This window comes from Bos taurus, chromosome 16, assembly GCF_002263795.3.
Source record: "Bos taurus isolate L1 Dominette 01449 registration number 42190680 breed Hereford chromosome 16, ARS-UCD2.0, whole genome shotgun sequence".
Taxonomy (NCBI): Eukaryota; Metazoa; Chordata; class Mammalia; order Artiodactyla; family Bovidae; genus Bos; species Bos taurus.
The window spans coordinates 50,334,373-50,393,941 of NC_037343.1; the positions used below are offsets into that span (position 1 = coordinate 50,334,373).

A 59,569-nucleotide genomic window follows, 5' to 3' on the forward strand; every position below is an offset into this window, starting at 1 on the left:
CTCTCACATCCAGTTCTCTGGTCTGGTTCTGGGGGTGCGGGGAGCTAGGGTGGAAGAGAGCAGACAGTGGAGGGCCGAGTGCTCCCGCACCCCAGAGCACTCCTCCCCCAGAGCGCCTCCACTGCAGTGCAGTGCGGCCATGCAGCCAGAGGTTCCCACACTCCCGACCCTCCACCTTCAAGCCACAAAGGCAGCCCGCGTGCCTCGCAGCCTGCCTGGGAGCTGCGGCCGCCCTTTGTCCAGAGTTCTGGCCACTCGCCATCTGGAGCGTGGCTCCAGCCAGGGGATCCAGGGAGCGATCAATGTGCCCCTTCGCACACACCCGGGGGTAAGGGAGGGGGAAGTATGTTGCCTCTCCCCAGTCCCATCTCCACAGCAGGCTCCACTCACGTCCGGGCCCCGGGCCCCCAGCCCTGACTCTGCACTCCTTCCCCTCCCCAACCCCATCTCTGCAGGTCCATGTCCCAGCTCCCACCCTCATCCTCCGTGTGGCCTCAGCAACCTCTCGATGTGCCTATGGGCTCTCCCTGCCTCGTACCTAGTAATAAATGCTCAAAAACGTGGACTCACCACCGTCACCATCATGTCAGCTGTCTCTGAGTTCATGGGACCATGGGCAACATTTAACCTCTATGACCCCCTGGTTGCTACCTGTCAAACAGGGAAGGGATAGTCCCCTCCCTGGGCAGTCCTAAGAAGCCCTTGGAAGTCCTTGTGTGGTGCTTAGTAGATGCTGAAAAACTGAAATTGTTATCCCCATCGAGCACTGCTTGGATCCCCACAGAGAAACCCCAATGCCCTCCCCACCCCTAGACAGACTCAGCAGCCTGTAGACCCTGGCCATCGAGGGCCCCTAGGGGCCTGCCTGGCTGGGGGTGACTCTGAGTGGCAGCCTTGTCCCTTCACACCTGGGGAGATGAGTTGGGCGCCTCCCTGCTGTCCTGGGTGCTCTCTCAGGGGTCACAGCAGGTGGTCCAGGTGGTGATGGAGGGCTGGCCAGGGACTCGCTGGAAGCCACTAGGCAGTAGGAGGGGGCACAGCACTTGCTGCATTTGGATGAGCCCAGGGCGAGGGCCATGGCACAGAACAACCCCGGGGGCACCCATCTCTGCCCTGTGCACAGCCTGGGGTCCTTGTGGTGGCCCTGGATGTGGGGGCACCATTGTGGATAGTGGAATCCCTGCTTTCCCAGAAGACCAGCCTTGTTCCTTACCTGCCCCAGCCTGCCCACGCCCCACATGCCAAGGAGGAAACCCTCCTGTACCTGAGACACTGGGGCTTCATACAGCCCTGTGGACGGCACAACCTGTTAGGGAATCTGGCCCCAGGCAGGGTGGAAGGGCAGTCTGGAGCTGGGCAGAGGCCAGTGGGTATGGCAGTGTCCCCTCCAGACCAGTCCTGCCTGCAGGGCACTGGGAGGTCCGGGGCAGAGTCGCCTGGGGCCAAATGCAAGGCTGGGCAGGAGTGAATGTGTGGCTCTTCTTCAAGCAGTCCTCCTTGTTTATATATGTTTTTAAACTGTGGTGAAACACACGTAACAGTGGAGTACTGTCTCAACCATTTTCAAGTGCACAGCTCAGTGCCGTTGAGCACATTCACATTGTTTATGTCTCCAGAATGGTCTCACCTTCCCAGATCAAAGCTCTGTCCTCATCACTCACTCAATCCCCACACCTTCCCCCTCCCCCGACTCCCATGCTCCTGCTTTGGCCTGTGTGTCTTTGACTCCTCCAGAGACCTCAGAGACGTGGAATCACATAGGATGTGTCCTCCTGTGTCTGGTTTATTTCACTGAGCTTCGTGTCCTAAGGTCCATCCGCGTTGGAACAGGTGTCAGGACCTCCTCCCTGTTTCAGGCCGGACCATATTCTGTCATACAGATGAATCACATTTTGCTTACCCGTTCACCCACTGATGGACACAGGTTGTTTCTGCCTCTTGGCAACTGTGAACATGCTGCCGTGAACATGTTTCAAAGGGTTTCCTTGAGACCCTGCTTTCTATTATTTTGGGTACAGAGCACGAGTGGAATTGCGGGGTCACGTGGTGATTCTGTTTAACTTTGGAGGAACAGCCACACTGTTTTCCACACCACTTGCACCATTTGCCCTCCCAACAAGAAGACCTCCCTGGATACGGGGAGCAGATGCCTCTGGAGCACGCGCCGCCCCCCCCCCCCCACCATGGTGCTCTTGGCTTTGCAGTCAGCCTGGGAGGGGTGGACTTGGGGTGTGGGTTACTTAGAAATGGGTTGTGGTCCTAGATTACCGAATTCTAACATAATCACACCCAGCTAGTGTGTTTGGCCTGAGCCTCCATATCCACAGCAAGGTGCCTCAGTGGTTGTTCCCAGACACCCCACCCCAGACTTAGTGAGCTCTCCAGGATGGCGGCAAGACACGCTCCCCTCTCTCCTCCCCAGCTGCTGGGGGCTGCCGAGGCAAAGGATCTGATCCCCTCCACACCCTGGGCTGCCTCTGCGCTAAGACTGCCAGCCAGGAGCAGCCCTGGGTTCTCCCCCTGCCCCCAAACCCTCCCTCCTCGGCAGCCCCCCCAGGCTGCTGGGCCACTCACCTCAGACGTGTGAGCCGGGAGCCCAGCGACTTTCCCACACTTTGGCCCCATTCACAGTGTTAAGCGGCCCACAAAGGCCAGGCGTGTGCCTCGGAGGCCGCACTGCCATCTGGCCCACACGCGGGGAGGGAGCCAGCGAGCCTTTCATCCGGCCGGGCTGAGATTTAACACCATTCATTTCATATTTCCCACAACTCAAAATTGGATCAAAGCTGCTCCTGTCAGGGGGAGGGGGTGGAGGGAGGGAGGAGGCATCTCCCCCACAGACCACCCGCCACCCTCACCTCCACCCCGGCCCACTGCAGGTGGGCATACAGTTGGGGTGGTGGGGGCCGGACCACTTCTGCTGGCACGTGTCTCCTCTGGGCCAAAAGCTGGCTCAGGGGAGGCAGCCAGGGCAGGGCACACACCCCCAGACAACTGCCCCTCCAAAGCCAGGAGGCAGGGGACAGGTCCCAGCTTGGGTGCTGCTCTCAGTTCTGGGCAGGACTCTGGGGCGCCACTGCCAGCAGCCGGACAGTCAGGCATATGTGGGCTCAGGTGGGGGCTGCAGCCACAGCCCACCCCTTACTCCTGCGTTCCCTTTTCCTGACCAAGCTCCTCCTTGGCACCGGGTGCTGGGTTGGCAGGGTGTGGGAATGGGGACACAGGAGACTCAGCCACTCTGCTCTCCACCCACAGCCTGGCCCCCAGGGAGTCCATAAGCAGGCCAGCTGCCCAGCACAAGCCCTACTTTGGCTGAGCGTCACCAGGTCCCCCTTGTAGCCTGTGGGAGCTGCCAGATGGACTGTGGAGCAAAGCACAGAGCCTCTGTCCTCCGCACACCCACCCCCATTTTGCCCAGGTACCCTCTGCCCTTTGGCATCAACCAGATATGGCCAGATATCTGTGGCAGGGGTCCCCCTGCTCAAAGAGGAGCCCAGGCCCAAGGCAGGAACCTCAGGGTCACCTGCGTCCCACAGCCAACCTGGGCCTGTGTCCCCTTCAGGAGAGGTGCTTCAGGGGAGAAGCAAGTGCCAAAGGGTGAAGGTGGGCTGCCTTCTATCTCGATCCAAAGTCATCTGACATTTCCACCCCCAGAGCCCCTCACCTAATCCATCCCAGGGGTGACCAGGGGCTCTCAGGGCTGTCTTGGGCTGACTCCAAGCCAAGCCTGCCCACTATCTTCCTGCTTCCTAGACAGGGCCCTCTCTGGGTCACCAAAGGCTTCCTGTGCTACGTACTTCTTGAGCAGGTCCACCAAGCAGGCCACTCAAAGCTGCGAGTCCCTGCCAAGACCTTTGTTAGGGCCCTGCGATTCCCAGCCGCACTCAGAGGTGGCTGCTGTCCAGGGAACTGTGCTCCTGGATTTGAACTCCAGCTAATGTGCCCTGATGCCAACTGCTGGCTCCCAGGACTGAAGCCCTGCTCCCCCTTAGACCTTCTTGGATCCTGCCCTGCCCCTAGAAGGCAGGCCCAGCCCCACCCCCTTGCTCAGTCCCTACAGAACGGGATTCCTGGCTGCAGAGAATCAGAGGACAGTGACTATTCTGGGTGGAGGGGTGCTCCAAGCAGCCACTCCCCTAGGACCCAGGGTGGGGCTGGCCCCCAAGTTGTCACTGGCCCTCAGCTGGGCTGACCAGGGACCAGGATCAGCGGTTCCGCTAGTGGGTCTGAGCTGGTACAGCATTTGTGTGAGCTCCAGGCCGGGGCCTCATATCTGCCTCCTGGCACCCCTTCCCCACCACTGGCAAAGTGCTTAAGGACAGCAGACCTTATAGGTGCCCCCAGGGCTGAAATAGGACAGCACGTGGCTGAGGCTTTCCCCCCGTCCCACAGGAGCAGTGACCACACACCTGTAAGGAGCATGCCTGGAGCCACTGTGACGGCCAGCCAGATGGGGGTGGGGTGGGGCCACGCTGGCCACCTGTTGGTTCAGAGCACCCCAGATGCTACAGCCTGATAAGCCTTAGCTCCCCAGAGGAGGGGGCGCAGAAGCTCCTGGAAGGCATCTCAGGGACTCTGGCTCCCTAAAGCTACCCAAAGCCCAGCCTAGGAGGTGCAGCGGCCCATTTTCCAGCTCTTAAGTCACATGTCCCAGGTGACAGCCTGGGGACTTGCCACATATGCCAGTAGGTCTGATGCTGAGAGCCCCCCTTCCACCTGAGCAGAGGGAGGTGGCTGTATCTGCTTCCTCCGTTACCCCTCCCCTGAGGGCAGCAGGTCCCTGCTTGGGAGGGTGTCCATCCCTCTGGAAGCTGCCGCACTTGTACATTCTAGAGCTCTCTCCGTATCTGCGCTCCTGTCCTCTGCAAGCCAGCAGCGCGGAGTCGCTGGGGAGGGGGCTGTAAGCAGAGAGGGGGACTGGGGAGGCGAGGGGCGGGGAGGGCGCCGCTCCTTCCTGCCCCCCGCCCTCGTCCCTGCGGCCTGGGAAAAGGCAGCATATTGAGGCGCGGGGCTCCCAGCATCAGGCCCCGGGATGCTAATGAGGGCGAGCGCGTTCCCACAGCCCGGACATTGTGCCGCGCGGCCCACCTGCTCCTCGGGGAGCGCCCATTGTGCCCGCGCCAATTCACAGGCAATTTAGCGTGCGCTAATGGGCCGGCGCCTTTGTGCGGCCCGCGCCGTCATTGGCCGCGGAGTGTGGGAACGGCCGCGGCACCCGGGCCCCAGGCGCCAGCCCGCCGCCCGCGCCTATATAGGGGCCGGGATCCGCGCCAGCCCGGGACGCGCCAGCTCCGCTCCCTGCCGCCTTGCCACCTCGCCTCTCCCCGCGCCAGGCATGGCTCCCAGCACCGTGGCCGTGGAGCTGCTCAGCCCCAAAGAGAAAAACCGAGTAAGTGCGCGGCCGGTCTGGCGCGCGGTCCCCGCGACCCCTGCGCTGGCGTGGCCCGAGCCCGGCTGACGCCCCCTCCTCCCGCCTGCAGCTGCGAAAACCGGTGGTGGAGAAGATGCGCCGCGACCGCATCAACAGCAGCATCGAGCAGTTGAAGCTGCTGCTGGAGCAGGAGTTCGCGCGCCACCAGCCCAACTCCAAGCTGGAGAAGGCCGACATCCTGGAGATGGCCGTCAGTTACCTGAAACACAGCAAAGGTGAGCCGCCCTGCGTCCAGGAGTCGGGCCGCGCGACCGGCTCACCGCCGCCCCGCGCTCCCTGACCCTTTTCACCGGCGCCCTGCTCATCGCTGCCCACCTCCCTGCGCCCCCAGTCCCGTTGCCCAATCCCCCGCTCCCCGCGCCCCGGCTCACCGCGGTCCCTGCTCACCGCTGTCCCCGGGCCCCGGCCCCCGCTCACCGCGGTCCCCGCTCCCCGCAGCCTTCGCCGCCGCCGCCGCCGGCCCCAAGAGCTTGCACCAGGACTATAGCGAAGGCTACTCGTGGTGCCTGCAGGAGGCCGTGCAGTTCCTGACGCTGCACGCGGCCAGCGATACGCAGATGAAGCTGCTGTACCATTTCCAGCGACCCCCGGCCGCAACCGCTGCGCCCGCCAAGGAGCCCAAGGCGCCCAGCCCCGCGCCTGCGCCTGCCCCGGCCAAGGCCGCCACTGCCGCCGCTGCTCGACAACCCGTCTGTGGCCTCTGGCGGCCTTGGTGACCAGCGAGACCGCAGGCGGCCGCCCAGCCCCGAGGACAAGAGGGCCGGGGCGTTCCTCTGGCAGGGGAAGAGCCTTCCCATCGGCTGTGCGGCCTCAGGCTTGGATGCACCCCTTCTCCGGAAGGCTCTCTCTCTCCAGGCTGGCCGGCCAGCAGGAGAGTCATTCTCAGAGAATGCGTGCAGAGTCCTTGTCATTTAGGACAATCGGGCCCGTCTTCTGCCAAATGTCTGACCCTATGGGGTTGCTCTATGTTTGCATTTCAGCAAGTGACTTCTGGGAAGTCCCCACTGCAGGGGTTCTATGATATTTGTAGATGGCGGGGCTCGGCCAGCCGGCGCCCCGAGCTGTGTGTAGAGGGCTTTCTCAGATCCGGTGCTGCCGGCCGCATTTGCCTTTTGTGAAGGCGGAACTCAAGGTGTATCCTCATAGGAAGGAGAGCGTCAGCCAGGATGGGCGTGGGGCTAGGCAGAGCCAGGCCAAAAGGCCCTACATCTGCTTGGTTGTCTGGTCGGGGCTCACAGTGGGCTGCGTGGGGCGGGTGGGGGTCTCCGCCATGATCCTTAAAGGATTTCTGTGTGGGTGGGTGCACGTGGGCACGACTTTGTACTCAGAATTTGAACTCTCGGTCATGTGGGAACCACAGGGCTGTTCTGGAGACTGATAATAAAATCTGATTGTTCAGCCCTCTCGCGATCTGTCTCTGTGCCGCACACATGTCCTTGGTAGCCACCAGGCAGGCGGGTTGGCAGGGATGCAGAGGAGTAGGCACTATTGTGATATATGCAGCCACAGGTGGGCGCTGTCCTTGCTAATGACCCCCTGGACACCCGAAGAAGGGCTGGGCTCCGGCTGAGGAGGGAGGGAGGAGGGGGAAGCAGAGGAGAAGCAGGGGTGCTAGGAAGCAGGGTTGACCGGCAGGGAGGGAAGAGAAGCTGGGAATGAGGAGTGAGGGGACAAGTAGGTGGGGCCGGAAGTGACTGGGAGTCAGGGAAGCAAGGGAGAGGCAGGCTGGAGGGGAGAGGGTCTCTGAACACCTTGGGTCCCCTTGTGCAGTAAGGGGGCGTGGGGGGGCGCCTGGGTTCCTGCCTTAGACCTCTCACTAGCTCTCTGCAGGTGGGGGTGAGAGTGGAGGCTAAAAGGGACCCCATAGCCTGAAGCACTCTCACCGCAGTCAAAGGGGTTTAGTCGTGCCAAACACGAAAGACATTCCACTCCACGGTCCTCCCCACACATCTGGAGCCCCTGTGTCCCTGGACCAGCCCCTGGGGCACCTTCCTGGCCAGCCCAGAGGTGGCTGGCCTGCCTCCCTGCAGGTTGACCACTCACCAGGGCTGAGACAGGCAGTGCTGGCAACAGGAGGGCCAGCCCTCGCCTCAGAAAGGGCAGCTGTCTATTTTTAGGCAGGCACAGGGTGCTGGTTGAGTCTGCAGAGACCCAGAAGCACCCAGGCCGGCCGGCCCTCCTACCTCCTCAGCACCTCTCTTGGTCCCGCCTTCCAACCCTTTCTGTCCACTCTGGAGGGGAGGTCCACAGCACCCCTTCCAGAGGAGCACAGTGCTGCTCTGCCCTCGGGTCCCTGCTGAGCCCTGGGAGCAGCCCCTCCCACACCCACAAGTTTACTGTTTGTGTGCCAGACACGTGGTTGAACCATCCCTGTGGGTGTGTTTCCAGGCCAGCCTGGTGGCCAGGCCAGCCTGCCAGGCTGCCTCCCTCTCCTGAAGCCCTGCCTGAATCACCCTGGAGCTCTGAGTCTGTGCTGCTCACAGGTCTGTGTTCCAATGGGCCTTGCCAGGCAGCCTGTGGTATGCTCAGACAGAGGCTGAGGTCAAAACCCAAAGTAACTGGCCCAGGAATTTGGCACCGAGGAGGCAGGTGCCAAAGGTACCTGACATACTGTCTGCTTCCAACCCTGGGCTCCTTCGCAAAGCTCCCACTGCCTTTTAGGGGTACACGTCCCTTAAGAGTCTCCAAGCCTTCCAGGGTTTCCAGAGATGGGCCCTGAAGTCTGTCCCCAACACCATCTGGGAGCTTTCTCAGCTTGTTCCCTGCAAACTCCCACAGACTCCATCTTCCACGAGGAAGATGCTTTCCCCTGCACTCTGAGGATCTCGCCATCAAAACACACTTGTCCAGCTGCAAGGGTATCTGCCACCCCGGTGGGGTGGGGGAGGGGGCCCTAGAGAGCAAGGTACCCAACTCTCCCCGTTTGCATGGGATTTTTGGCAGCGACGGGCCTGTGCTCCTAGGGAACCAGTCTGGTGGGGTCACAAGCGCCTTCGCGTGCAGGAGTTGGTCTCTCTGGTGGTCTGCACGTTCCAGGTGCCCTCTTTGCACTAGCTCATATCACACGAGGTCAGCAGCCAGCTAGCTCAGTGAAAGAACAGAGACGACGACAGCCCAGAGGTTTTGCGTTCAGTTGCCTCGCTGTCTTCGCTCTTAAGACCCGCGCCCGCCGGCCTGTGTCCTCCCTCCAGTCTTCACCGCGGCGGCGGCGGCGGCGGAGGGAGGGGCGGGGCCGGCGCGGACGCTCATTAGCATAATCTATGCGCGGGAGGCGTTTAGCAGTCAAATATATGCGCATATATCTCCATGGCTGATGAGGCTGGCCGGGCACTTTCAAAATGGCGGAGTGTGGAGCGAGCGGCAGCGGGAGCAGCGGGGACAGCCTGGACAAGAGCATCACGCTGCCCCCCGACGAGATCTTCCGCAACCTGGAGAACGCCAAGCGCTTCGCCATAGACATAGGTCGCCGCGGGCTGGCACAGGGAGAAGGGCGGCGTGGGCAGGCGTGGGTGCGGGCGGCGGGGCCGGAGGGCCGGGGTGGTGGCAAGGACGAAGGGCGGGGCGCGGGCCGCTGGTGCCGCACGGCCTGTCGGGCCTTGTGGTCTACGACGGCTGGCGCGTACAGCCTTTCGGTCCTTGTAGTCTGTGGGCTGCCGGCGCGCGCGCCCTTGCCGCGGCGACCGGACTGCAGCTCCCAGCAGGCGCCGCGTGGCCGGAGCAGGGCATGCCGGGGCTCGCAGTCCTGAGGGAGAAGCAGCCGGGCGGCCGCCTTGGCACTCCGCCTCGGAGCGGGGGTGGGGTGGGGTTCGGCCGCCGCGCGGGGCGTCTCCCCGCTGGCGGGAGATCGGGGACCCAGTATCTGGGGCCAGGGTTTTGGAGGACTCGACCCCCACGGGGCCCTCTTCCCTCCCCGACGCGCTGACGCCTGCCGGCGATCGATTTCTCAGATGTGGTCGCTGAGGCGCGGAGACCCGGCTGGTCAGTGGCCAGTCCAGGCTTCAGCCTGAGCGCCCGGGACCCCCACGCGCCTGGCCAGGCATGGCCGCTCAGTAAACGCTGGGACTGACCGTGCGATCCTCCCCGGAGGGGTTGGGCCGCCCCGCCCCCCGTCTTTGGGAGTCCCTGGAATCAGGGGCTTGGGTGGAAGGCATCCAGGGAAGTGGGGAGCGCCTTGAGTCCCAACCTGCAAAGCGCGAAGCCGGGCGGAGCCTAGCAGAGGGCGGGCATGGGCAGCTCTGTGAGCGGGAGCTCGTCCTCCTTGGGGGAGACTTGCCAGAACGATGCCCTCGTGGACGCTGGGCTGGAAGACGGTGAGCGGAGGCCCAGCTTGGGGGCTCGATTGAGCGCTACCGCTGTCCTCTGAGCCCTGCTCACTCCGGAGGTGACCCCAATCCACTGGTCCTGTGCTCTGAGCTTCTAAACTTGGTGCTGCTGCTGCCCTAGCTCTGGGAGTTCTGCTCCAGCCAGCTGCACCTAACTGGTTTCTGAAGTGCTCCCAAAAAGTTCCTGGCCACAAGTCTTACCTCGATTGTTTGGTGTGGCCCCAGCTTGTCTCTGCAAAGGGAGGAGTGCCTGCCTGTCCTCCCTAATCAAGGTTCCTTGGCAGACCCAAAGGGATGTTTCCAGTGTTTGTATTTATTTCCTCTCTGAAATCCGCCATTCCCGCCGCCCTCCACCTCCGGTCTGGGTCCTCTGTCTGTTAAGGACATGTTCATTGCTAGTAAGGACTGACTTTTGCTAGTGCAGCTAGCTGCTGAAGGACCACTTGGGGCAGTGGTCCTCAGCCAGGAATCTGCAAAGCCAGAGTGCTTGTCAGTGTTCGGTTTATAAGCAGGCTCCCTCTTTTGTCTCCCCTCCCCAAGCCTCTCCATCCAGGAGGGCTCAGCTGCAGGGTCCTCAGAGAGCCCCTTCCTCTCTGTGGTGGGGCACCCCTGTCTGCTGGTGGAGTCCCTGCTTCAAAAGCCTCAGGGAGGCTTTGTATCAACACATACTTGAAGCTGATTTGACACCAGCTTTTTGTTTTGTTTTAGTTTTGGCTGCACTCAGTCTGTGTTGCTGCACGGACTTGGTCTAGTTGCAGGCTTCTCACTGTGGTGACTTTCCTTGTTGCAGAGCATGGGCTCTGGGGTGCTCAGGCTTCAGGAGTTAGTTGCAGCTCACTGCAGAGGCCCAGCTCAGTCATGGTGGCTCACGGGCTGAGTTGCTCTTTGGCACATGGGGCCTTCCCAGACCAGGGACCGAACCTGTGTCTCCTAGACATGGATTCTTATCCACTGTGCCACCAGGGAAGCTCTGATTCCAGGTTTCTCCTGGGCCGGGGGAAGGTTCCTTGGGTGAAGCGGAAGGGGCCGCAGGGCGAGAATGTGTGCAGCGATGTCCTGCACCTCTGGGTGCCTAGAGAGGAGGGACTGCGCACCCAGGCCCCCAGGGATCTGGATGAACGGGTCTTGGCTCAGGTTCCTCCCATCAGTCAGAGATGCTGTGGGCCCCAAGGTGGGGAGGGTGGGGTGGGCAGGAGGCCTGGAGAGCCCATGGTGTCCACCAGAGAGCACAGTGCTGTGTGGGTGTACCTGGTCACTGCCCTTGTCTGCTGTGGCGTGTGGAGCCAGGGGGAGGACAGGTTGACGTGCAGTCTAATCCCAGGGGACCTGAGAGCAGCCGGGATCTCCTGGTCCCCGCAGGCTCCTGCATGCTGCCCTGTGAGCATATCTGGGCTCAGACAGAGCAAAGGCTGCACCCACACCACTGACCCCTTCTGCTGCTCTCAGCAGGGCTGGGTGACAAGTCTGGGCAGGGCCAGGCTTCTCCCACTTGGTGCACATGATGTGCAGTGCACAGAACCCAGCTAACCACACCCCCCAGGGTCCCCCACAAACCATCACAGTCATGGCTGTGATATGTAGCTGACCTGGAGAACACACCATCTGCAGTTGGATTTCTGTGACCAGAGAGTCTGTTGATAGTAACTTCTGATGAGCTTGTCAGATAGGTCTTCATCCCTTTGCATTTGCCGGTGTGTGCATGATTTTTTTTGGCCACGCCATGTGGCATGTAGTATCTTAGTTCCCCAATCAGGGATCGACTGAACCGGCGGGTGGGGAGCAGTCTTACCCACTGGACCTCCAGGGAGGTCCTGTATTGCCTCTTTTTAGGAAAGGATTTGTTCATAGAGGTGAATCCGGCAACAGGCATTTCAGTGAAAGGTGCTGCGGGCCAAGCTGGGATTGGGGGCAGGGAGGAGGGATAAGGAGGCTTAAAGCCAAGTTCTGTGTCTTAAGCTCATGGCCTCGGGATGGGAGCAAGCCCAGGACAGTGGATTCAGTAACTGGACGTGGGCCCCTCCGTGCCTGATGAGGCTGGCTCACAGGATGTCTCTGGAGGCCCTGTCCACGCTGCCACGTGGGCGGCTCCAACCAGGACAGTGCGCTTGGTCTCAGAAATGGGGCTTTGATTTTTGTTACCTGGAAGAGCCGTGGCCCTCGGGTACAGGGGTGTTTCCAGATGCGTGTTGTGACTTGAGCATTTCCTGTATGCTCCCTTGGTGTTGTGTCACAAAACAACGGTTGTTGATGATTTTAACCTTCCTCTCATGACGAGGGCTTCCTCCTTATTTTTGTCGGGCCTTCTGAGAAGCACAGTTTGTTCTGAAGTCGCTTTGCAGAGCTGAGCCTTTGCCTCTCTCTACTCTGTGTGTGGTTGGCTGCTTTCACAGCCCTGCATCACCTGGAGCCTCCCTGATGCCTCCTCTCTGACTCCAGAAAGGACCACTCTGGGCATCTTTTTAACTTGCCCAAAGGCCTCATCTGCTTCCTGATGTTCCATTCTCGGTCACATGCCAGGGGCGTTAACGAGTCCTGCTGCTGATCTCCCTGGCGACTCCAGGCTTCGGGTGGCTGCTCCCGGGGCCCTTCCTTCCATGTTCCTGGTGAAAACAGTCCCTCCCCAACCTGTCCACTCTGATAAATGCTCCTTTTAGCGCCTCTTCCACCGCTTCTCCATGGACTGTCAAGGGTGTGCTTTTCAGTGAAAACAGTAGATTCATCAACTTTTTCCTTTGGTTCATCCTCATGATCAAAGCTTGAAACCGAATTTTCCTAAACCACCAGCAGTCACTGAGGTCACCCAGAAGCAGCCCTGTCTCTTTGCTCCTCTAGGAGAGACAGACAGTTACCACTTCAGCTGGGCTCTGAGGAAGAACAGACCTTTCTTTTCAAGGAAGGCAAAGGGTTGGGGTCTCATAGTTCACTCCCTTCCTCTGTTTGGTGCCCTGCAGGCTTTTCAAGTTCAAGTAGCACCAAACACCTCGTGGGCAGGACCCAGGTCTGGCAGAGGAGGGCCTGTGGAGGGGCAGCCTCAGGTCCCTTCCAGCCGCTCCTGAATCTGCCGCGTCCGTGTCTCCCCCGCAGGCGGGTCACTGACCAAGCTGGCCTACTACTCCACCGTGCAGCACAAAGTCGCCAAGGTGCGGTCCTTCGACTACTCTGGCAAGGTGAGCTTATGGGAGGGGCCTGGGCAGGCCCTGGCACTGTTGAATGCTCACACCCCTCTGTGCCTCCTAGCTCAGCTCCCCTTCTGCCCCCGCTCATGCCCCTGGCTCCCACATGCGTCAGCACTGCTGTGGGTGCTTGGGGCTGTGTCTCAGCGTTGCCCCCTCCCCAAGGCAATGCACACACGCGGTCCCCCAACTTCTCCCCAGGACACAGAGCAGGACCACGAGCCACCCTATGAGATCTCAGTCCAAGAGGAGGTAACCGCCAGGCTGCACTTTGTAAAGTTTGAAAACACCTACATAGAAGCCTGCCTGGACTTCATTAAAGACCACCTCGTCAACACTGAGACCAAGGTCATCCAGGCGACTGGGGGTGGGGCATACAAGTTCAAAGACCTCATCGAAGAAAAGCTGCAGTTGAAGTAAGTATGGACCTTGGGATGGGGTGCGGTGAGAGCTCAGAGGCTGGTTGGCCTCGGCTCATGGGTCGGGCTCTGAAGTAATGACCACAGTGGCCCAGCTGCTATATACCCCCTCCTCCCTGCTCTGGGGATTCCTGAGACCCCACGACCACAGTGAGACTTTGGGGAGCTGCCAGGGGCCATGGGCCTGAGGTCAGGCTCTGGGCCAGCTGCAGTGGGATTTGGGTGGCCAAACCTCAGGAAGGGAACTGTGCAGGGGAGTGGGGGGGCGAGGGCTGAAAGGGAGGGGAACCCCGAGACCAAGTCTGCCCGCTCCTGTGGTGACATGAGGCTCCCTGGCCCACTGGATGGAGGCTCTGGGGTCCATGGGCACACCAGCTCCAGTGAGCGGGCCCTTCTCTCTCAGGGTTGACAAGGAGGATGTGATGACCTGCCTGATCAAGGGCTGCAACTTTGTGCTGAAGAACATCCCACACGAAGCCTTCGTGTACCAGAAAGACTCCGACCCTGAGTTCCGGTTTCAGACGAACCACCCCAACATCTTCCCATATCTCCTGGTCAACATCGGCTCAGGGGTCTCTATCGTGAAGGTGTGGCCTGGCTTGTGGAAGAGGGCGGGGCTTCCACAGTGGCGTGTCGAGCCCTGGCTATGTGTCAGAGCTGTGCTAGGCATAGGGACACGGGCACACTTGGGCCTGGCTCTGGTGTTCATGGGCCACAGGCAGAGTGCTGGACACCAGCTGGCTGTGGGAGGTAGCATCTCTACTCCCACCATGAGCACCTGCCAAGCGTCCCCAGACTTGGCCTCCAAGAGGGCTGTAACACGGGTAGGGGATACCCCGAGTCGCCACATCTGCTGGCCGCAGGACCTGCTGGCCGCAGGACCTGCTGGCCGGTGGCTGGGGGCCTGCTTGCTGATGCATCTGCCCTTGTTCTGCTCCAGGTGGAGACAGAGGACAGGTTCGAGTGGATTGGCGGCAGCTCCATCGGGGGCGGCACCTTCTGGGGGCTTGGGGCTCTGCTCACCAAGACAAAGGTATTTTGGCTACTAGGGTTGGATGCTTCTGGCTCCAGTTCCCTCCAGAAAGGGAAGGCTGTGGGGTTGGGGCTTGTGCTTGGCGGGGGTTGTGTGCAAGTGGCTCTCCCCTTGGTCTCTTCCTGTTACTTAGCCTCAGGAGGATGGGCATCTGAATGGCCAGAGCATCACCCGGCTGGGTGCTCCAAAGAGGATGCCCACCTCCCCCTGCCCCGCGCCCCCACGGCCATGTCTTGAGATGGCCCCGGTTGGCGGCTGGCATCCTTCACGTGCTGTGGGGCTGGCTGGGGAGCTCCGCCAGCTCGCGGTCCCTGACAGCCCCATCTGCTCTGTCCCCCAGAAGTTTGATGAGCTGCTGCAGCTGGCCTCCAGAGGCCAGCACACGAATGTGGACATGCTGGTTCAGGACATCTATGGAGGGGCCCACGAGACCCTGGGGCTAAGCGGCAACCTCATCGCCAGCAGCTTCGGGAAGTCTGCCACTGCGGACCAAGGTACTGGCCCTGCGCCTGCTCTCGCTCACCGCGGTGCACAGCGCCCACCCGGCTGCCTGCCCAGCGCACTGCTTCCGTCCCCCAGAGTTCTCCAAGGAGGACATGGCCAAGAGCCTGCTGCACATGATCAGCAATGACATCGGGCAGCTCGCCTGCCTCTACGCCAGGCTCCACTGCCTGGACCGCGTGTACTTTGGCGGCTTTTTCATCCGCGGCCATCCGGTCACCATGCGCACCATCACCTACAGCATCAACTTCTTCTCCAAGGTAACAAGCTGCACTGCCTTCCTGGCCCTGCCCGCCCTCAGCCCAGCCTCCCCTCTACCGTGTCTCTAAAACTAGCAGGCCTGAGGGGAGGGGGCAGCGAGGCAGGACCAGAAACTGAGTGCCCCAGACACCAGCCCGCAGCCCCTTCCCACCCTCTAGCTTTGGGTGTCCTGTGTTTGGGGCGCCGTGGCTGTCCCTGAGTTTGGCGTGTTGCTAAGGGTGAGGTCCAGGGACTGCCTCTCACAGAGCTCTGGGTGAGCTTTGAGGCTGGGGTGCTGCGGGGGCGTGTCGTACCTGGTGGGCACAGGAAACTGGGTGGCTATCTGTTTTTGTGGAAGACGCTCCACATGCTCTAGGTGGTAGGCTTTTAAACTCCATGTGTGCGTACAGTCCCGGGGGCCAGTGCACTGTGGGCAGGCTTCACCGTGTTGGGAGGGAGGCCTCCTGCCTCAGGTGGATGTGTGTTCTTGGGCCAAGTGCTGTGTGTGTGAGGCTGGCTTCAGGGCTGTTTCTGTGGCAGGGGGAGGTCCAGGCACTGTTCCTGAGGCACGAAGGCTACCTGGGCGCCATCGGAGCCTTCCTCAAAGGAGCCGAGCAAGACAGTGAGTGCAGCCCGGCTATGGGTCCTGGCCCGTGTCCAGCAATGCCAGAAGGGGAGGTTTCAGGGAGGCTGTGAGTGGGATGTGGGGGCTTCATGGGCCCCTCCCAGCAGTGGCAGGAACTTTTCCTGTGATCGCTGAGGAGCCAGTGGAAACCAACTCACATGGGTGCCATGTAATCAGCCCACAGGATCCTCGTGCATGGCGGGCTTCATGCAGAGGCTCCACACACGTGACGTTGGCCCTCCTGCACCCTTTGGCCCCTTGCCACCATCTCTCCAGCTGTTGAGATGTGCTTCTGGTCTGTCCTCTTTGAAGGACACGTGAAGGAGTCGCAGGTGTGATTCTGTCCCCAGAAGCGCAAGGCAGGCTTCTTTGGGATCAACACCGATCAGAGTGGCATGGGCTGACCTCACCGTGTCCTTGAGTCCAGTTTCTTACGTGAGATGAGATAAACCAGGGAGGCCTTTCAGAAGCTTGGAAAGGTCTCAGTGATTATCTTGCCAGGTCTCTGAGCCCATGAGAAATAGCACAGCAGAACAGCCTGGCACCAGGGAGACCTTCAGTGGCTGGTCCTCCAGATGTGGCCCAGCCATCCCCGGCTTGTAGCTTGCCGAGCTGCTCGCCCCCTGACGTTGGGTCTCTTGTCCTGCAGACCCAAACCAGTACAGCTGGGGAGAAAACTACGCCGGCAGCTCCGGGCTCATGAGCTCATCGCCCGAGCTCTGCCCCACCCAGAGGGCAAGGAGCGGCACTGTGAGTACGGAGTCAGGGGCCTTGGGTCCCACGTGCGCCACCTCTGTGGACTCTCTGTGGTCCCCCAAGAGAGGCCCTGTGTTGCTGCAGCCAGGCTCAATCCTGCCCCTTCCTGGTGCAGGCCGGTCTCAAACCACATACTCTGGGGGTTGAAGAGTGATGTTTGTACCTGCAGCTGACTTTCCTCCTTCCTTCTATAACATCTCAGCTTTTACAGACATTTAGCTGGAGCCCCAGAGCCATGCAGTCCTTCCCGTGTCTGCAGAACAAAGATAAAGTTTAGGGAGGCTGGGGATCTCTCTCCAGAGCTCTGGCCCATTTACAGCACAATCAAGTGAAAACCCAGTGGGACCCCTTCTCTTAAGTCATGTTCTCTGCACGACAGCTCCCCGGCAGTCCCTGGCGTGCAGAGCTTGCTGTCCTTGGGAAATACTGCCTGTTGCTCAGTCTCCCCTTGGGCTGAGGAGGCCTGTGAAGCTGATGTGGAGTGGGGCTTTAAGGTGGGACTGGGCAGTCTCACATGACCCACCCTGGCCCAGGGCACTGTTTGAACGCTGTTGCTGGCTTGTTGACAGCACATCCCAAATAGCCCAGGAGCGGCTGTGAGAACCACATGGGGCAGGAGGACAGGCCAAGCCTGCAGGAGCCGGGTCTGGGCCTGCGGGTCGGGGCGCCTCCTTCAGGACAAGCCTGTGGGCTGTTTGGAGGAAAGACTGCTTTTCATTTGTGGATGTAGTTTCTAAAAAGTTGGCATAAACATGGTGAGAATGTGCATCATCCATGTATCTCTCCTGGGGGAGCCCCCGACATGTGGCAGCCCTGGTTCCCAGGCGAGGCCCATGCTCCACGCTGCGTCCTTTACACCCAGCCCAGCCATGCAGGGTAGCTGGGTCCTTTCTGAGTGCAGGTGCCTAGGGCAGGGGTGGTGAGGCCCAGGCCTGGTCAGTGCTGTGACTGATTTTCAGAGGAAGGCCCAACATCCTCCAGGCCCCGTTTCTGATTCTCGGAGGGCAGGCAATGCAGATCCCTGCTCTACAGGTTGCAAAACTAAATGGGCAGGTGGGAAGGCTAGAAACCCTTCAGCCAGCCCTAACGTGCGCACAGTTACCCTCTAGGACCTGCGCCCATCTGGTGTGCTGGGCTCCCTGCAGCCTTTCGGGTGGGTGTGGGGATCCCCACTGTGTCCTAGAGATGCTTCTCTGAGTATCGTGGCCTAGATGAGGTCCAGCTCAGATCTGAGCTCCCACCCATCAGGGAGGTGGGGGAGCCCTTGCAGGCCGGCCCAGCTGGAGACCGCCACCTTTGACCCCCTTGGGAACACGGCAGCTTTCACTCTGCTGAACACACGTTCAGGGGCATCCTCGAAACCAGTCCTTCCCTCATGGGGTGGATCTTCTCATCCCGACCATCCCTGGCTCCAAGCACACCTGCTGCCCCAACCCACTAGTGGGCCCGTCAGAAGCACTCCTAGGGGGGCAGTTCCCTGGAGGGTTGTGGGGGCACCTGGCGGGCGAGCCCGAGCTCGCTCCTGTGGCCTTGGAATGGCTGCCCACCCCAGTTCTCATCTGAGGTCAGGGCCGAGTACATGGAACCCTTTATTCCCATGACACTGGCGTCAGCCTCGAGTGTCCAGGCCCTCTCAGCGTGGTGGGAGCAGTGGCTTGGCACTGGGACCTCAGGAGGGGCAGTGTGTCCTTGCTGGAGAACTGGCTCTGGGCAGGAGCTGCAGGACGGGCCCCCTGGGCAGGGAGTGAGGATGGTGGCAGTGGCACCCCCAGTAGGAAAGGTGAGGACCAGGCAGGTGGCTGTGTGCACAGGGTCCCGAGCTTAGAGCACAGCACACAGGGTGCAGCAGGAGAACAGAGGGTGTCCAGGAGGTCAGGGCGTCAGGCTCAGGCCCGACAAGTGGAGGGGACACCCACCTGAGAGAGGACGTGAGGGGCCCAGAGATGGGGGAAATGGGGCTGTCCACTTACCATGGGACAGCTTCCCTTTGTGCAGAGAAGCCGGTTCTTGAACTTGCAGGAGCGGGTTTTGATTTTTCTGAAAAGACATGGCTGACGGACCTACATGCTTCTCATCCTTCCAGTTCGACTTGCTGGAAATGGATCGGTTGGAGAGGCCACTGGTCAACCTGCCTCTCCTTCTGGACCCATCCTCCTATGTACCCGACACAGTTGACCTCACGGATGACGCCCTGGCCCGCAAGTACTGGCTCACCTGCTTTGAGGAGGCCCTGGACGGGGTGAGGATCAGAGCTGGTGGGGTAGGGGTGGGGTGAGGGATGGGGACAGAGCTGGACGTCCCCCCAGGAGTAAGACACCCAACCGTCAGGAAAGGTGACTGTGGGCCTTTGAACACGGCCATCTCTGAATGCCTCGGGTTCCCAAGGGGTCACTAGAGGCATGGTGAAGGACAGGGACTTTTCCAGGAGATGTTTATTTGCAGCATTGTTTATAGTTCAGAAATGTGGCTCTCCGTCGTATCTGGTTGGGACATGGTGTCAGCGAAGCTCATCCTCACGGGCTCGCCTGGCAACCCGTGTTTCCTGAGAAGGCTGGCGGGTTGCAGAGGCACAGGAGCAGCAGGAGCCGGCCCCGGGACTCAGGCTAGTCACGTCTCAAGGCCACAGAGCCCCCTAGGAGCACCTCCTCCATGGAGCCCCTGAGAGAGGCCCATGGGATCTGTCCTCAGAGTGAGGGTCCCGCCCTGCCCACACGGACTCTGAGGATGGTCCAGAATTGCCTGTCCCCTTGGCCAGATGGGAGCTGGTGGCCAGTGGGCCCCGGGGATCATATCGGAGGACATGAACATGAGCTTTGGGTCAGGGCAGTGGCGACCCCGTTTCCAAATGGCAGGGGAAGCCCCCAGTGGCTGCCATGGCAGGCGGGTGAGCCTGCCATCCATGGGCTTGGGGCTGCCCTAAGCACCGCTGGCCACCCTGTCCTTGATAGGTCGTAAAACGTGCTGTGGCAAGCCAACCGGGCTCTGTGGACGCAGCCGAGAGGGCCGAGAAGTTCCGGCAGAAGTACTGGAACAAGCTGCAGACGCTGCGGCACCAGCCCTTGTGAGTGGCCCCTGCACCCACCCAGGCCAGGTTCCGGAAGCTGGGTGCCCTTCCCCCACGCTTGGGGGCCCTAAGCACAGCCCGGTGCCTACTCAGCCTCACCACCCACTGGCTTCCTGGGCTTCTCCTATTGGTATCTGACACCTTGAGGACATCTCTGGAGGTGGAGGGCGCAATGGGCAGGTACTTGGCTGTCCAGCCCACTGAGCCACTTTCCACCTGGCTCTGTCCCCAGCGCTTATGGGACCCTGACTGTGCGCAGCCTCCTGGACACGAGAGAGCACTGTCTGAACGAGTTTAACTTCCCAGACCCCTATTCCAAGGTAAGCACTGCCTTCTCGTGGGTGAGCGGGTGCATGCTTATGGGGAGGTGCGGGGTCCTGGCAACAGGCTGTACCCTAGAGTCGCCCTGGTGAGGCCTCATCCCCTAGAAGCCCTGGGCAGCCTGTCAGCAGCATCAACTGTGGATCGATCGCAGGCAGCATGGTGACTACCTCAGCAGAGCAGAGTCGCGGGTCTGACGAGCAGCTGGTATGGCTGTGGGTGATGGCGCCTCCTGAGGTCGGCCTGGACGCTCAGAATTGGTGCCTGAGGATGTCTGTTCTGCTGACAGGCCTTCCAGGGCATGGTGGGCGGCCTGGAGGCACCTCCTTGGGCTCTTTGACCAGGAGGCCACATGCCCAGGAGCAGTGGGAGGGGTCAAGGGCCAGCATGACACACAGGCTTCTGCCCACCACCCTCCCCAGCACACAGGGGTCTGGGACGGGATCTGTGTGCTGAGGGTTTCATGGTCAGATCAGCAGTGCCCATGAGGATCTGGGCCCCCGCCCTGGCTCTTCTCTGCTCTGCCCTGCCCTTGGCCATGGCACAGTCACCCCTGGGCCCCAGCCCTCAGGGTGCAGTTGAAACCTGCACCGACACCAGCGCCCCTGGCTCTCCCACCCCCACTGCCGTGCGTCAGTGCCATTTTTAAACTGACGTGGCCTGGGTTTGTTTGGTCTCCTGTGATGACGGCACTTGGGGTCTCCTGTCCCCTAGGGAGCAGGCCCACGGTTGGTGGTATTCCTGCAGGTCCCAGCAAGGTGCTGGGGGCTGGGGGAGGCTGGCCCGTGTCTTCACATGTGTCTCCCCGCAGGTGAAGCAGAAGGACAACGGTGTGGCGCTGAAGTGTTTCCAGAGGGTGGTCAGTGCCCTGGACGCACTGGACTGGGAGGAGAGGCAGCTGGCCTTGGTGAAGGGGCTGCTGGCTGGCAACGTCTTTGACTGGGGTGCAAAAGCCGTCTCTGAGTAGGTGCCTCCCCGCCCCTGGCCTGTCCCGCCCCCTCTTTCCAGCTCAGGCTCAGAGCCGCAACCCCTTGGCCACATGTGGCCCTGGGTGGCCCCAACCCCTGCCTCAGCTGGCTCAGCTTGGCCCACCAGCAGTGGGTCTCAGCAGATGGGGTACAGCTCAGGCCCTGCTGGACACCTGTGGCCTCAGGAGTGGACGGGACAGGCACGGGGGTCAGCCTTCCCATCCATAGGAGAGCAGGCGTGTGAGTTTTTTCAGTGGGAAACTCCACGTTTATGGTGGCCATGTAGAGTAGATGGAGGTGGTACCGGGTGTGTGGAGGAAGCATGTCCCTCACCAAGTTCAGCAGCCCTGGGTCACGGGGTGCGCCTCCCAGGACCCCCATCCCCCGTTCAGTGCCTTCCCTGGGCTCACCTCCGTCTCCACAGAAGCGGCACTGCCATGCAGGGGCCTCACCCGGTCCAACCCTGGGTGCTTCTGGACCCGGGCTCCTCGGAGAGCCGCCACCTCCCTTCCTGCCCACATACCTGCCACCCCTTGGGCGAGGCTGGTGGCCGGCACTGCCCAGGGCCTGGCCTATGGCCGCAGCACGGAGGCTCCTGTACACCTCCCCCTCCCCGGTGGACGCGGCAGCAGTGATGGTGACCGTGCGCTCGTCCAGCTCGGGGCCTCAGGCAGCCAGCGCTGAGGTCGGGGCTGAGGTCAGGGAAGCTGATGTCGGGGGTGTGAGAGCCAGGGCTGAGTTCAGGGTCTAAGATCAGGAAGCTGAGGTCTGGGGCCTAAGGTCAGGGCCTAAGGTCAGGGAGCTTAGGTCAGGGAGCTGAGGTCGGAGCTAAGATCAGGGAGCGGAGCTGAGGTCAGAGGCTACGGTCAGGGAGCTGAGACTGGGGGCTGAGGTCAGGGCTAAGCTAAGGTCTGGACTTTGGGTGACTGTTTGTGTCTTCCTCCCCGTGCAGTGTCCTTGAGTCTGACCCGCAGTTTGGGTTCGAGGAGGCAAAAAAGAAGCTGCAAGGTAGGGGCACCCAGGGCTTGCCTCTGGTCTGGAGACTCGGGGGAGAGTAGCGGGGGCCACGTGTCCCAACCAAGCCGGGGGCAGGTGAGAAACGGGCAGTGGGTGACCTCGTCCCTGTTCCCACAGAGCGGCCCTGGCTCGTGGACTCCTACAGCAAATGGCTGCAGAGACTGAAGGTACACAGCCGCCACACCTCTGTCCTGTGCCCTCGGGGCCTGGGGGCAGGGGGCTGAGCGGGGTTCCTAGGACGGGCGGCAGTGCAGGGGATGGACGCACAGCTGCCCAGGGGGGACCCGGGGTAAGCCAAGGGCTCACCAGTCTCCCCCGCCCCCAAGCTGGGAGTACAGGGTGACTTCCCTGCTCCGAGCCTGACTCCCACAGGACAGACATCAGGCCGCTGGCCTCAGCTCAGAGGTCCTTCAGGCCAGCTGTTCTGGAAGAGGCCGGGGCTGCCCCATACCCCCGGCGCTGGCAAACCTGGCAGCCCTTGCCCAGCTGTGGGGAGTGGACTGTGGAGGTGTCTGGAACGCTTGGACGCGCCTGTTCCCAACTGAACGTCCTGGTTTTGTCTTACAGGGGCCCCCTCACAAATGTGCCTTAATTTTCGCAGATAACAGTGGAGTAGACGTCATTTTGGGAGTCTTCCCCTTTGTCAGGGAGCTTCTCTCTAGAGGGACGGAGGTGAGTGTAGGGGCCACACGGCAGGACCCTTGCCCCACGCGCCTGCGCCCGGTGGGGTTGGCGTTGCCCTGGGCTCCTCCGTGCGCAGGTAGGTGCCAGGGAGGCCGCGGCAGGGCGGGAGGAGAGGAAGACACCCCACGTGTCGGGTTCCAGGGCTTATGTCAGCCTGACCTTGGTCAGCCTGACATGAGAGCTGTCCAGGCCGTGAGAGGTCGCCAGAAGCCATGCTCTTGGCCAGCAGCGCCCCCGGGGTGGAGGGGTGCGGGGCGGGCAGGTGAGCCCAGGCTGGCCTGGCACCATCATGGTTGCTAAAGAGCTGGGCATCCTGCCACAGGTCATCCTGGCGTGCAACTCAGGACCCGCCTTGAACGACGTGACCTATAGCGAATCCCTCATTGTGGCCGAGCGCATTGCAGCCATGGACCCCGTCATCCAGTAAGTTGTGTGGGAGGCTGGGCCCGGCACCCTGAGGGGGCAGGGGCAGGGGCGCGGGGGGGCAGCTTCCTGGGGTGTCACCTCACAGTGCCGACCCCTATGCTCGGCAGCTCGGCGCTCAGAGAAGAGAGGCTCCTGCTGGTGCAGACAGGCTCCAGCTCCCCATGCCTGGACCTCAGGTAGGTAGCCCTCCACTCCCAGGCCTCCTGGGCCCCCTGGGCGAGGCAGAAGTCAGCAGGGCCGGCCGCAGCCCTGTGGCAGGGGACCTGCGAGGGTGGGTGGAGGGAGCAGGGGCCCTTTGTCCCCCTGTAAGTGGCGGGGCCATCTCCCCACCGGGGGTAGTTGCTCTCAGATAATCAGTTCATGGCTATAGAGCTCTCCATCCAGGGCTCCTAGAAGGTGGCGCCACCCATGTAAAGGCAACATGGGACTCTGGGTGTCAGCCTCTCCGTCTCTTCTTGTGACACCTCTCTGGTGTCGACTTCATCCCTCCCTGGGTGGGGGGGACAGTAAAACCCCATGCAAATAGAAAAGCATCACGAAGGCCCAGTTTTCAGGACAAGCCGCCTTGTAGAAATGAGCACAGCTGCCGCAAGTCCCCGAGGCCTTGATCCCCAGGTCTTGGGAGGGCGGCTGCCTGGCTGGTTGTCTGGGGAGCAGGCTGGACTCAGGGCCCACAAAGTTGGTGAGCTCAGGGTCACTGCCTTTGGCAGGAGGCGGGGTGTGACTCAGTGCAGGGCTCGAGGCCCCTGCCTGCACCTCCCTCACTGCCTCCTTCCTCCCCAAAGCCGCCTGGACAAGGGGCTGGCCGTGCTGGTGCGGGAGCGTGGTGCCGACCTGGTGGTCATTGAGGGCATGGGCCGTGCCGTCCATACCAACTACCATGCGGCGCTGTGCTGCGAGAGCCTGAAGCTGGCTGTCATCAAGAACTCCTGGCTGGCTGAGCGGCTGGGCGGCCAGCTCTTCAGTGTCATCTTCAAGTATGAGGTCCCAGCTGAGTGAGGCACGGCCCCCGGGCTACTCTGCTGGTCACGCGTCAGGAATGTATTTCGACTGCAACAGGGAACCGTGTTCAAATCAAAATATTTATATTGTGCTTCAGTGACTCGGAGCCGGGTGCGCCGGGGTGGGCCCAGTGCTCATGGCCTTGGGCTCAGTGTTCCTTTAATGCTGCCGTGTTCGTGGTGGGAGACACAACTTTTGTCCCATGAGACATTCGTATTGGAATCTATTTAACTGTTAAATAATCTTTTATATATATATACATATATATATATAAATATATATACATATCCGCCTCTGACAGGATGCCGAGGTCGGGGCGCAGCAAATAGAGTTTCCAGAGTGAGAATGGAGCGCCTCTGCCTTTGCTGTTTCCTGTGACGGGGGCCTGTCTACCCTCCTGGGAAGCCCGGCAGTGGGGTCTCTCCCTAGGTGGCCTCCAGAGTGTCTGGAGAAGACCTCCCCCGACGCCTGCCCTCCATGGCCCCAGGGACAGGCTGGGCTCTGAGCAGCTCTCCTGACTCAAGAGTCTGCTGAGAGGACGCCCTGGCTTCGAGGACCCTCGAGGGCCCTTGGGCTTAGTGATGGGTCTGTTCTCCTGCTCAGAGCACCTCTGACCACGTGGGCGTCCAGGCTCAGAGCCCTGCCCAGCTCTGAAGGTTACTCCTCTCCCTCCGGACCCGTCCCTCAGGCTGCGCCGGACATGAGCTGCAGATGTTGGGTCGCTGCAGAAGTGGATGTGCAGGAGCTGTGAGGCTGCCTGCGTGTGCCAGGGTCTCGGGAGTGAGGAGTTACGTGAGGCCCTGCCACCACGGCTCCAGCCTCAGAACAGCCCTCTGCACTGGGAAGGACCAACGGCCCAGCACCCGGGGCCGCTGGAGAACCCAGCAACATGAGGACAAGCCGGCTGAGGAAGGCCAGCAAGGCTGTCCCTGCAGGGACCGGGGCCTGGCCCTCTTTCCCCAAGACCCCCACACACCTGTGCTGCCGGGCCTGGGGAGCCAGGGCCCTGTACCCCATTCCAGGAGCCTCAGCTCGGTGGTCTGGGACCTACACCGAACCCCAAGGTGTGCGACATGTCTTGCACCTCAGCAGCCACCCCGGGTGACCTGAGTACTGGCCCTGCTCCTGGGTGGATCTCAGAGCTCTTACTGGGCCAGCAGAGAAGGGCCGGCTTTCCTGTGAGTGGCCGCCAGGGGGAGCAGAGGGCCCAGCCAGGCCTGCTCACTGTGTGGTCCCTGACTGAGAGGCCCTTTCCTCCAGGGCTCCCCCACCTCCACCCCAACACTGCCCCCAACCCCTGGCACGGCTCAGCTTCTTGTGGCTACCTTTGTGAGGTCTGCCCAGGCCGCCCCTTGTCTTCCCCTTCTCCCTGGTGGGAAGGCAGCACTGTCCTGGCTGGTCTGGGGCTCCCTGTGCAGAGGGCGCCCAGCCCAGACACCCAGCAGGGCTCCAGGGGTCTGATCAGAGCCCTACTTGCCCTGGGTCATGACCCCTCACAGGTCTTCCCGCCTGTCCGGCTGGGCCCCTGAGCATCATTGGACAGGCCAGGGCAGCCTGAGGGGCTGCACAGTGAGAGGGCTTCAGGGCTCTGAGCACCTGCCCCGCCCATTGCTCCTCTTGCCACCTCCATTCCCTTTCTCAGCTGGAGCAGAAGGGCCTTGGGCCTCCAGGAGCCGAGGCCAGCCTCTGAAAGTTAACTGGCCACAGAGGCAGCACCCACCTGGGACTGAACAAGCCTTATAGATCGCCCAGCCTGTGTCCCTCATGTCCACACCCCCACTGTTCCAGAGACCCTGAGAGCCCAGATGCCCTGCCTCCCGAGGCTGGGCTCCAGCTCCACAGGCTGAGCCCCTCTGACTGACCAGAGGATGGAGGCAGCCTTGCCAGCTCCCGGGGGCCTGGGGGGAGGAAAGTGGAGCCAGTACAGCTGCCCACCCCCAGGCCTTTGCTGAATGTGGGCAAGTGACCAGCACAGGTCCCTGGGGCCTACAAGGGACATGGCAAGAGAACGCCCACCCCAGGTCATCCACACCCACCAGCCTCCAGCCTTTCAGACACTGTTCCTGGCACTCATGGCCTCCGGGGCCTCAGCGCAGATCGCAGAGCTGGTCCTGGTGCGGGCCCGTGGCCTCCCCAAGCTGAGCCTGGGCGGGGAGTACCCTAGGAGCACTGTCCCTTGCAGAAGGGCTTGGAGTGGCCCCTGACACCTCAGCTGGCTCCTGTGCCAGCCAGATTCTCAGCAGGAAGAGTGGACAGACCTCCTTAGGACCCCGCCAGCTCCCCAGCTTCTCCAGGGATGGGTAGTCCTGAAAATGTGCGCACAGAACTTCTCTGGGGTCCCAGGCAGGGCCAACGTCCGCCCCCGACAAGACAAGCAGGGCTTGGTGGGGTGGGCAGGCTACAGGATAGTTGGGGTTGTGGCCCTGGCCCCGGGCAAAGTCCAGCCAAACCATCCGTGGACAGAGGTAAGGGAACAGGAACACTGTATGGGCCAGAGAGGGAGTGAGCCAGGAGCCCACGTGGGCAAGCACGGATGTGTTTATTGGAGTTGTGTTCAGGAGTTTACAAGCATATACAACGTCCCGTACAGAGCAGGGTTTGTGCAGAGCCAGCCAGCAGTCTGTGGGGATGGCCATGCTCTCGTCACCCTGGGCGCCTGACAAGCACACCAGGCCTGGCACAGCAGGACCGGGCAGACGCGCGCCCGCACACGCCACACGGCTGAGACTGGGAACAGTGGGAAGGGACACGGCACCATTTTCATATTGTAGAAGCTTTTGTCTCTAAAAAATTTAAATATCCCTCAATGTGTACGTAAATCTTAAACGGTCATGGAAGCTTTACCTGATCCTGGGACGGGGGTCCCTTCCTCCCTGGGAGGAGGGGCGGGGGCCAAAGGGCACAGCCACGCCAGGGACAGGCAGGCAGCCTCCCATCCTGAGCAAACACTGGCCTGCCAAGGCCCGGACTGCAGTGAGCGGTGGGGGGCGGTGGGCACCCAGGCTGGTCAGAATCGGAGCAGAAGGCCGGTGGCGGCAGCACCTAAGGGCTGGTGGGTGGCGCCCTTGGAGGGGGCCTGCACATCACCACAACCCTCTTGGCCCACGGAGCAGGCGCCCTCAGGGGTGCCCCGCTCCTCCTCCGGGGGTCCCCGTGGACCCCGCAGCCGCTGCTGCCGCTCCTGAGCCTGGCGGGCCCGGCTGGCGATGGCACGCACACGGCTCTGGCTGCGGGAGGAGGAGCGCCGCAGGAAGCCCGGGGCACCTGCCACCCCCTCCCCGGTGGGGCCCAGGCTGGTAGGTGAAGTGATGTCCCCAGCCTGCTGGAACCCCGTGAGCCAGCGCAACTGCTCTGTCAGGGCATCCGGCCGCACCCTTCGCCCAGCCGGCCTCTCTCCAGCCAGGCCCAGGCCGCGGCCCAGGCTTTCCACGCGGGGAGCAAAGTCGTCTGCAGTCAGGTCCCCGAGGCTCTTAGACTTGGCAGCCACAGTGCAGTCCGGGAGGCCTGCCAGGGGGAGGCGGCGCCAGGGTGGCCCCGGGGCCAGGGGCAGGGGCTGCAGCCTGTCCGGCCCCACAGGCAGCTGGCCAGCAGCCCGCAGGTTGGGGTTGGATTTGCTCTTGGTCACAGCGGGTGGGTCCAGGCAGGCGACTGGGGCCGAGCAGGGCCGCAGGGGCAGACGTCCTGCCAGGGTCCCTGGGAGGCTGTCGCAGCCCAGGCCCAGGCCCAGGCCCGGCAGGGCGAGCTCGATGACCGTGTCACTGGACGACAGGCTGGAGGACGAGGACACGCTGCCGCGGTGGCTGCCTGGCTCCAGCCGCTGCCATAGCCGGTCCCCGCCAGTGGCGTCCAACGACACGGTGGGGCAGGGCCCGGCCAGGGGCCACCGTCCACCCAGAGACTCCGAGGGCACCTGCCCCTCGCTCTTGGCCCTTCTGGGCACATGGCCCAGAGCCCGGGGGTGGCCCTTGCCTTCTATATGGCCGCTGGGGGCCCCCTTGCAGGCCCCAGCAGGGCCCCCAGTGCTGCATGCCCACTGCCTGCTTCCCGGGGCTGGCTCAGCGCTCGCGTGGCTCCCTGTCTGGAGCTGGAGGGGCCTGGGAGCTTCCACAGCCACCCTTGGGGGGCTCGCCGAGAGGGTGCTGAGCCCTGTAGAGCACTGGGGCCCTCCAGGGGCATGGCTGGGGGGGGTTGCCCCTGGCAGTAGGGGGCCGGGACCCAGGGCTGGCTCCTCGGCAATGGTTTCCAGGCTGCACAGCGAGGAGACCGACCTCTGCATGGAGAAGGGGCGGGGCTCTGTGGGGGAGAGGGAGAGGCCTGTGTCAGGGGTGGCCCGGGGCTTCATGCCCACAGGACGCCCGCACTCAGGCCCCTCCACGTGCATACAGCTGCCCCCACACCCCACTCCCTCCAGCCCACCCTCTGGTTCTACTGCTGCTGGGGAAGGAACTGGCTTCTATGCCCACAGGCAGGGGGCCTCCCAAGGCCAGGGCAGCAGGGCACACGGGGGCCGGGCCCCGTTACCTGGCACTCGGCTGCTCTCAGTTCCTAACTAGGGAGGCAGCATGGGGACAGAAAGGAGAACAGGGTGGTCAGCAGGTGTGGGGTTGGCCATGGACACAGGAGGGGAGGCTGGGCACGTGCAGGAGAGAGGCTCAGCTTCTAGCGCACCCTCCCCAGGTTGGGTCCGCTCCCTGTGACCAGGGTCCACTCCCTGTGAGCAGGGGCCACAAACAGGTCTGTCATGACCACCCCTGAGGGCAGAGGCAAGGGGAGGGTCCAAAGCAGAGCTGCTCACACGTGTGTCCCCGTCCCTGGGAATGAGGGTCACCTGCAATCTGCTCCCCTCATACTTTGCAAGCTGAAGCCCTGGTGTCAAGGCTCTGAGCCCCTTCCAGGAGCCCAGGCCAGTCTTCCCAGAGGACTGCAGTGCAGGCCAGGGCTGGGGAGAGGCGGGAGGAAGACCCGGAAACTGCCTCCGGGTCCTGGCAGTCAGGCCAAGGAGGGAGGCTTGGCCTGGCACTGGAGCTAGTCTCCAGAAGCCACGCTTGGGCCTCCAGGCCTTGGCAAGCAGGGCACAGCTCAGACTCCCCAGTCCCCACCCTGGGGTCACTTCCCAGCCTCAGAGGTGTCAGGCCCGCGGGGCACGTCATGGGCACACAGGGAGCTGGGGGCAGCAGGGCCTGCAGGACTAGCTGATGGAGCACAGAGAGCACACGAAGGCCACAGTTCTGGACATGGAAGCGCAGCGGGACGCCGGCCAGGCCATGCGGGATGGGGCGGGGCCAGCACAGGGACGCTGCCAACGAGCGTCTGGTCTTACCGGTGGAGAACACGGGGGATTTACTTCTAATCTCCTCCAGCTTTTGAATGAACAGGGCGTTCATCTCCCTCTGCAGGGCCCCTGCCTGCCTGCGGGTACCCTCGGGCCAGCGGGTGGCCCCCTCGGGGCTGCCCGGGCTGCTGGAGTCCGAGGACATGGAGCCACTGCCGCCCGGCCCGGGATGCCGGGCCCTGGAGCCCTTGGGGGCCCCTCTGCTTCTCCCAGGGGCAGCGTGGGGGGCCCCCAACGAGTCCTCCCAGGCACGGGGCTGCTGGCTGATGGCCGAGTGCCCACCCTCGGGCCCCGGGCTGGGCAGCCGCCCCCTGTGCAGGCCCTCAGCATCCTCGCCAGCACAGGAGCCCACCACACACTTCATGCAGGTGGCGGCCATCCCAGCAGGCCCGGGGCCCACAGGCACCCGCGGGGGCTGCTCCTGCTCTGGACTCCTCTCCGCTGGCGCCTTACCTCGGGGGCTGCGGCTGCCTGGCTCCTCCCGGGTTGGGGCCTCCGGGATGGGGCCAGGGCTGGAGGGTGCCACATCGCCAGCCTCCCCCTCAGAGCCGGTGTCCTGCAGGCCCAGGACCAGCTCTGGGAAGGCCTTGCGGCCTGGCTTCTGACTCTTGGTCGGGGCGCTGGCCGTGCGCCGCAGGAGCCGCTGGCTAACGGAGGGCCGGGGCAGGGGCCGCCCAGCAGCATGACTGTCCAGGGAGCCGGGCTTTGGGCCTCGGAGGAACAGGCCTTTTAGGCCCAGAGCCTGCTTGACCTGCAAAAGAAGGAGACACATAGGGGACAGCCAGACACCGGGGGCTGGAGACCGCCCAGCCCCATCCAGCTGAGCTCCACAGGGTGCAGCCCTAGGGACCAGCTCGTTTTGAGGCACCACTCGGGGCCGAGCCTAAGGAGGAGGGTCTCCAGGGTGTCTCTACCAGGGTCAGCGGCGGCTGCATCTGCGGCCTCAACCCAGCCTGCACCGGGTGGAGTGAGTGGGCGCTGGCGGAGGGGCTGCAGGTCTCAGGGCAAGTGTCCCAGGGAGGGCTGGAGGGTCTCCTAAGCAGAGACCTGGGCTCTAGCCCTGTGCCCACTGCACACTCCACCCCTCCAGCCCTTGGCCCCCAGCTCTGAGGGCAGGCTGGCACAGGGCTGGTGCAGAGAGCGCAGCGGGGTGAGAACCCAGTGGAGCAGCCCCGGTCCCGTTCACCCACCCCAGGCACTGTGGCCGAGGCAGCAAGCACAGCCAGGTGCAGCCCCGTGCTCTCGCCCAGGCCCCTGCCCGGCCCACTGCCTGGAGGTGCTGTCTCTTCCAGGAGGCCTTTCCGGGATCCTGCCAGGCCATGCTTCCAGCCTTGCCCTGCTCTCTGGTCACGGGGCCTCAGGAGCAGGGCCCACGCTCGCTTGGTGCTCCCTGAACCAATGCTGGCCCAGGGCCTTCCCGGGCAGCTGGGCCCAGGAAGTCCCTGCAAGGCCTCTCCCCGTAGCCTCCCTGCCTGGGGAGGGCAGCCAGGGTCCCCAGGACCAGCTGGCAAGTGTCTCAGTCAACACCGGACAGGCCGACTGGGTCCTCGCATGCAGAGACCCTGCAAACAGTCACGGTGCCCATGACACGGGGCCCTTCAGGGTGGAGGTGTTAGTGGCCAGCACTTGAATCAGCTGCCTGATTCAAGATCCCAAATCCAGAGCAATTTGGTCAGAGTCAGCGAGAAAGTCATTTAGAGGAAGGTCCAGAATTCAAGCTCAGAGCTCCTGGTCCCTGGGGCCTCTCCCTTCCTCCCCACCCCCAGCACGGGGCACTGAGGCACAGAGAGATCAGAGGGGCACACAGGCATTCGGGGGTGGTGCACACAGAAGGAGGGGGAGGGAAGAGCACAGGCGCCAGGAGGGCTGGCAGCTAGAGGACCTAGGGAGGGGCAGGAAGAGACGGGCTGGACCCCGGGGCAGACACACGGGAGGCCTGGCTGAAGTCCTGGACCTGCCTCGTAAATGCTGTTCTGTGCCTGAGGATGGCCCAGGGGACCCGGAACCACATCCCGACCCACATCACATGAGCTGACAGTCTGCAAAATGCTACCAGGAATCACAGATGCTAACGGGGTGGCCTGAGCATGCAGGTGGGGGCGGGCAGGCCACGCCGCCCCCGCGCTGGGGTACCTTCGAGCTCCTAACAGAGCTGTGCTTCTAAAAGTAGACTTTGGACACACAGAAGCCCACTGCAAGACCAAAGAGACAGAGTGAGGCCGTGAGACACCGACAGCAGGCGTGCAGCGAGGAGACGGAGACACAGGACAGACAGGGCGACCACGGACGCACGATGGAGCTGGGAGGCCAGTGGGGGCCCCCGCCGGCAGCACCCGGGGCCGAGGAGCGAGGCAGGAAAGAGATGGTTAGTGCCGGGAGATGCGCGGACCCCCGTGTGTGCCTGACAGACCACCTCCTACAGCCCCGCTGGGCCCCGGACACAGAACCGGGGACCCCTGGGCTCTGCACATTGGGGAAGTGGGAGCAGACCCTCTCCTGGGGTAAATGTGCTGGGGTGAGAGGGAGACGGGGGCAAAGCCAGGCAGACGCCTTCAAGGACGGACAGAGAACCGGGGACCCCAAGCAGTAGGGGGGCTCAGGGGAGACGGGAGGGATCAGGGGCGCCTGGGAAGGCCCATGGCTCCCACATCCTGGCAGACACGGAAGCAGGACTGGCAGAAGGGCATCAGGAGCCCCGCCAGCCCCTTCCTGGATGGAGACACAGGCCCATCAAGATATCCACCAGGGACAGGAATGGAGGGGGTGGGGTGGAGCTGGTATGCCCCTTACAACAAGTGACCTTGTAGGTGGCACTCACCTTACCACTGATGTCACTGACGGCCACATGGACAAAGATAGAGGCTTCTTCCATCCCCTCCAGGTACACGTGCCGATAGCCTGAAACAGCAGAGGGCAGGCTCACCCCAGCCCCACACTCTACTTAAAGGTCCCAAGGCCCTGATTACAACCCACGAGCCGGGTCCTGGGGACTCTGCTGCCTTCAGGAAGCCTCCCAGGACTGCCTCAGCTGCAAGGATCTTTTCCTCCTCTGGGAGCTGAGGTTAGAGCTCCCCTCCCCCATCCAACCACACAGTGCTGTGGCCTTGAACCCTCCTCCTCTGCGCTCTTGGTGTCCCCAGGCCCAGGCGAGGCAGGAGCCAACTCGCCCCCTCCTGGCCCTCAGGGAATGCACAGTAGGGGCACTGGCCCCAGGCTCTGCCCTCCCCCACCCTCACTGGCCCCCTGCGCACCTGGCATCATGCTGCTGAAGGCCAGCGTCCTTTGGCCGATGAAGTCACGCCCAATGGGGTCGTGGTCCCAGACGAGGAAGCGTACTAGCGCTATCTCAGGCATGTGTACCGTGAACACCAGGGTCTCCTCCCACATGGGGTTGAATCCTGGAGGCCGCCAGGAGGAGGTGTCTGTCACCTCTGTCCCATCCCCACCTCTCAGGCCGTCCCCATCACAGCTCCAACCCGGAGGCCACCTGGGCCCACACCCTCCCCCAGCAGCTTCTCCTGGGCTGGCCGCTGGCACAGAGAAGCAACGCTGGAAGGCCAGGTGGCTGTCACTGGGCTCCCCACTGAGGGGGCAGCCTGGGCAGTTATGTGAGTTACAGGCTGCAGCCTTGCCCTTCCCTACCTGGTCAGACCAGCATCAGCAGCACAGGAGCTGTGATGGGGCCTGGGAGCACAGGCTGGCCTCTGGGTGCCCACGCCCCTCATGCACCCCCACCCCACCCACATGCTCACCATTGTCGTCCACCACCCGGGTCTGCTCCTTGTTGCAGTCCACCGGGAGCCCGATGACCTCCACCTCCACGAAGGGGTCGATGATCTGGTACACAGGGCAGAGTAGCACCGCAGGCCAGGCTGACAGCCAGGCCCTCCCGCCCGCCCAGGCCCTCCCACCTACCTCCCCTCGGTCCCCCAGCATCGAGTCCCGCGGCTTGGGCAGCTGCTGACCACTGATGATCCGCAGCACCAGCTGCTTCTTGAGCTGCCCGGGCAGGGGGTCCTCAGAGTTAGGGTTGAAGATGCCTGTGGGGGGCCGGGGCAAGAGGATGAGCAGGCAGGGTGAGCCCCCCACCGGCTGGCTGGGGCAGCCCCAAGGCACCCACTCCCACCTCTCCCCCACTGACTGGACGGGAGTCCCAGGTGCAGGAGGGGGACGGGAGGCAGCACTCCAATGCAGGGGTGCCTAGGGGCCGGTCACCTCTGTGACCACCCCGTGATGTGCACCCAGCTCGTTTCCTCATGGGTGAACCACAGGGGCTCAGTGTGGGTGCGAGGCCACACTGCCTCTGGATGGGTGACTGGGTGCCCGGTGATAGGGTCCAGGGTGACAGCAGGAAAAGATCCACAAGTTGCTTTCAGCACACACGGGAGAAGCTGAGGGTCTGAGAAGGAGCAGCAAGTGCCCAGCCAACCTCGCTCAAGGGCGCCTCACCCAGGGACCCTCATGTAGGGGCGGGCTGGGGAGGGGCTCCAGATCCCGGCAGGGTCGGGGTTCCCGGGCCGCGTCCTCACCCTGGCACATGCACTGAGGCTTGAGCACGTAGCCGCAGCTGCCGTTGGCGCTGAACTTGGCCCGGTTCAGCTGCAGCATCCGCCCCTCCGACTGGTAGTTCAGGGCGACTGCCAGGAAGGACGCGGGGTGACCAGGTCAGTGGGGGGTGCAGGCATCCCACCTCTGCACTGCTAGTGAGCCCAAGTCCGCTAGGGTCACACTAGGCACAACCAGGGCCCTGCGACCCGGCAGGACTTTCCTAGAGCCTGCACAGCGGCCCCTGCACAGGGGCAGAGCTTGGCCAGACTGGGGCTTTCACCACCTTACCCTGGGGTCCTAAGGCCCCCACCCCCGCGGCCCCCACCAGTGCCATCCTGGTGAGGGTGACTGGATACCTCCGAGATTCTCCCGAGTCAGGGGCGAGAGAGCTAAGCGGAGTGACTGCGGAGTAACCAGCCACATCTCCCTCGCCGCCCAGCCGCCTCTGCTGCCCCAGGGCCCAGGCACCCACCCATCTGGCAGCCGGCGTTCCAGAAGGGCTGCGGGTTGTAGTTGCTGGAGTCCACGCGGTAGGAGGAGGGGTAGATGCGCGAGAGCTGGTGCTGGTTGAAGCGTAAGTACTGCGCCGGCTTCTGCTGCAAGATCTGCTGAGCCTTGGTCTCGCTGAAGGAGGACACCTGCCAGCTGGACGCCACTGAGGGCCGAACGGGTATCGTCAGGGCACCGGGTCTGGGAGCACCCCCACGGGACTCCGTCCCAATGCCTCTGCCCCTCACTGGGCCCTGCCCCCAATGCCCCTGCCCCTCACTGGGCCCTGCCCCCAATGACCCTGCCCCTCCGTGGCACCGCCCACCTCCAAGGCCCCGCCCCTCCCCTCCCCAGGCCCTGCCTTCAATGACCCTGCCCCTCAGTGACCCCACCCCCTCCACAGCCCCGCCCCATTGGCCCAGTTCCGTCCCTGAGGGCCCCATCCCAATGGCCCCCGCCCCTCCCAGAGCCCCACTTGTAGCGACCCCTCACCCTCCGTCTCCACGTCGTGGGTGCCCACAGACTTGGTGTACTTGACCAGGTCTGAGAGGGCCCGAGACAGCTTCATAGTCTTCTTCTGCCTAGCGGCCCTGCAGGAGGGGGTTGTTGGGGTCAGGACCTGGGTAGCACTCCTCCCTTTGAAGCTCTGGGGAGCGTCCATCACGCGCCAACTGTGCCCGTGTATTCCAGGGCTCGGGTCACACATGGATGTACTGAGAGGTGACGCTGGGGGTGGGGGCAGGTGCTGAACCCAGGGAAGAGCACCGACCCTGACCAATCCTAAGCAAAGGAGCCCAGGGAGCTGCCGGCCCTGCACCCTGGGGTCGCTGCCTCGAGCCTCCATGCCCCCTCTGAGCCTGCACATCTGACGCCTGCTGTTGCCAAAACAACGGCCTCAGCACTTTCCACGCAGCCATCTCTTCAAGGACCGAGGATGGAGGTGGGCACTGACCCCCTGCTCTGGCTGCCTTGGGAGTCCAGGTCCTCGTCCCCCTCCTCCACACTGGCCGCCTTCTTCAGCTTGCTGCTCTTTTTCTGTGCAGAAGGAGGGCAGAGTCAAGATGGGTGGAGTCTCAGGCTTGGGGAAGGAAGGATCTGCTGACCTGGGGTCCTGGCGCCCACGCTTCAGCTGGGCCTGCCCCTCCTCTGCAGTGCCCTGCTCAACCTGGGCCCTGGAGGACCTGAGCTCTGGGCATTGGCCACTGTCGACCAAGGGAGAGCCATCGAGACACCTGCTCCATCCAGCCCTGACCAAGGCTCCACACCTATAGCCTGAGAAGGCAGCCAGGAATCCCAGGGACTCTCAGGGCTGGAGAAGCCCCCGCCCCACCTCTGGCTGGGGGACATAGGGGCAGGCTCCCTGCCTGGGAGCCGGGCAGACCTTGCGCTTGGAGAAGCTGCCCATGAGGAGCCGGCTATTCCGGCGGCTGGTTCCGGCCTCTTCCCCGATCTCCACGTCCTCCTCGAACTGGAAGCAGAGACAGACAGGGGGCCGAGTGAGCCCAGCCTCAGACCAGGCCAAGGGGCATGGGCAGGAAGCTCCTCCCAGTGCCTCCTTCCTGGAACAGGGGGAGCTGAGAGGGGCCTGGACGAATGGGGTAGCTGGGCCTTGGGCTGGCCGCTGCCCCAGGCCCTCAGGAGGCACAGTCCCCACCCACATGGGGTACACAGAGGTGGTTGCCAGGAGCAGGGGCCTGGCCGAATCAGCTCCCCACAATGTCCCACTCCAAACTCACTAAGTGCCCAGTTCTGATTCTTCCCCATGGATGGTGATTGCATAATGAATACCGTCAGTGTGTCTGGAATATTCCGTGGAGTGCCTGCTTATGTAATCCTCGTTTGAGGATCCCAAGCTCAGGAGCCCTGACCTGCTTCTCACAGCTGCGGAGGTGTTACCTCTTTAGACAGTCCCCAGGGCTGTGGCTGTCCACTGCTTGCACTTGGGGCTACAGCAAGTCTCCTGAAGCCACAGGACCGAGCCTCCTCAGCACCATTTACAGAACACACGTATGGGCAGCTCCCCTCCCGGCCCCTGCCCCCTTCACCAGGAGGGGGCCCGGTCCTGGCAACACTGTGGCCTGTCCACCTCTGTCATCTGTCACTGAAGCCCAAAGCTGTCATCCATAAAAGTGAAAGTCACTCTGTCGTGTCTGACTCTTTGCAACAATATGGACTATACAGCCCATGGAATTCTCCAGGCCAGAATACCGGAGTGGGTAGCCATTCCCTTCTCCAGGGGATCTTTCCAACCCAGGGATCAGACCCAGGTCTCCTGCATTGCAGGTGGATTCTTTATCTCCTGAGACATCTAGGGAAGCCCATGCTGAAGCTCATTTACACTCCTGGAGTGGCTGGAAGCTTGTGCCTGTGTCCCTGAGGCCACTCGCTGTAGCCACCACCAGCTGCCCCCGCCAGCCCCTTCCACAGATGCCCCCACAACCCTCCCAGCTTTGTTCAGGCTGTGCCTACCACACCATGGCAGGAGCTGGTTTTGCAGCCGACGATCCCTGTCGGGGAGGGGTTTCAGCAAGACGTACACACCCTGTGTGTGAGCTTGTACACACACCGCTGGGGGCACCCCTGCACATGCTCCTCCCTCAGTCCCCTGGCCTCACCCAGCAGATGAGTGGAACCCTTCAGGTCTGGATTCTGGTCACCAGGCAGGGAGCCTGGAGCTGGAGCGAGGGACAGGAGGCCCTCGGCCCAGCAAAGAGGGGCAGGGACAGCCACAGGCCCATCCCCCCGGATGCCTTCTCTGCTCACGTGCTAGAGAGGGGGCACCTGGCTGGAGACATGGCCTGCAGTGTCAGGAAGCTCCCGGGAGTCACCCCCCAACCAACTCCGCTGCTCTCCTGACCCCAGTCCCCTTCTCCACCCTCTGGGGAGTCCTGTCTCCCACTGGTTGGCAGGCTACATGGAGGGGTGCTGGTGCAAAGCCCAAGCCACAGACCCTGGGTAACGGAGGCTCTCAGGAAACCCATGAGCTGGCAGAGGCATGGGAATCTGTGTTCACAGTGTTTGCAGCCAGCAAGGCTGACACACCTCTTGGCTCGTTAACCCTCGCCTGAAACCCCATGGTCACCCAGCACAGCAGTCCTCCTGAATCTAGGTACAGAGCAGAGAGGTACGTGCTGGCCCAGCATCCTGAAGAAGTGCTGCGGCCAGGGCCAGAATCCACTGTCACCCACCCCCTCCCCTGGCATCCCAGCTTGGCAGGGAGACAGCACCCCTCTCCATCCTCAGCGGTGAGGGGTGTGGGCAGCAGGGCCACGTCAGCCCCTCCCACCAGCACACAGAGCCAGATGTGTCTTGTCTCACAAAATGGGGTCTGCAGGACCAACTGGCACCCTCCTAGCCCTAAGGCCAGCCTCCCTGCCCATCACAGCCCCCACGGGGTTCCCCCCAGGCCACTCTGTTGATGTGACCCTCCTCCAGTGTCGGCCAGTCCCTCCAGACGGCACCACAGCCGCTGGTCCTGGCCAGCCCAGCCTGGCCCCCAGGCTTTATGTCTGCCCTGACAGCCCCCACACTGTTCTCCCTGTGAAGGTACTTCCCAGAGCTCAGCCGCGCTTCCCTGTGAGGCTGGGGGCTTCCAGGCAGGGGGCAGCTGGACAGCTGCCAGTACTTACCAGGCTTTGAACCCCTCCCAGTCACCACCAGACCCCCGAGGCCACACCCAAGTTCTCTTTTAGGAGGAGCTGGAGGTCCCTAGGGGGCTGCCATCCGCTCCTGCCCACAGGTGGGGAGGATGGGGGCTAGAGGAGTTGCCCACAGACCTCTGGGGACAAACTGTCAGCCATACCAATGGGGCGGCCCCACTGTGGTCATCTGCCTTGTGACACTGACAGCTGCAGGTCTCTCAAGATGAGACTCGGAAGAGCCAGGTGTGAGCTCCTGGAGGCCCCAGGGTGAATATATGCACCAGGGGCAGTGTGTGTGTGCAGATGTAGGTGTGTGTGTGTGCAGATGTAGGTGTGTGTGTGTGCAGGTATGAGTGTGCAGGTGTATGTAGGTGTGTGTGTGCAGGTGTGTGTGCAGGTGTGTATGTGCGTATGCAGAGACCTCACGTGCCAGCCCCTCTCCCAGCTGCAGGCAACCCCCTTCGTGGCCTCAGGGCTCTCACCTTTTTGGCCTCTGCCTTGGGCCCAAGTTTGCCAGGTGGGGGCAGCGTGGACACGGTGAAGTCGCTGGGGTCTTCACAGTCCCGAATCTTGGACTCCTTCATTAGGGAATCCAGTTTCCTCTTGGCAATGTTTTCCACACGTTTCCGGTTGGTGGAGGCCTGCGAGAGGCAGCCAATCATTGGCCTCCGTCCCCCGCCTCGGGCAGCAGTGTGGACTGCATCCGGGGTCTCAGCAGGGCCAGCGCCACCCCCCCCTCCTCTCACACTTGGCACTGACCGCAGGCTCACTCCTGCATCACCGTGCTGGTCCTCATCGCCCCCCTGCTCCCCCTGGGGTGCACAGTAGGTGTGCAGTTTGTCCTGGGCCCCAGACAGGCCCAGGCCCATCTGATTCCAACGCCCGCCTCCTTCAGCTGCACTACGCTGCCCTGGGACCCGCAGATGAGTCACGGGCACCCAGCTGCCACTATGCGCTCAGGGGGGCTCAAGATCGGGAACCGACCACCATCCACTTTGTGTCTGGAGGAGATGAATGGGGGTGGGGGTAGCCCCAGTGCGCCAGGGTATCTGGGCACCCCCACACCCAGGGTACAGTGGGTGCAAGGGGGCCAGTGCAGATGTAGGGTTTACTGTTGCCTCGGGCCAGGCAGGGAAATGCACAGGCCCACCCAGAGCGTGAAGAGTCCACTGCCTCGGGGCTTTCTAAAACAATTAGCCAGCAGGGCCAAGAACTCTACACAATTGCTTTCTCATCTGATGGCCCCTCAGGGAGAAATAATACTTCAGCAGCGCCCAGAAAAGGGAGGATGCTAATTAGAGGTCCCCCCACCTCCCCATGGCTACCTCCCCATAGCCCACTCCTCTGCTGCTCGACGCTGGTGCTGACTCCTCAGCCTCTCAGCACTGCCCCAGCCTCACGAGCTTGGAGAAGAGGTGACAGTTGCTCACTGGGAACTCGGGGTTTGTATCCTGTGGGGGGGGGGTGGCTGGGCAGGGGGGCCCCCTGTGGCCCAGGCCAACTGCATGCCCAGCAGCCTGGCAGCTGTGCAACTTACCCTCAAGCTGCCCCATGCCCCTCTGTCCCTGCTGCCTCCATCCCACAACCAGGCCATGAGCTGGCCCTTCAGGGCTGTGGCTCCCCAATCTGGGAAGAAGGTCCCCCCTCCTCACTCACATCCCCATTGAGGAGCTTGCAGTCCTCATCGATCTCATCTGCGCTGTCCTCATCAGACACTTCGCCCTCCTCAGCATCCTCACTGATGTTGGCTGGGAGCTTCTTGCCCTGGGGGAGCAGGTGGGCCATGAGAGGGGTCCCTGCGGGAAGTGCTAAGAGGCCAGTACCCACAGGAGCAGCAGCTAAGGATGGGCACCTTTCCCAAGCTTGCTTGTGGCTCTCGGGCCAGGGGCAGGGCCAGGGGAGGGCCAGGGGCAGGGCCAGCCCTGCAGCAGCATCACAGGAGGGACATGCCCTGGTGTGCATGCCGAAGGCCCCAGGTTGATGGACCTCCCTGGGGAGATGGAGGCCAGGGCAGGGGCAGGTCTTGTCCTGACCCCTCAAATCTATCACAGATGGTGTGGAACCCCAGCTGGTCTGGAGCAGGGCCCTGCCCTGCCCTGATCCTAAGTCAGAGGTAGGAGGTCAGAGGCTCAGCAGGATGCTGGTGCCAGGAAGGGCAGGCAGGGTCTCACCTTCACCAGGATCTTGCCCTTGAGCACCTGGGGAGAGGGCAGCATGGTGGCATCCTCGCTGCTCACTGATGACAGGTCCAGCTTGTCCCCAAGAATGTCAGTCAGATACTGGGCCATCTTCTTCTGCTGGATGACACTGCAGTGGTTCTCAATGGACAGGATCACTGGGTACCTGTGGCCCCAAGACGGAAGGAGCAGGATGAGGCTGGGGGAAGGCTAGGTCCCACCGCAGGTCACCTGCAGCACTGCATGAGGAGGGGGGGTCTTCACAGGAGCCCAGGAGAGATGTGGCTGCCAGCCACTCTGGGAGGGTGAGGACTTTTCCTGGTGGCCCAGCGGTTAAAAGTCCATCTGCCAATGCAGAGGATATGGGTTCAATCTCTGGTCTGGGAAGATTCTACTTGCCTTGGGGCAACTAAACCCACAAGCCAAAAGTACTGAAGCCTGAGTACCCTGGAGCCTCTGCACTGCAATAAGAGAATCCACCCAGTTCAACCAAAAATAAATAAATAAAATTTTTTTAAAAAAGCAACTGAGTGTGAAGGATAGGAACCAGGAGACCTTGAGGGTGGGTAAAGAAGGCATGTACTTCTTCTCCTCATAAGAAAAAAATCAAAGGCAATTAGAAACTCCAGGAAAAATAAAAGGAAACGTTCAAGCAAGTCATAAAATGGGGTCAAAAAATGATGTGGACTGAACTGAGGTGCAATGTGGAGCAATGGACAGACTGTGAGAAAGATTCCCAACCACCAAGATCCTGGAGACACTGTCCAGTGTGTGGCCCTGGGGCCCAGTGTTGGCCCAATAGGAGGGAGATACAGCCTGGCACAGCTATGACCTGCGTGGTGCGGGTAAGGAGAGCAGTGTGGGCATTTTTGTAATAGGCTCTTCAGTTGTTTGATTTATTCTTTTCAGTCACGTGCACAGTTACTTGGATTTTTGTCAAAAGGCAACATAATCCTTTTAGAAAATGTAAGTGACCCCAGCCTAGAAGTCACAAACTGGACCAAGAGGTGGCTGAATCCTGTGATGCAGGGAGGCAGGGCCTGAGCAAAGGTGCTTCTTGCCTCAGTCCTCAAGCGAGAACCAAGTGCCTGTAAACATGATGCTGGCATGGGAGGTGTGAGCCCCATCCCGAGACCCCAGCAGGCCCCTGGCTCTTTGGCAGATTCAGGAGACCTGTGTGTCCCAGCCCCACTGCCCAGGATGCCCCCGCACCTGCAGTTCCAGAGGCCAGGCTGTCCTGCAGAGGGCCCCCATGCCCACCCCCTTCCGAGACAGAGCCTGGGCCAGGTCTTCCCAGAGGAACCCCTCTGTTTCTAGTTCTTAAGTCAGTCTCCTTCTCCTTTTCATTCAATTAGCTCTTCCCTCGCCTGCGAGCCTCGCTGATTTGGGGTAACTAACAGTGTGGGGAGGCGGTCTTCTATTTTCAGAAACTAAACTGGATTTTGTTCAATAGTGTCTATAGCCACAGCTGAGTGACAGCAAAGTGAGTCTGGACGCAGAGTAGCTTCTTAAGGACAGTCAGCGCCAGAGGCGCTATTGGAGGCGTCTGACACCTGGCGTCGCCACCGGGTGTGTGGGGGTGGGGTTTCTGTCACACACACCCCTCCCAGCCCGTGCTGCTATTGCACCCACCACCTCTCCCCTCCTCCACCCCTTCCCTGCCCCTCATCCTCAACAAGAAAGCCCGAAACCAGCACCTCGGCCACTACAACCACTGTTCCCCAGAAAGGATGTGGGGGAGGGGCAGGAAGAACGCCTTGATTCCTTCCCCCACCTACCCCCCGGGGCCAGCCCCCCAGTCCCAGTCACTCACTCATTCTTGATGAAGGCGTACTTGTTGATGGTTTCGATGACATCTTTGAAGAGGATCTTGGAGGTCAGCGTGTAGCCATGGTGCACGATGGGCTCCCCATCAGGCCCGTCCCAGCAGTCCACTGCAGGCAGGCAGACCTCAGTGGGTTCCAGGGACCCACAGCCCATGGGCTCTAACTGGAGGCAGTCTTCCTGCTCCTCAGTTAACACCAAGAGAGACCTATGCCAGCCCCTGCCAGACACAGGGCTCCTCGGGGAGGCCCCCGGGGCCGAGCGGGGGTGCAGGGCCCCGGCGCCCAGCGCTCACCCTCCACACAGCGGCAGCCGGCCTGCAGGACCCGGGCGTACATGTCCGCCCTCGACTGGGACGTGAGCTGGTCGCCCGCGAGGTAGGTGTTGTGAGACGAGGTGATGAAGTAGTGGCTCAGCGGCTGCGTCATATCCTGGTGCACGAGGCGGTGCTCCGGGTTGAAGATGTCGCCGGCGGGGCTCCGCGTGTAGTTGGTGAAGCCTGTGGGAAGCAGCGTGGGTGGAGGGGCAGCGGGGGTTCAGCCCCCATGTGCCAGTCCCGTGCTGGTCTCAGCTCAAGACCACCCACCCTCATGGCATGTGGCCCCCTTGGCACCCCACTGGCCTGGCAGCACAGCTGGGCCAGGGTGGCACCCACTCACCGTCAATGCCCATTGCCCCTTTACTCTTGTTCTCTGGGCAGGGTTCAAACTGCTCGATGATGTCGCGACAGCTCTCAAGGGTCACGCCCGTCATCTAGGCCAGAGCAGGGGGCTTGAGACCAAGCTGGCTTCAGGCAGCCCCTTGTCCTCCTCCACCACGGCCAACCCTCCCACCCAATCTCTGGCCGCTGCATCGCCCAGGGGCCGACATGGCGGGGCTGAGACTCTGGTCCTTGTAGTGGGGGCTCACTGGCCACACCTAGTGTCACAAGACTTGGGACTCGATGGCCAGCAGAAGATAGAGGGTCCCCTGGCTTTGGAAGAGCTGGCGCTGGCTAAGGATCCCTGCCAGGGGGAGGGTTTTTGGCCTCATCAGCTGGGCCATCCCCCACTGACGCCGTGCTGGGGGTCTCAGGGCAGGCTAGCAGGAGTGAGGCCTGATATGAGAAAGTGCAGGAGGGCCAGGACTGTGTTCCATCTTGGAGGAGCGGAGGGGGCTCACCCGGCCCCTCCTGCCATCTGCCCAAGTCCCTCTCAAGAAAGTTGCACACAACAGCCAAGCCCAGGTGGCCCCATGTCAGAGGCTGAGCGATTCTTAGGGCCCCACAGTGCAGCCCCCAGGAACCCCCAGCTCTTGGAGACAGGCCCACCAGCAGGGCTTCCTGGACACCCCCAGGAATCTGGGGCAGGTATAGATAGTGGAGTGGACAGATGGGGTCAGAGCTTGGAGCAGCTGCAGACCCAGGAGGCCAAACCACCCAGCTGATTTGGGCCCCAGACTATAGGGAGAGTTGTGGAAAGCTTAGGGCAAAGGTCAGGGAGCAAGGGGTCAGTGCTGCCCTTCCCACACTGGGCCCCATTCCCTCCCTCCACCCCCAAGTATGCCAGCTGTTGGGACAGTTGCCCCTCAGCCTCGTGCCAACACTGCCCACAGCCAGCCTGGTACCCACCTCTCCTGCCTGGGCGAACCCCAGTGTCCCCATCAGCAAGGCAGGAGGGAGGCCCCAGCAAACCACATGATGGCAGTCGTGGGGAGGGGACCCAAGAGCACAATGCGGGGGCAGCTCCCTGGGTCAGGACACTGGCAAGAGGTCCAAGGTGACCACCACCCAGACCCAGGGTAAGTCCACAGCCACTCCTGGTTCCCAATATCCAGCCCCCAGCCCTTCCCAGTGGTGGTCACCCCCAGCCCATTACCATGAGCTGACACTGTACGTGAGGCAGGTGGGATGAGGGCCCTGAGAAGTCCTGGGGCCAGGGAGTCTGACCCCAGAAGGGCAAGGCAGCTGGGGCCTGAAGGTTACCCCAAAAGTGGCTCTGCAAGAGTCCCGGGAAGTTAGAGGCCTGGACCCTGATCCCCATGGCCTTCTCCCACAGCCTGGGGGCAGTGCCTATGCAGTCTGTGTCTGAGCACCCCTATTCCCCACCCCCTTGGTGAGTGCTGTCTCCTCAGAGGTTGCTGACCTTCCCCTCCCCTTCCATGGACTTCCAGCCTCTGTCCACCAGAGCTGGCAGCACCTGGCCTCCACCCAGACCCCTGAGTTTCTGGACCCTGAGCTTTAGTTAGGCAATGCCTCTTGGAGCGATGGAGCTGCCTGGGGTCTAGGACAGTGGGCAGGCATACTCGGCTGGCCCCCATAGGCACCCACACATCTGCTGGACAAATGTTTGAGTGAGTTGGCAATGGGCACAGAACCCTGGGGGTGTGAGCCCAGGTGGAAAGGCTGGACCATGGAACCTAGGCCAGGAGATGCTTGACACTAAAGTCGGGGCTGTGGTCAAGCTCTGGGCTGGGGCACGGTCAGAGCTGAGCTGCCCTCCTCCCCCACCTGCTTGGCAGTGGGGTGGCTGATGAGAGCCTGGGCTGGTCCAGTATATGGGCCTCAAATGCCAGGCTGGTGCCCACTCTTCTCCCACACTGTGGACAGACTCAAATGCCTAGGGAGGCTGAGGGGAGGCCACCTTGACCAGGAGCCTGGCTCCTGCCGGGGGACCCTCACCTTCTGCTCCACCTCCAGGAAGCGCAGCAGGTCAGTGGCGTCCAGGTGGTCCTTGTGGTTGCTGTAGGTGAGCATGAGTAGGTAGAGGTCCCGGCGTGTAGACATCATCTTGTAGAAGGCACAGAACTCCTCAAAGCCTAGTGTCCCCTGGTGGTCATCCGTGTCCGCCTCCTGTAACGCAATGTCTCTGCATCCCCTCATGTCCCATCCTGGACCTCGACTGAGAGGGGGCCTTCAAGCCCCTCATCCCTCAGGCAACCCTGAGTCAAGAATCACCTTTCCCCCTCTCAAGATCACTGCCTGTATCACAGGCTCGTGGAGCGGCTCATCGTGCTCCCTAAGTCCTACAGCAGCAGCCTCACTCTGCCTCTCCCACCAAGAAGCCACCACATGATCCATTAATACAGATCTCACCCTACTTGCCCCTTTCCTAGCCTTCCAAAGTCAACCAGCACCTGAACCCGGCAATGTACCCCCACCTTCAGCCAACAACATCCACCCAGTGCCCATACTGGGCTGTGATCTGTAATCACAGTTGGTCGTCCATCGATTAGAAAAGCACAGGGCTGCCAGGCATGCAGAAATCCCCAACTTCAGCCTCTATCAGCATCTCTTCAGCAGAGATGACAGGCCCCTGATCTCAGCCACTGTCCTCACTTTTCTCAGCGAACAGCTCACACAATACCCACAGGGACCCCTGCCCCAGGCAAGCCCACTGGGCTGCTAATGAGACCACAGGCTCCTTCGTGAATCCACTAGCTCAGGAAGGATGCACTGAGATGTCAGACTCGGGACACCAAGAGTCAAGGCCAGGGGCAGACTCAGAGGACAAGGGCACTCAGTAACGAAGTCTAGGCTGCCCAGAAGATGCCAGAGGTGCTACGGGGCAGTCAGGCCCTAAGTGCTGAGGTCAGGTCCTTGGCCTGTCGGCTGGGGTTGGGGTGGGGATGGGGTGGGGGAGGTGACTGCCTGGCAAAAACAGACACCAGGTTCAGCACCATGGACAGCAGTACTCGCCAGCCCTGCGCGCAGTCTGCATGTCTTTCCTCCTATGGCCACACCATCTGGGATGGCTGGAAAGAGGCCCCTCTGAATCAGGAGAATCACCCACAAGCCAGGGGGCCACAGCCACCCCCAAGTCCCCGAGTCCAGAGAGAGTGGGGCTCTCGGGAAGTCTGTCCCTGCCTTTCCTGACCCTGTGGCCTGACACCAAGGTGGGCACCCAGCCAGCCTGTGTCCATCCAGAACCAGTCACCCAGGTAGGGTGCCCATGCCATGGCTGGAACAGGACCCAGCCCAGAGTCATCTGTGCTGAGGCCAGCAGATGCCAGTGAGGACCCTGTGTCTGCCCGGTTTGAGGGCGGCCCTGCATCTCAGAGCTGGCGGGACACGCCCTGCAGGTCAAAGGGCCTCTTGGGGACCAGGCTGGGACCTGGCTCCCAGAGCCAGGCTGGGAGCCCTTCCTGGGGCTGAGACTGAAGCTGGGAGAGATGCCCATATGCTGAGCATCCACCCACAGGGTCATCTGGCCTCCCTGCGGGCTCTGAGCTGGGCAGCACACCTAAGGCACGACTGAAAACCCTTTGGGATGATGAGGCCCTCTGGACCCAAAGGGATGGCCCCAACCCCTGGGCCCAAGGAATTCCTTCCGATGTGGTCCCGTGGTTGCTCTCCTCTCCACAAAAGGAAACTGCCGTGGCTGAAGGCACACACTGGCCGGAGCCACGCTGCTGAGCCAGGCCTGGAGCCACCCAAGGTGCTCATCATGCAGGAGGCCCAGGGGCCACACCAGCCTTGCCCACATTCCACTGTTATTTTAGACTTAATGAAATTATGCTCAAGCCTCTTTTTACCCACCAGACAGATCTATCCTTTGATTAGGGCAGTTCCAGGCAGTAGAAACAATATTGAGATTTCTCGACAATAAAATTGATGTTAATTATCAGAGTGGCTCTGCCTGGCTGGAGGTCAGCCCTCTTTCCCTGGGCCCCCAAGTGCCCACGTAGGGCCCCATGCAGATGGGCCAGGAGGCCCAGGTGCTCAGAGGACACCAGGGACAGCAGCCACTAGGGGCAGAGCTGCCCAGGGTCTGAGGTCAGCATTCCGGGTGACAGCCCCAACTGGACTCTCTCCAGATCCTCGCCAGTCCTTCTCTCTTGTCGGTCCACCTCTCCAGTCCTTCTCGAAGTGGTCTAGCCAGTGCCCAGATACCAACTGGCCTGGGGGTGCTCAGGGTGCTCCGCATGGGCCCCTCTTGCTCCCAGAGGGGCTGGGGATGTGGGCTCCCTGGAGCTCCCAGTGGGGGCATTTTCAAGCCAGGACTTGACCTTAAGGTGCCAGAAGCCTGTGCCCACTCCATGAGGCGCACTCATCTTTTGTCCTGTCTCCAAGGCCAATCTGAGCCCTGTTGCCTGGCCCCTGGCACAGCTTCATGTTCGGGAAGGGACTGCTGACCCCCGAGCTGCTCCCAGAGACAGAGCAGGCAGAGAATGGGGTCGGGGTATGGCTCTGCAAGCCTGAGCCACCTGCCAGTTCCTCACTGCCCAGGCAGGCTCTTTCCCCGCTGGGCCTTCAGGATGGGCCATGTGAGACCCCCAGTCCTCAACCAGAATCTGAGATCATCCAGTTCACCATGCCCCCCTCCCACCCCTGCTATTTACACAGACCCACACACTCTGAGCTGGCCAGCTCCCCTTGCTCCAGCCAAGCATGACTTCCTGTCCATCACAGGAGCTCAGGAGGGAGCCGCCAGGGCTTGCGCCTGGAGAGGCAGCTGGCTGTGTGTGTGTGCGTGTGTGTGTATGTGTGTTTGAGTGTGCACATGTGTGTGAATGTGTGCATGCATGTGTACACGTGTGTGCATGCGTGTGTCTCTGTGTGTTTGTGTGTCTGTGTGCATGTGCGTATGCATGTGTGCATGTATGTTGGGGCATGGCACCTCATTCAACCTCACAGAACCCTTTCCCCAGCAGCAGTGAGACAGCGAGTCCTGAGTGAGGGCAGGCTTTGCTGGCCCAGCCCCACCCAGAACCAGGACCCACTGACACCACCTGCCTTCCTCCCCCATCCCAGCAGGGGTTCCGGAAAGAGAGAAACTCATTACAGACAATAAAGGCAGCCGCTCAGCTGAGGATGCATTTTCATAACTGCTAACAGCAGTGGCAGCAGACCACAGGGGAGGCGTTGGGTGACCAGCACTGCTGCCCGCAAGGCAGGGCTTCTGCCCCCCATCGGGGCTGGGGAGTCATGGGGTGGGGTGGGATGAGGATACAGGCCCTGTGAGTGGTTTCCTTTGCTGGCCAGGCACCTGTCACGTGCCCAGTCCATCGGCCAGGGGAGGCCCCGGGAGCTGCTGCAGGGAACCAACACAGCCAGAGGCAGCAACCTGGGGTATCTGACTGATCGCCCCCCAAAGGTCCAGACCAGCTGCTGCCTCGCTATTTGATGGCACAGCCCAGGACCCTCTGCAGCTCGGACAGGGTGGGGCTGCTCCCGACACATACCTGGGTCTGGGCTTACCTTGAACATCTGCTTCACCCTCTGCCGGGGCAGGTTCACGTTCAGCTTGTGAAGCAGCTGCAGAACCTCGCCAATGCTCAGGCTGCCATCCCCATTCTTGTCGGCCTCGTCAAATGTCTGCTTCAGCCACTTTGGGGCCAAGTTAGGGACCAACGTGGGTCCAGCAGGGCCAGCCATACCTCCCCTCCCCTCCCATTCCCGGGCAGGAAGGCGTGAAGGACCCCATCCCAGTGCCGCTTTCCCCAAACACATGAGCCAGCTGGGGCGGGGAGCCCACCGAGGTGGACAGCGAGGGTGCGTCCTGGGGCCCGCCCGCCCGCTGCACGCGAGGATATTGGTCCCGGGTGCGCTGGCGGCGGGCCAGGCTGTCCTCGTCGCTGATGCCGGCCATGAGGTAGCGCAGGCCCGTGACCCAGGTGCGCGCCTCGTCGCCGCTGGGTGAGACCAGGTCCAGCGACTCCCGGTGGCTGCCGTGGTAGATGCTGAAGCAGCAGTTGGGGTCGAAGCTGCCATCAGGGTAGCGCTGGAAGATCTCCGACTGCCGCCCCTCGCTAACCTCCTGGATGGAGTCGATGGAGACTGCAGAGGTAGGGGGGTGCAGCACAGTCACGGCCCTCCCCAGGGTTTCCCTCCTGTCTGAGGCTAGGGGAGGGGGCATTTCAAGGGGCCCTTGGGGTGTTGCTGTTCTGTCACTTGGTCGTGTCTGATTCTTTGCAACCCCATGGACTGCAGCTTCCTTGTCCTTCACTATCTCCTGGAGTTTGCTCTAACTCATGTCCACTGAGTCAGTAATATCATCCAACCATCTCATCCTCTGCTGCCCGCTTCTCCTCCTGCCCTCAATCTTTCCCAGCATCAGGGAAATCTCTCCCACCCTTGGGGAGAAGGAAAAATCACAGATATGCTGGGGCTGGTGAGTTCGCCTCTTCCCATTCCACTCTGACCCTGGGGTCTGCCCGTCTTCCCTCTGGCCATTAAAGAGGTCCATCCTCCCCAAGAGAAGGGCTGCCTTCCCCCAGTCAGCCACCCTGGGTCTGTCCTCTGCACCCGGAGTGAGGAGAACCAGACAAGCCAATTCCATCTGTCAAGCTCCGGCCAGTTGCCTCTCATCCTGGGAAGGCAATTGCTGGCCAGCACGGCCGAGAGCCTGTGGCGATCTCTGTGATAAACTCTGGCACCAGCAGGTGGGAGCCAGGGGTGGTGGGGTCCCACTTGGCATGTGCCAGATCAGGCTGCAGGAAGAATTTCATTACTGGCCACAGTGTCTGGAGCTCCGTGGAGGCTGTGTTCAGAGACTGAATCCTCAGGAAGTTCCTGTGCACTCGGCAGGGTCCTTTCACAGATATCAGGGCACAGGTAGCCAGCAGCCCCTCTAGGAGCAGGTGCCCTGAAGTCGGCACAGCCAGGGACCCCTAGCATCACACGCTCCGCCTGGCTCCTGCTGCCTCTACCCCCAGAGCCCGGTGCCTACTCCCGGAGGTGGGGTTGGCACCCCTCTGGGCATGACTGTGTCTGGTGCAGTAATGGTGGGCCTCCCCGACTTACACTGTGAAGGGTGGCCTCACTGCTCTGTCCTCTGCCCCCTCTGCCCCCTCCCTGGGGGCTCGTGCTTCCCCTGCACCCCCTGCCTGGAGGGAGCCTGTCCTGCCTACTTCTCCATCCAGCTCCCTGTAGCTCACATGTCCTTGGCGAGGAGGCAGGGGTTCGGGGCCCCCAGATTAGGGGATGCTGACAGTCAGGAAATAGCTGCCTCTCACCCCATTCCTCTCTCCCAGGGACCCCTCCAAGGCCAGAGTCAGCTGGTCTCTCCCATCCTAAGCCTGCTGGCCTCAACCTACCACCGCCTCCCCAGAGGGGCCACCATGACCCTGTCCGCCTCTCCCCTCTATCTGCCATCCGGTCTCCTTCTCGTCACTCAGCATGACGTGAAGTTATCCTACCATCAGGTGGTATCACGACCTCACACCCAAAGACCAGAGTCACGTGGGCTAAATTCCCACAGCAAGCCCAGCACTGAAACAGTGCCTCCCGATGGAGCACAGGGGCTCCTGCCTGCACGGCTCACGGTGACTCCACCTCCCCGGGGCCCACAGAGCAGTCCCAGCCCCTTCCTACAAGACGCCCTCCCAGGGGGCTCCACAGTGTGTCTCTCCTGGGCCCCGTGGTGGTGGCAGCTCCCGTAGCAACCACTGGGCTCAGGCCCTGCCCTGGCACATCTGCATCTCTCCAGCTGCCAGAGCCAGAGGAGGGGCGGCAAAGTTCCCTCTGTCACCTGCAAGGGCTCACGTGTCCCTCCCTGACTCCCAGGACCCCCAGCAAGGTCCCTGTGCAAATCCTCCCAGCTCATTACCCTCCTGACCCATCCAGACAGCCCTGCAGCCTCCATGCCCCTGCCGGCTGCTCACGCCCCAGGCTGCCTGGGCCAGCACTGGGCACCAAGTCCTGTCCTCAGAGTGCCCAGGGGGCCAGACCAAAGGTCCTTTTGCCTCTTAGCCCCTCCCAGCACCCGGCGCAGGGCTGGGCATGGGTGCCACCCAGTCTCCACGGAGTCCCAGAGGATCTGCTGGGTGGACAGCAAGGCCGGGGCCCTCCCTCCCCGACTGCATCTAGAGGCCACCATGGCTCTCCAAGGCCAGCTGAGCCCGTGTTCCAGGCCTGGGGACTTTCAGGGCTCAGGGTCTTGCTGCCCCTCCCACTGCCCGGAGGCTGCTCTGGGAGGGTCTCCTGTTCCAGGACTGCCCCACTCATTCTTGGCCTTCTCATTCTTGCATGAGGAGGGTCTCCTGCCCACCCCTCAACCCCCAGACAACTCCATCACTCTTGGCCTTCTCATTCTTGCATGAGGAGGGTCTCCTGCCACCCCCCAGCCACTGGGGCCAACCCACTCACTCTTGGCTTTCTCATTCTTGCGTGAGGGCCGCCAGCGGATGCAGGAGCGATGCTCGTCCAGGAAGTAGAAGCGGACCAGGCCCTTGGAGCTGCCCCGGAGCTTCACCATCTGCGTCCCCGCCTGCATGGCACTCATACATCGCTCCACTGGAGGCCCACCGAGCCGCCACACAGACAGACCGACACAGACAGACAAATGGAGCACTGGTGAGTGCTGCGGCAGCCCCCTGCTCACCACAGCCTCAGGTGTACCCCCAAGTGCTCACGGGGTGCAGAGAATACCCCCCACCCATCAGGGCCCCAAACTCAGACCCTCCAGGGCTGCCTGTGACCCCAGGTGCTGGCCCAGGTCACAGATCCAATCTGGGACCCTGCTCAGTAGCCAGAGTCCACACAGAGTTCAGACCAGCTCTGCCCAGCCAGGTCCATGAGGCTGAGGATACACCCAAGGGCAGAAGTCCCAGAAGGTGCTGAGCCCTCACCTTCCTCACAGGGCCTAACTGCCTCCCCCCCCACCCCCCCTCCTCCATCCATTCAGCCTCCGTCTGCAGCCTGCACATCTCCCATGTCCCAGGGTAGGGGATACTGGCCAGGACAGTGGCCCCCAGGGCTGGAGAGGTAGCAGGCTCCTGAAGTCCCAGGGACAGGACCATCCCGGCCCCCCTTGGGCCTTTACAGCTGCTTACAGGAAGGCCCAGAACCAGGAGGTGCCCTCTGGGGAAGCACCAATTCATTAACCCACGAGGTCCCCTGATGAGGGACCCTCAGGTGGTGTGGAGGCCTGTGGCAGTGCCAGCCCCAAGGGACCAAGCAGTGGGAACTTCTCAGAGGAAGCCAACCTCTGTTCTTGAGCTGCAGGCATGGTGGGCTGCCGGGGGATGGGGGCACCCAGTGGGGACGGGTGCACAGGGTGGTGGGCTCCACTGAGACACCAGGAGGGGAGGGGATGGTGTGGCCGCGGGGACATAGTAGCAGGTGAAGAGAGGAGGCTGGGGGTGAGGACAGGGATGGTCCAGGGGCCTAGAACAACTGGGCCAAGCCCCACTCCCCCAGGTGGACAGAGACCCGGTGGAACGGACCAACCTGAATGGGGCCCTCCACAGGCCAGCCCCACTGGGACAGACTCTACTGTCCCATCCCCCCCAGAGTCTCACCGCAGTCAAGAGCACCCACTCTGTCGGCCTCTTAGGGCCGACATGTCTGACCCCAGCATGCTGGCCTCTCCCCACCGGGGCTGAAGGTGCTACTGACCCCAAAGTACCAGGGACCCCCTCAGAGAGTGTCCAGCCAGCACATCCACCAGGACCATGCCCTCGGCCCCTCCTTGCCCCTGACTCCCCCACCCCTTCCTTCCCCACTGCCCGCCTGGGGTTCAGCCTCCAGACCCCAAGGTGGGGGGCTCAGAGAGGCAGACCAGGGGATGCTGTCAGAGCCCCAAGACCCTCAGAGGGAAACCGAGGGGTCGGGAGGTTACAGGTTTGCATGGGGGGTGGTGGGAGCTCCCAGGCTTTTCACACTCCGAGGAGCAGCCCCACCCTCCTGATTCCAGTGACCCTGGTGCTGGGCGGGGCTCTGGCAGGGAGGAGCAGACCAGTCCCCGCCCCAGAAGACCAACCAGACAGGCCAGCCCCCTTACCTAGTGGGCCAAGCTGCCACTGCGGAGACACAGCCACGCTCCCGCCGACCCAGAGGAGGGCCTCCGCCAGGCAGGCTACGGTTCCCTTGGTCCGGCTTGGGGTAAGTGGCCAGGGGACGGACATGCCCCGATGATGGCCGGGGTGGGTTCACGGAGGCCAGGGAGGGCCGGAGCCCCCCACCCTACCTAGGCAGTGGGTCAGGTGGTGGCGGGCAGCCCCAGAGCTCCACGGGGCCCCCTTCTCTCCTCGGCTCCCTCTTTCCCTCTTCGCTGGCCTCTAGCTCCCCCGCAGGGCTGTTCCCAGGCGCCTCTGGCATTGGCCTGACTGTCACCCGCTGTCTCTGATGGCCCCTGTGCCAGTCCGCCCCCCTTCCAGGGCCATGGAGGGGTCCTGGGAGAAGCTGCAACCCAGGGTCTGGAGGTGGAAGAGCCACAGCGCTGCTGCCCGCCCCGCCCACCCTCTGCCCAATCCCCTGCGCTAATCCAAGCCTGGATCTGGCCCAGCTGGCCAGAGGATTTAGGCCAAGGGAACTCCCAGCTGGGGACCGACAGGGACTGGCAGTGTCGTCCGAGGCCCCAAGTCACCAGCCCCTACAACCGGCTGAGTAGGGACAGGCAGGACAGATGGGTGGTCTCCCTGGGGACCTGTAGAACACAGCTGCGAGGCCTGGGGCAATGATCCTCACAGGGACCATCCACTGGAGCACACTCTCAGGCCCCCCAGAGGCTGTGTCCCCCACCCTTCCCACACGGAAGGCCTTGCCCCAGCGGCTGGGGTGGCCAGGGTCAGCTGCCTGGCTCACGACCGACCTGTCCTGAGGGAGGGGCTGGGCCCAGGAAGGACCAGCCTCTGCCTGTTGACCGGACACAAGGCCTAGTCAAGGCCACGCAGCTCAGGCCCAGACAAGGGCAGCTGGGGGCAACCAAACCCAGAAGGAGCCGACTGCTCTGTGGGCAGCTCTGGGGCAGCAGGAGGCACACCCTCCTCTTGTGGGCCAGGGACCACTGGGTGTCTGGGGCTCCCGGGGCAGGCCATTTTGGCAGACAATGGGGCACAGGCCGGAGGGCTGAACCCCACTGAGTCACTGCAGCTGACCTCACGTTCCTCCTGCCTCTGGCCCATTAGCCCCAGCTATCCTGTGCCCCCACCTAGGCCCGCAGGGACAGCGACAGTGCTGGGCCGGCACCCTTGAGTCCTCACTGCCATAAAACCCATGGCTCCTGGGCAGTGAGTCAGCCTTCCCTCCCCAGCACAGACGGTCAGGGCCAGGCCTGGGCCCCAGAGACTGGGACAGAGGGCACCAGAAACCAGGCAGCCTGGGACACTTGCTGGGGTCCTCATTGGCTCAATGGGGAGCCTCACTGGCTGCAGTCTGGGGGTGCCCTCCCCTTCCACCCCTTCCAAGGCTCCCTGCTTGGGCTCTCAGCTGATCAGGGGTCTCCTACCACCACCTGGGGGCCTTGGGTCCCCATCTTCATGGTCAAGGCCCCTGGGAGAGGGCACAACACCCACATCTCAGACTCCCTGCATCTTCATGGCTGCCCCAGGCCGTAATCCTGCACTGACCAGGCAGATGAGGTCAGGCTAATCCAGCCTCACTCTGGGCTCTGCAGCCAGGGCTCCTCTACTGCCCAGGGGACCCACACCACCCCTGATGCTCCATGAGACAGGTGGGCACAGGATTGCAGCCACTGTGCGAAGCCAGGAATGCCCCAGACTGCAGGGCACTGAGGGGAGCCTCCCCCAGGAGTGCTGCCTCACCCCATGGTGCACCTGAGCACTAGGTGCAAAAGCTACGCCCCAGTTAATCGCCAAGCTAGGCTCGAACCCACGACAGGCCCCAAGCCCAAGTGGCTCAGTCCCCCAAACCAGGAGGCCTGGGTCCCCTGCTTCTCACCCCCCACAAGGGCACCAGGCTGGCAACACCATCTGGGACCCCATGCCCACACAGTCGCTTGAGCCAGTCCCACCCTTCACTCCCTGAGTCACACTTGGGGCCCAGGACCTGAGAAACCCCCTCCACTGTGTGGAGTCCTCTGTCCTGTGACCCCGGGGACTCTTTCAAGGCTCCTCGTCCACCTTGCAGCTACTGATGGGACCGCGTGTATTCACCTCTGCAATCCCCACCTCCTGGGAGAGGAAGTCCGGGCCTGTCCTGCTCTGCCCCTGCACTGGCTGGGACTTGGCACTCGAGTGTGGGTGGGCACAGGGCCCAGGCCACCAAGCCAGCTCCAGGAGGTGACAAGGAGCCAGCATCTGACCCGGCCGTCCAACCTTCTAAGGCTCAGCCTCCTGAGGCAGCACCAACACCTCCAGCTGCAGCCCTGGGGGACCTTGGCCAGAGGACACAGCAGACAGGGGGCAGGGCACCTCTTGAGGCCAGGAGAGAGCACAGTGCCCTCGATCCTACAACAACCCCTGGAGGAGAGGCCCCGGGGGCCCGCCCCGCCTCAGCCGCTGCCCCACAGCAGGACTGCTGGCCGGGACACCTGGCCACAGCACCGCCAGGAAGTGGAGGCCTCAGGCGCCTCACCTTGTCCCCCGCCTCTGTTCCCCTGGCTGTGAGAAGGTGGCCCCCAGCCCTTCGCTCCTTCCTTCCCCAAGCCCTGAGGAGGACGGCGGCCATGGGACATGGGCGGCCACTGCGCCAAGGAGGGAGTGCCCTCGCAGTCCGGTCAGAAGCTGGGCAGCTCTGGCTTAATTTTGTTTTTATGGCCAAGATCGATCTTGTCCTAACACAGCAGCCAGCACCTCCACCTCCCCCTTGGGAAGACTGGAAAATCAATTTAATCTTCCAACAAAACCCACAAATTACACCCACAGTCTTCCTGGCGCGAGCACACACACACACACGCACGCATGCACACGGACCCTTGCGGCACCCAGGCTCTCCATGCGGGGCACCTGCCTTATCCACTCACCTTTCAGAGGGCAAACCTGTATCTCCCCTCCTGCTTGCCTGCCTCCAGCCCCTCCCTCCTCTAAGGCTTCTGCGCTTTCTTAAAGAACCTTTGAACAGGCCACTCCTGCATCCACTCTGCTCAGAGTGGTCAGCAACAGTGGGACACACGGGCCCAAGGCTGCTCCGGCCCTGCCCCCACTGCAGGCCCCCACTGGGTCCTCAGCCCTCCGCCCTCTCCCCACACTGCATGGCGGGCCCAGCTCAGCACGCAGTGGGTGCTCAGACAGTGCTTGGCTGGAGAAGGGGAAGGCGGACAGGGCCAGTGTGCCGGGCTCCAGCGCCCACGGGGCCTCAGCCCCTGGCCGGCGCCTCCAGGAGGGAGGGACGGGCCCACTCACATATGGCGGAGATTATTTAAACGTCTAGAAGCAGCGCGTCCCCCCGCACGTCTGGGAAGCCTCCTCCCCAACTATTTTTATTTTACCAGGCAGTGTGAGCTGGCGCCTTCAAGTCCACCCTCCCAGACGAGACCTCGCGGAAGCTGTGCCCAGGGCCTGGGGGCATAGAGCCCAGGCTGGCCTGAGGGGTCCACACCAGGCAGTGGAGTTGAAAGGTCACTTTGCCAAGTCAGCAAGGCCTGGGCCTGGCCCCCAACAGTCCTGGGGTAGGGCTGAGGGCTGATGGCAGGGGCAGCTGCCAGGGAGGGAGACACTGTCACCAGGCTGTGCCCTTTTCCTCCCGCAGGGCCCCTCCCACAGGCAGGCAGCTCAGTCCTGCAGCGGAAAGAGGGGCCTTTGGTGGGCGGGGGCCTGGCCCTGGTGTCTCACCCAGCTGGGCAGTGAGGAGAGTCATGGGGGCAGGGGGTGAGTGGCCAGGCTCTACTCTGCCATCTTGGGCTGTTTCTGACTACCCGCCCTCTGCTGGCCTGTGCACTGGATCTCAGGAAGCTGGGGATCGAGAGTGTCCTAGAGGATGGAGACAGACTGACGGCCAGTCTTGCTCCATCCAGCAGGCCAGTCGGGCTGAGCTTGTCCCTTCCACTTGCCCAGAGGCCCTTGGTGCTCCTGCTTTGGGCGGGGACAGCAGCAGCCTCCCCACCACCCTGCTCCCTCTGCAGCTGGTGGCCCAAGTTCCTGCCAGGATCAGTCCCAGGAGGGCCTGTGGGAACCTTCTGTCCAACGACTAATAGAGAGATGTAGCCGAAGCACTCACGGGGGTTGAAGCTGTCCACAGCTGTCCCACAGCCTCCTGTGGCAGTGGACACAGTAGACAGGACACTTTCTGGGGCAGGGGGTGTCCAGTGCCCTGCACCTGCCCCCTGGAGAAGCCCCTTCCCACACAGTGTGCCCCCACATTGTCCTGGAGCCATCTGAGCACCACAGGGGCCAGGGGTTTCCAACATTCAGCCTTCCTCTGCCCATGCAGCAGAGCCGGGGTCGCTTCGCACCAGCCAGGGACAGTGAAAGCCCCGGGTCCCCTGCCTGGCTATATGGCGCTCATCCCATTCCACAGATTTTGGGAGAGGACTCCGCTAGCAGTGTTCATGACCTCCAGCCCTCAAAGGCACCCCAGTGCCCGTGTTCTGGGTGCTCCTGAGTCCCCTCATGGCATCACTGGGCAAGGCTGGACGCCATGTGGGCCAGCACATGTCAGGATGGGCCCCGGGGAGCCACCGGGAGCAGCTGGAGGGGGAGAGAGCAACTCACAGCGGCACTGGAAGGGGGGCACTTTCCTGAAAAGTCACCAGATGGAACCTGGTCTGCCTGGGGGGAGGAGAGGAAACTCCTGCCGGGCTGGGAGTGGGGGGCAGCTCCAAGGGAGGGGTCCTTGTGTACTGATGAGCCAGTCCTGCCCCAACCCCATACCCACCCAGGCCCCGTGGGGAGGCCGCGCAGCAGCTGGTGGGGCTGGATGGCCACCAGGCAGAGTGGGCACAGAGCCACGAAGGAGCAGAGAACAGAGGATGCCCGGGCCCATCCCCCAGCCCAGCCAAGCTTCCCAGCCAGGGCACCGGCCACCTCCAGGCGGCTTCCTCGAGAGCCCTGGGGCCTGGGCACTGAGAAGATGTCCCAGGATCGGGTGGGCCCCCAGAGTCTGACTTCCTGAAGCTGCCCACCCTCCCCACCGGGGGCTGGCCCAACAGCCCACTCCTGCCTCCTACCCTGGGGGCCCAGTGGACCCCACATTCATGCCACTCGCTGACCGAGGAGGACACTGAACCTGGCCCACTGGCAGGTCCACCACATGGCTCTGACCTCCAGGAGGAGTTTCTGAAGGAAACAGAGCTTGGCTGAGGCAGACCAGGCCTGGGCCAGGCTGGGTCCTGTTCAATGTGAAATAGAGACCACCCTGAGTCACCTCGAAGCTGTCTGTGGGTCCCTGGATCTGAGCAGGCTGAGGAAACCCCCCGGGACTTGGTGGGGGGTGACTTCCTCATGGCTCGGAGACTTCCTGGGCCACCACGCCTGTGTTCCCTGCCTTTGGGACACAGAGCTAGAGGGGGGTCCAGGGGCCCTGGTGCAATGGGAGCAGGTGGACTCAGAGCAGCTCACCTCTCCCCTTGGCTGACCGGCCGGTGCACAAGGCCCTACCTTGGGCCCCTCCACGCAGGCTGCCCGGCGGGGGTGGAAACCCTGGCCCACTTCCTCTCCCCACACTTCCCAGGAGTGGGGAAGCAGCCTGTCCTGGGGAAGGAGCCGGCTGTCCCACCTGGAGGCCCACGCCCACTGGCCTGCACCACACAGGAAGGCTGTCCAGCCGGTGGGAGCCCACATAGCGGAGCAGAAAGTGAAGTCCCGGGTAGAAACAGACGTTTCCGATTACTCATCCCCCTCCTCAACGCCCCTCCCACCACAGCCCTCAGTGTGTGGAGCCGGCCTGGGCTCGGCACAGGAGGGGCCTCGAGTCCCTCAACCACCCGCCCCCACCCCAGGAGAGGAACACTTCCTGGAGGGGGGCCGAGCCACTGACTTTCCAGGAGCCCCAAACCACCGCCATCCGCTCATTAGCTGTGCAGATGGAAGCTGGACCCAAGACTCTAGCCATCTGCTCCATCCTCGGCTGCACGTTTGAGGCTGTTCTCTCCCTGGGAGGGAGAGAAGGGCAGAGAAGGGCCATGCTGCATGCCCTCTACTTGAGCTGGCCGAGCCCTCTGCCCAGAGGATGGGGCATGGAGGGTGGGCGGCTCTCAGTGGGTCCTGCTGCTGACAGCCCACACCCCTCCAAGGACCAGGATCTTCCCTCGCTGGTGGCATACTCTGGCCGTGTCGGGGCTCCTTCAACCTTGAGACCTTGGGGCCATGTGGCAGCGCCATGTCCATACAGTCTGCAGGTAGGCATCCTGCACCCAGAGGCTCTGATGGAGGCTGGGCCAGACCAGAGGTCCCCGCAGGGCAGACTGGCAGGAACATGCTGGGTCAGGACCTCTGCAGGGACCACACACCCATGGGAGCCCTGCTGTGCACTGGGCGCTGCGGTCAGGGAGTGGGTGCTCCCAGGGTGGCATGAGCATGCAGCCAGGCCGGGAACTATATCACCATTCCATCTGTACCACCAGTCACACTGTCCTCCATTCATAAAAGGTAACTCAGCTGTGGGGGGAGGGGCAGGAGAGGGGACAGGCAATCCTGGAGTAGCCACACAGGCCAGGCACACTCTTCTCAAGGCCACCTTATGAGGGCAATCCTATGCTGTCCTTCTCTTCCACGAGAAGCTCAGAGAGGGCCAGTGCCTTGCTTGAGGTCACACAGCTCATCAGAGGCACCACCAGGGACCCATGCTCAGTCTGCTGGCAATAAAGCCCCTGCCTTCTACACAGGCTCTCCAAGGCTCCCCCCAACCCAGCCCTCCCTCATGCCCATGCCAATCAGAGGGCAGAACAAACTGGGTCTAGAACAACCGGATCCAGACAAGTCACCAGAAGGCTGCTCCTGCTGTCCTTGGAATCCCTTAACTTAGAATCCCAGTTCTT

General features: G+C 62.4%; 3 protein-coding genes across 3 annotated transcripts; 2 read left to right on the plus strand and 1 right to left on the minus strand.

The window, feature by feature from the left end:
• Nucleotides 1-5,279: 5,279 nt before the first annotated feature.
• On the plus strand, nucleotides 5,280-6,839 carry HES5 (hes family bHLH transcription factor 5). The gene is made up of 3 exons (NM_001105467.1): nucleotides 5,280-5,389; nucleotides 5,481-5,646; nucleotides 5,870-6,839. The coding sequence occupies exons 1-3, from the start codon at nucleotides 5,336-5,338 to the stop codon at nucleotides 6,145-6,147; spliced, it is 498 nt and encodes a 165-aa protein (NP_001098937.1). The 5' UTR covers nucleotides 5,280-5,335; the 3' UTR covers nucleotides 6,148-6,839.
• Nucleotides 6,840-8,760: 1,921 nt separating this feature from the next.
• Nucleotides 8,761-24,325, plus strand: PANK4 (pantothenate kinase 4 (inactive)). Its single transcript, NM_001083429.2, is given in 19 exon segments — nucleotides 8,761-8,893; nucleotides 12,838-12,920; nucleotides 13,128-13,342; nucleotides 13,749-13,932; nucleotides 14,286-14,378; nucleotides 14,719-14,872; nucleotides 14,958-15,139; nucleotides 15,660-15,741; nucleotides 16,394-16,494; nucleotides 18,584-18,739; nucleotides 19,449-19,561; nucleotides 19,797-19,884; nucleotides 20,697-20,848; nucleotides 21,806-21,861; nucleotides 21,988-22,037; nucleotides 22,438-22,542; nucleotides 22,877-22,977; nucleotides 23,088-23,156; nucleotides 23,766-24,325. Coding segments are annotated over 19 exon segments (2,322 nt in total). The 5' UTR covers nucleotides 8,761-8,769; the 3' UTR covers nucleotides 23,980-24,325.
• Nucleotides 24,326-26,502: 2,177 nt separating this feature from the next.
• Nucleotides 26,503-53,109, minus strand: PLCH2 (phospholipase C eta 2). Its single transcript, XM_059875758.1, has 22 exons — nucleotides 52,697-53,109; nucleotides 51,061-51,207; nucleotides 48,497-48,750; nucleotides 48,172-48,300; nucleotides 44,653-44,823; nucleotides 42,653-42,746; nucleotides 42,289-42,492; nucleotides 41,983-42,103; nucleotides 40,164-40,335; nucleotides 39,649-39,756; nucleotides 38,475-38,633; nucleotides 35,733-35,819; nucleotides 35,304-35,386; nucleotides 34,844-34,941; nucleotides 34,335-34,517; nucleotides 33,844-33,951; nucleotides 33,230-33,354; nucleotides 33,067-33,151; nucleotides 32,566-32,712; nucleotides 32,133-32,212; nucleotides 29,768-30,065; nucleotides 26,503-28,275 (listed from the first exon to the last, which is right to left on the minus strand). The coding sequence occupies exons 1-22, from the start codon at nucleotides 52,818-52,820 to the stop codon at nucleotides 26,990-26,992; spliced, it is 4,263 nt and encodes a 1,420-aa protein (XP_059731741.1). The 5' UTR covers nucleotides 52,821-53,109; the 3' UTR covers nucleotides 26,503-26,989.
• Between the last annotated feature and the right edge of the window lie 6,460 nt (nucleotides 53,110-59,569).

Excerpts from the sequence above, each read along its gene's own strand:
- HES5 (NM_001105467.1), top strand. The coding sequence starts at position 5,336 with ATGGCTCCCAGCACCGTGGCCGTGGAGCTGCTCAGCCCCAAAGAGAAA. Across the intron at positions 5,390-5,480 it reads GCCCCAAAGAGAAAAACCGA|CTGCGAAAACCGGTGGTGGA; the intron begins GTAAGTGCGCGG and ends TCCCGCCTGCAG. Across the intron at positions 5,647-5,869 it reads TTACCTGAAACACAGCAAAG|CCTTCGCCGCCGCCGCCGCC; the intron begins GTGAGCCGCCCT and ends CGCTCCCCGCAG.
- PLCH2 (XM_059875758.1), bottom strand. The coding sequence starts at position 52,820 with ATGTCCGTCCCCTGGCCACTTACCCCAAGCCGGACCAAGGGAACCGTA. Across the intron at positions 51,208-52,696 it reads GTGGCAGCTTGGCCCACTAG|TGGAGCGATGTATGAGTGCC; the intron begins GTAAGGGGGCTG and ends GTGGGCCTCCAG. Across the intron at positions 48,751-51,060 it reads CAAGAATGAGAAAGCCAAGA|TCTCCATCGACTCCATCCAG; the intron begins GTGAGTGGGTTG and ends CTACCTCTGCAG.